This window comes from Telopea speciosissima, chromosome 4 (assembly GCF_018873765.1).
Source record: "Telopea speciosissima isolate NSW1024214 ecotype Mountain lineage chromosome 4, Tspe_v1, whole genome shotgun sequence".
Lineage (NCBI taxonomy): Eukaryota > Viridiplantae > Streptophyta > Magnoliopsida > Proteales > Proteaceae > Telopea > Telopea speciosissima.
This window is the reverse complement of record NC_057919.1, coordinates 20,520,181-20,581,128: the sequence shown is the minus strand read 5'-3', so window position 1 is coordinate 20,581,128 and position 60,948 is coordinate 20,520,181. Positions and strand designations below refer to the sequence as shown.

Genomic DNA, 60,948 nt, shown 5'->3' with positions numbered 1-60,948 from the left:
CAAAAATTTTAAAAAAAAAATACATATACATATGGTGGTGTTGCTAATCCCTGAACTTATACCAACATTCTACACATTAAACAATCAGCAATTTGGAGAATTCAATCATAACATATACACCATGTAATGCCAGCCTCTAAAAACACAGCTTCTAGCATTTTCCTGAGATAAAATAGAATGATATCAAAAGAAAAAGGGAAAAAAAATTGCACTGGTCACCTTTCCTGATCTCGCTGATCACCAGCTCCCATGCCCGGAACTGCAGATATCTGACTCTCCCTCTTATCTTTCCCACCAGGAGATCCATTTCCATTCCGGCAGGCTGCCAATTCCTTTGCCTCTCCTGCCGCAGAGGGAGATGGACCCAGATCTTCCTCAATTGGGAGGGTTCGCTTTGAACCCTCTAATGCAACACCAAGAACAATATTTTCTTCCAAGGACGGCCTGGATATTGGAGGGGGTGCAACTGATGACCTTTCACTTTCTTGCTTTGTCAGTGAGGAGGCTGCAGAAACCCCTGAACCTGCTGCCTTCTTAGATAGCTGCTTGTCTGAATTGGTTCGGATTGAACTTTCTAAGACTGAAGTCGATGACTTTGAGCCGGTTTTTGACATTGATGCACTCTTAGGTTCTTCCTTGGAAATTGGCATTGGTGAAATCTTACCGTCTGTCTTGGTATCAAAAGAAGATGACGCTGCAACCTTGGATTCTGCCTTGGAGTCAGTTGATGTTGCCCCAACCTTAGTATCTGTCTTGGAATTGGATGTTACTCCAACTTTAGCATCTCCTTTGTTGTCAGATGTCGCCCCAACTTTAGCATCTCCTTTGTTGTCAGATATTGCCCCAACTTTCGTATCTCCCTTCTTGTCAGATGTTGCCGCAGCCTTGGACTCGGACATTGATGTTGTAACAACCTTAGCATCCTGCTGTTCATTTGAACGAACTGAGCGAGTTTTTTTGTCATCACCACTAATTCTATATGGGGGCTCTATCACTAGGAGTGGACGGTTAGTAGCTGGTCCAGGACGAGAGAATATTGCATCCCCAAATGGCATGCTTTCCATGTCAGCATCACTGTATATTTTCTGAACTGTACGGATGGGAGTGGCAAGCCGAGCACGGTGATGGCTAATGACTCTGAGGAGATCCAACAAAATAGCTTCCTGTTCCATTTATTCTTCTGAGTTATTAAATCATCACCAACTCATGCAGCAACAAACAAAAACAAGCTAGAAATGCATGAAAAAGAAAGGTGTGGCAACTGTGCCCAAAAAAGAAAACATAATTATCAGCAAGCTAACCAGATATAAATATAACGATATATCTACCAAGAAAGGGCTCCAGCAGTAGCAGTGTTGGAGGCAAGCTTTTTAAAGATAAGTTCTTGAGAACCTACTTCTATAGCAACAAAATCTTTCAGAGAAGAACGAAGTAATGTATCAAACACCAACTAGTTGGACAAGGTTAAGTACAGTTGGCTCATACATCTTTACCTTTGAGGAACTCGCAAGGAATTCGACAATCCAAAAACCTTTCCCTTTCCCCTTCACCATTTAACAGCACACTGCACACTAGAAACTTGAGGACCCATCTTCCCATCCCCTCCCCAACCTCTCCCCCCCCCCCCCCCCCACCAAAAAAAAAAAACTTTTTTAACCCCTCCCTTAATCGCCAAGTGAAATATCCCTTTCCTTGAAAAGGTTTACAGTTTCCTTACAGCCATTCATCCTTTTGAAGCCCACTACATCTTCCTACTTATGGATACAAGCATGTTTCCACACACACACACACACAGGTGGACACATTGATACAAATATCCATTCATGTCCTTCAACAAGTTAATAGTTATACAGAAACCCCCATTTATGAATGCCAGACTAGTTTCAAGGATAGCACAATTGCAATCGCCAACAGTGACAGTTCAAGGGAAATATAAATTAAAAATTAATTCCTCTTACCTTGACACAGAGGTACTCTTCAAAATGTGAAGTCTTCACAAAGCAGGAGATGAGAATCTGTGAGACATACCAGGGCAAAAAAAAGACATTACCAGCTGATCATAACATTTTGTGCAGAAACACAACTACAACAACTCAGCCTTATCCCAAATAAATGGGATCAGCTACATGGATCCTTGCAAAAACGAAATAAAACAAATAATAATAAAAGAAAAGGGCACAACAACGTCGGTAACAACTCAGCAATATCCTACCTAAATAGGGTCGGGTACATGGAACCTTGCCCTCCAATCAGCTCTATTCGATGTAATACTTGAGATCAGTCCTAAACTATGCATGTCTTTCCTCACTAGTACTCTTAGGGTCATTTTCGGCCTGCCCCTCGCTATTTTAGATCCTATAATCTGAATCAAATTGATATGTCTAAGTGGTTTGGAACGTTGCCAACGAAAAAGACATCTCAGGTGTATGAAATTCCATGGAAAAACACTTATGAATGGGGAGACAACATTATTGCTAATACTATTGTCCTGCTGTAAACAGTACAAGGAAAAGCAATCTAAAAAAGGAAACATAGTTCAAATTGTAAGCTGAAAATTCTCCAGTCCTCACGGGTCTAAATCTAATTGATGTCATAATAGACCAAAAGATATAGGCATCAACCTGAATCAAGAATGCATGACAATAAATAACTGGAGAATACAAACAGTGGAACACGAGATTATTTATATAACTTGACTAAGACTTTTCCAGCAACCAAAATCCATCAACAAGCCCATAGTGGCTTTTAAGTTTATCAATATCAACTAAAAGGGAAAGATGATTACCAAAAGAGCCTGATTTTCTGGATTAATATTTTCTAGAAACACCCTTCTATGCAACCTCTGCTGCTCCACTTGAGGATTTTTTGCCAGGACTTTGCGCATGTCTGCTACAATATTCTGCACATGGAAAAAGAATATGCAAGTATTATTGATCTGAGGGAAAGAAATTGATAGCACATGCATGTCCAGTGTCATCTGTGCAATGACATGTTTGATGGCTCCTCACATTAATCTTATTAACATCCAAGTGACTGATGGCAAGGTGTGTTTTGATACGCCAATGAGTTTTCTGGGTGAGATTCCTCACAACATTCACCGTGAACTTGTGGTTTGGAATGTGAACTGCTTCACGGTCTTCACCTCTTATAATTGTTGGCGACCACCAGCCCACATGCTGAAACAGTGAAAAGTCATGTAGATCAAGAAGTGCATTAAAGGTTTAGTTTCTTATGAAATAAAAGAAAAGAATAAGAAGAACCTGCAGGTTACGCAATTCAGAGCCTACTGATTCACAAATTTCTTTTAGAATTTTTTTTTTAAGTTAACTAAAATGAAGGGGGAGAAAAAGAAGAAAGGTGTGCTGGTACCTCCCTCTTTTCAACTTGCAAAGTAGTATCTCACTCCAAACCCACAGAAGAAAGTTAAAAAGAGATGTCTTCCACATAACACAGAAATAAGCATACACAAATGGAGTAAGAGATACCAAACTGCATTCACATGTAGACTATTTCCCTTTCTTCCCCTCTGAAATCTTTCTTTTCCCATGTTTTCTATAATCCCTTGTTCTGACATGTAGGTTTTTTATGGCTAGTACAAACCTCAACAGTACCAGAAACTTCATAGCCTTCAATCTTTGTTTGGATCCATTCGTTCACAACAAATGGCTGTGTTGCATGGATCATCACGCTTGAGAGAAAGTTCGTGAATATCTGAAGACATTAACAATAATATTAAGGATTTCAAGAAAATTCAAGATAGATGGAATCAGGCATCATTACCTTTCCTGGTATTAACAAAGAAGTTTACTTCTATCAGTAGATTGACACAAGAACCGAACTGTACCTCACGACCAGCAAGGGTCAGCAATACTGTTCCAAGACCTCCAGCAGTGACCCACTTCTGAGTAGAGAAACCTAACAACTCCATGAACAATGAAACAGCAGCAACCCATACTGCAGTGTATACAGCTTTACCAGCAAATTGGAAACCCATCTGCCAGAAACCAAAAAAACCTTTAGTTGTAGAGTGACAAATAAAGTGTCCTCAAGATAAGCATAAGATAGAGAGATGTTTTCACCAAACTACAACAAAGAATGAAGGTCAAAAGTGTACATAAATATTATCCAGACATAAACTGAAAGCAGCAACAGTATATTGCCCGCTTGAGACGGTCAGACAAACTTTAAAAAGAAGAAAATAAACTTTTGATTTCAGACCATCAGATTCTTGATGAAAGAAAGGTCTTAACCCAAAACCCACAGTTGTCACGGCATCTAGGTGACCCTAGGTGTTGGAGGAGGGAAAAAAATCTAAGGCGACACCTTGAAAACTATGCCAAAAACCAAAAAGAAACTTAACAAGCCAATTCAATAAAAAGCACCAACAATATCAAGAAATCGGAAACAAAACTCTATTATCGACTGACTAATTAAAGAACGATCTTTGATGTGCAACCTAGGTGCCACAAGGATGATAGACCTCACAACCAAATAGTACATGATCCCACCAACTCATCAAGACATGATAGCAACTCTTGTACCATCCTGGACAGTAAATCTTAGGCAAAAGGTTTTCTAGACAAGCAGTGAGCACACTGAAAGATGGATCTGTACATATGGATTTGCCATCTGTAATAAGGCCCAATGCATATTCAACCCTTTCCACTAGTATTGGTATCGCTGATTGTTCTACATAAGAAATAATGCTTTCAAACTAAAAGTTACCCAACCTACCGATAAAATTCAGCCCCCTTGAACCTGTAACATGACAAATAAAGTCACCCAAATATGCCTACTTAAACATTCGTCCCAGTGCTAACCTAGAGAAACCACATCCTCAGTAATACATGGTTGATATAAGAGATAACAAGGTCAAGTCCTTGTAACAGAGATAAGGGTGGTATTATGAATAATACAAAATAGGACATACATATAAACACATTTAAATTCCCCCTCCCCCAAAAAAAAGATGCTTTTGTCACTCCAAAGAGGGAGCAGCAGCTATCAATTTGCTTGTAGCAGCCACAAGCAGGGACTTCAGTAGGCAACCAGATAGTGACGGAAGCTACAATAGAAACGGGACATGTGTTTATGTTCCATCTTCTCCCTCTTCTTCTACTTTCTTTCTCCCTTTCCTTTATTCTGGTTGCTGGAGGCTTGCATCATTACCTTGTCTTCCTCCTCTTTTTCTTTTTTCTATTTTATTCTGTTTACCAAGTGCTTTGACAAAGAAGCAACCCAATGCCTAGGGTTTGAAGGAGCGGTTTGCTGCCTTGACAACTATGCCTCTCACATTTTTTATGCCATTCTTTTTTTTGCCCTTCTGTCGAGGGAATTTTTGTCATTCTTGGTGTCACATTGTAAGTTTATGTCTAAATCTTATATGGAACTATAGTAATATATTCTTATCTAAACTGAGTCAATGCCTTACTCCTGTCACTTTTCTTTAGGCTTCATTTTTATCAGGTAAAAGCTTACCTGTTGGCTTGATTTAGCATTACCATAGAGGTTTTTGAGTCACCTTATCTTCAAACCTAACTCGCATCAATCCAATAGAGTTGGAGAGGTTATGGCCAAAATAGAAAGGTATAAATCTACTATGTTTATCAACTTTAAAGTTTAAGCATAAGTCCTCTTGTGCTTTCTGTTGCACACAAAAAATGTTGCTGGCATATGCAAGTTCAGTGCTAAGTTCTGAAGTGATGCTTTCAAGGCCCTCTAGGCATGATCCATGGAGCTTTATTGGTGCAATTTCTTTGAAGCTTATCCACATATTTGTTTTTTAACTTCCTTGTCTACCCTTTTGTCCCTCAACCTACCTATTTTATATTTCCTATTTTTTTGTACTAATATTTCCAGTTATTCACAGGATCCTGATCCTCTACAGCAGTGCTGTAGAGGGCATTCTACTGCTAGAATGAAAAGAAGACACGTAGAATACTCAAAGCAAAGAGCGACCTGATTGACTCTGCTGTTCCAAGTTTAAAGGTAAAATAAGGGAAAATGATGGACACACTACCAGTAATACACGCCCTCTCACAATATCTGACACACACTCTCTCTCTCTCTCCTCTCTGACCATGTGGGAGTTGGAAGTTAAAGAATGTAGGAGAACAAGGAGAAAGATGACAGTAGAAGGTTGGAGAAGAACAAGAAGAAGAAAGAGGAGAAGAGAGATGATGGTTCAATGTAGTGTGTTAGAGAATTATCTCTACCACACCTATATTACTTCACTAATAAGATAAAAGAAACTACATACACCTCCCTAGGGAGGTAAAGGTAAAAAAGAAAAATTACAATATAAGACAACAAGGCAATGAACTAGTTCCTAAAGTACCATTATTAACTCTAACAGTTGGGCCTCCTGTATAAGTATCATGAGGCACTCCTTCCCACGAGCCCATTGGCTTAGCGTGGGAAATGCCAACATACCTGGGCAGTGTTTTGATCCCTCCCCCATAAAATAACTTTTCAAAATAGAACATAAGATTTCTCGATTCTCAATTCGAAAAGGGGGGGAAAAAGAGAATATTTTTCATCGACATCTTGCCGCCTTCTCCCATTCTGATGAACTTCTGCCTTTAGGCTCCCTCCACTGCTAAGATCATGCTTGATGGAACTTAGAAGAGATGGAGTAGCTTGAAGGGAAACAAGAATAGGTCTCCTTTTTATATATCTTCTACTGCTCCAAAACCAAAAAAGAAAAAATCCTTGCTACCCCTAACTTTGCTTATGGACAGGAAAAGAGTTTTAAATGATCAATCGAAGGAGAAACCGATATAAGAGAAAAATCTGGCAATTCATTATCTACATTCTACAAAGGGTTTTATCCTGCTACTTGTTTAAGCTTTTGAAGAACTTGGATCTGCTTTTCATAAGGAAGTCCTTTGAGTTGGCAGCTGAACCAGGGAGGGTTTTCATAGATGGAGAAAGAGAAAAGGGAAGCGAAAAGACAGAAACTTCGCCTCCCTGCTTAATGTAGACACATTGGAGTTGTTGCAACCCACTCAGAAGTGTTATCTTGGTTTTGCAATAGCAAGGGCAGGATCCATGTCTATGGGCTACGGCGAGGTTTCAGCAGCTTGAGCAAGAAGCACCAAATTTATGGCAACAAAAATTTCTATCAGTGCTCAGAAACCCAAGCAAGATTGCAGAGGCAAAGATCGACCTCGGACAAGGGCAGTAGTTTGCAGGAAGACGATGAAAATTCCTTCTACTGAAATAAATTATTTTTCTTTCTCCTGCATTTTTCCTATTCTAAAATCATTTTGCTTATGTTTTAAATTCAAACAGTGGCCCATAGCGCCTCCATAGCACTGCCCTAGAGGATCAGGGTTCTTTTCACAAGTCCCCCTTCCTTGCTCTTATATCTACTTACCCCCAAATTTCCTTTCTACTCTAATAATCAATCTGATAATCCTAATCCTTAATTTCAAAATCCCAAAACCAGACATTTAAAAGTAACTGCAACTAAACCTTTCCATGATAGGCACTGCATCTGTTTGGTATCAAAACCCTGGTTCTCAATTCTCATGCTCCGCAGAATTCAGTGTTTGTTTAACTGGATTGTCTTCTGGATAGTCGGACCATTTAGACCATCGACCAAAGAGAGAGGACAGTTCAGTCATACATCTAGTTCACTTGAAGCTCTACTTGGTGTATAATCTGGTTCTAAATATAAGATCAGTCATATCATTAGCACCAGAGTCAGACCAATGAAAGCTATAATATTATCTGCAAAATTGGACTACTTCTGATCCTAACCCACCAAACAAAAGATGGCCCACTTGTGCCAATATGACAACTCTTAAACTATTTATTCGACTCATCCGTCGTCTCTTGAATCCAGACCATTCATAAATGGTTGGACAGACAAATTGCCTACTAATTAATAGGCCACAATGGTCCACCCACCAGTCCATTTCATATAAACATTTCCAGAATATCCAGATCCATAACTCAGTGATGGCATAATGGGTGGACTGTATTGCACCATAAGAAACCACCATAGTTATAAATACTTTCTCATATACTTGGAAATAGAAAAAGGGGAACGCACAAGTGAAAATCGGAAAAGATAGAAACAGACAGCTGAAGTGAATTTAAAATGAATTGGCACTAAAAGTCTAAAACTCGATAAGCTGTCACCACTTCCCAGTTCTAGATGACATGCATGAAAAAGTGACAAAATAAGATAAGCATGCCAACAAGTAAGATAATGTTAAAGCAGCATAAACGTACATTTCTTGTGTCACTCGATTCATTTGTCTCCATAAAGAACTTTTGTGCTTGCTGAATCAAGCTGCATAAAGAGAACGGCCATTTTACCATGGGTACTAACCCTTAAAATCTAATGCAACAAACAGGGATGATTAAAAAATCAACAAGCCAAACCAAACCAAAGATCCAAACAAGGGAGAATATGCAATAATAACAAAAAGCCACTGAAATAATATAAAATTAAATTGACTATTCATAATATTCCATTACAAATATCAATGAAAAGCAGTGCTGAAAAAGGAAAGAAATTATCTATACCCTATTATCTAAAAGGATTTTGCAGGTTTGTGTTTCTACTTTTTTTTATTCCCTTTTCTGACCCTGGCAATAGATTCCAACACCCTTGCTTATGCGGCGTCATAACAAATACGTCTCTCCTCTTCTATATAACTATTTTATTATATTTATATATTGCCAGTTCCTTCAATTTGTTTTCCCTTTTCTGCCCCTCACCTCTACTAAAATGACCTTGCTCATGTAGGCTCCTAATCACCATGTCCCTTTTCTTTATTACCCCTATATATTTAGTTGGGAGAACTTGCCCTTCCCTTTACATGTCATTCCTCAAATGCCCCTATTACTAATAATAATTAGCATTGAATATTTCTATTTCCTTATTATAAAAGAAGATTGTGTGTTACTATGTTCCTACCTTTTTCTTTCCTTATTCTATCCCTGACATCTACCACAAGGACCCCAGACCCCAGTGCTCATGTTTCTATAACCCTTTTTGTTTTCCATTATCTCTAACCATTATAAAAAGATGAATTTCCTGGTTTCACATTCCTTCCCTTTTTGCTTTTCCTTTTCTACTCCTCCCAAGCCATTAAATGACACATGCTTATGTGGGTTCCTAATAACCACATGTTTAAGGCCCTTTTCCTCTCTTATATCTATTACCATTGTAAAAAGAATGAGTTTTCCTGGTTCCACATTCCTTTTTTTTACCTACCTCCCAACCATTAAATGGCACATGCTTATGAGGGCTCCTAACATCCACATGTTTAAGACTCTCTTTTCTGTCTTATATTATTGTTAAACCAATAATACATTTACTAGTAAAATATAATACCTAACAAATCCACTTCTTTAACTGCATATGCAAAGCACGTGGCTTCAAATAAAATTACTAAAAAGCTTTTTGAATTCAAATGTTTTAAGACCCTCTTTTTTGCCTTATATTATTGTTAAACCAATAATACATTTACTAGTAAAATATAATACCTAACATATCCACTTCTTTAACTGCATGTTCAAAGAACGTGGCTTCAAATAAAACTAATAAAATGCTTTTTGAATTCACATGTGAAGCACATGCCTTTAACTAGCCTTCGGTAAGAAAACAAAGATGGGCTCAAAAAATATGCACTTTCTAAATAAAATAGAACCTTGAAGTAACAATAAACAAAGCCAGTTATTAACTACAACAAATCCTCAAATAAGCACAGTGGAAATAAGATAGTTAATTGTTCCACATATGGATCAATGGTTGAATATGACTATAATTGAATAAGAAAAATAACTTCAGTCAACAATTTTCCAAAAGCATAATTGTTAAAGCTACCATACTCACCTTGATAAACAATAGGCAAAGGCCAGCACAGTTGATAGTGACCTTACAAAAATCAGGAGACGTTGCTTTACAGCCTGGCTAGCTTCTGAAGGGAGAACTACTGGATCTAATGCCCTACAAGAAACATCAATCTAATTACATAACAAGTAGAGTGACTACCATGAAAGTATTGGGTGGAAAAGAGAAACTCTTCATTCTTGCAATCCAGAAATGCAATGTCAAAGACACCTGCAGATGAGTGTGGCTCCAGTCCACAGCAGCAAAGGTTGAAGATATGAGGTCATAAAAGAATGTGTACTACTCTTTCTCCAACTACTATCACTCTTCTGCAGGAAATCAACCAGAGAGTGCATGAGAGAGAGAAAGAGATATCACAAAGGGACTAGAAAACCAAAATCATGATCTAAGCTTAAAAATAGAAGGAGGGTAGGCTTCTGGTGTAAATTTCCTTGTTCGGATTCTCCCCTTTTGTGTAGATTTCTCTATTGTGAACTGCCTATTTGTTAATAAAATTTTACGCTGTTTGGGAGAATGAAAGGTGGAGTTACATGAAGAAACAGGTTCCTGCTTTGACACATGAGTGGCCCAAGTCCCCATATAGTGAAAGCAATGATACCAACAGCTGGAACCAGTTGAAGCACAAGAGGACTTCCACGTAAAGCATTAAATGACCTGCTGCATGATACAATGAAAAAACAGTACTTAAGTAGAGGGCTGAGCCACTATAGAAGCAACAGGAAACAGGGTTGAAAGTACCAGCGGCTAAGTGCCAATCTTCCTATAAAGGTAGTTAGAACTCCAATACCCATTAATCATATCACAACCACAGGAAAGAAAACTAAGTTTCCATATTACTTTACATCATTTAAAATAAAATTTTAATCAGATAGATAAAACTGGTAAAGCAGCTGGACATTCATGGGACGACAATTTGTAGCCAATGAAAAAGAAAAAGTGTATAATATTGATGAAATTGTATTTGGAAGTTTCACAAAAGTGTATCGCTAGGACAGAGTTGCTAATTTAGTAAATTTCTTGATTATTATGGGAAAAACTAAATATTACAATAAAATTATGTTTATAACACAAAGAGTGGCTTCCGCTCAACTTATTCAAACAGAGAGAGAGAGAGAAGAAGAAGAAAAGTTATTTCCATACGTTAAATCCAAATCCCATCAGCTCACAGCATCATAAACCCTTCAAGTAGAGCAAAGGCAGCACGATATAACAATTCTAAAATATATAGTTATCTATACGCTTCCAGGAGAATAGGAGTCCTCACAAAGGCCCAGTTAGACATTATTAGATAGTTTTAATCACTCATAATTATCAAGTTTAATCTTGGAGAACCCAGATGGAGACCATCAACTGGACTTGGGGCATACATAAGCAGATTTGGGCCATACAGAAACCATTTTTTTTTTTTTTTTTTTTGGGGGGGGGTGTTTAGGGTCATAGGGAGCCCAAGCACTTCATCAATTAATGCCCCATGTGCTGTCCAATTTATGCTTATATTCCTCAAGAAAAAATTATGTTAGATTTCTATTATAAATTTACAATTAAACATACAAATGAAAAAAATGACGGAAAATTGACGGTTGGAAGAGGGCACTAGTCAATAAGAATTTCTAAACTTGTGGCAAAGGGAGATCAGTGTGAGATGAAACATTTACAACTGAGATATAATGGAGAAGCTTAGGCCAATTAAAACAGACCTTTATGGAAGTTGGATGAGAGACAAGGAAGACCATCTACCAAGTCGGAAAAACACATCTCCACCTAAGAGGATTGAACAATAGTTAAGTCATGTGTCCATCAAGATTTCCAGTTCCAACTTGCAAACAAAAGGGGTTGTTTAGGACTAGTAACAAGTATAGCTTTGAGTAGAGCTAATTGGAGAAAAAGGATCAATTTAGCTGAACCCGTTTAGTTGAGATAAGGCTGAGTTGAGTTGAGTTGAGTTTGGAATGCCAAAACACAGCACTAAGAAATTGTCCAGGTCATTCCACCATACTTCTAGTTTAAGAAACACAGGGGAATCCCCATTGGAGCATGTTTTTCTGCATTAAAAATCTCCTCTCCCGAATTGAAACATAGTCTAGTCTGCACTCATTTAGAAGATGAGATAAAGCCAATTTTTCTAGGCATCTGTTACGATGTCCAGGTCTAGCCAGACTTTTTGGTATGTTTAGAGATATTAAGGGTTTGAAAATTTTCATTTTTTTGGTCCACTTGACAAAAAATATTTCAAAGAGAAGAGACAAAAAAGAACTCTTTCTCAGAGGGGGATAATGCTCTGGAAGTGTTAGTTGTTTAAAATAGAAACTAAAAATTTATGAAAAGACACACTCAAACTGTTGTAACAAAAGGCTCAAGACATTTCATCATATTTTGAAGTACGAGCCCAAGGAAACGGTTAAACTTTGAATGCCATGCCTCGGGACGAACATTTATGGCCCTCTTCGCATCTACATATTCTTGAATATACATGTGTGTGTGTGTGTGTGTGTGTGTGCGCTTATTCTTCCCCCCAAAAAAATACCTTGTCAATGCCAGGGCAGCATTTTTCACAATGGGAATCTCATTTGCTTGACCTGGTACCAGAGAAGATCGGCACACAAAAACATTATATCTGGAATGTACAGAGCATATTGGCCTGTTTACACTGTCTAAAAGACGCAAACTCCAAGCATCCTGTCGCTGGAAAAATGAAGCACAGAAAAAAAAAATGGTCTTAAGGTTTCACACAATTCAGAAGAAAAAGAGAAAGCAATTTAAGCACCAGAGAGCATGTTGTGTAAAAAGAACAAATCTGTTTAAACAGGATGTATTTTAAACAGGTAATATGAGGGGGAAAAAAACATCAACAATTTTCTAGTGACGAGAGTTTCAAGACACCAAATGTCTTCTCCATCCAAAATTGAGTAGAGAAGCAACAAGAACAAAAAGATAATAGGAATAATCAGGCATCAAATAACTAATAAGAGCTACATACAAAAACACATGACAACCCCTCCCCCCCCCCCCACCCCAAAAAAAAAAAAGAAAAGATTATTCCGAAATGAGGAACTGGTTGAAATTCTTGAGTCATCTACATTAAGTGGCAAACTACTAAAAGACATCAATCACCAGTCATAGTGGGAGATATTCTGTTCTTGCCCAGATGCTTCTACATTGAGATACATCTGCAAATTGGCCAGTACACCTCCGTATCCATTTTATAATTGTCGCAAAAAGACTAGACCAATAGTGTTTGCTTTGCATTTCAACAACAGTGGTGCTTAATGAATCCAAAAGAATTAAAAAAATAAATAAAAATAAAAAGTCTACTCTTTACCATGCAGCTGTAATATTATGAAAAGCCGGAGAGTTATCAGGGTCTGGGGCTAAGGGAGTACTAGCAAATTGCCAAAAAAAAGCACCATAAAAAGTCACACAAATGTTGATGTCCCCAAACTAGAGAGAAGACAAGCTAATTTTAGCAATTCAAATCAGAAACCAATCCATGTTTCAAGCATGAAATGCTATATTTTCAGTGCTCAATTCCATCAACATGCCAAAGTTCATAAAATCCTCTTTTCCTCGGTTCAGAAAACCAAAATAAACTGAGGAATCAGAAAGCCAAATAAAACTAAGGAACCTTGATCAAAGAAGAACAAGTAACAGTAAGCAAAACAGACCTAATATGCTTAATGTGGGGTAAGAAGAAAGACAGAAACACAATCAACAAAAGATTCTCAGTTCAAAGAGAACCATACCGAAGCATGTGATGAAAGGGAGATACTTAATAAATGTAACCGGCCTCTTCCCACCAAACTCTGAGCAAGGAATCAAAGATGTAATCAGCAATGCAGAATCATAAAAGAAAGAGTGCTACGCAACAAAATAGTATTCAAAAGACGGAACCATGTACCTTGAATCGGTTACCACGTACATGGTTCTTGCCAATTCCCAACTCATGGGACAATTGCAAAGAACCAGAAAAGGCCATCAAATTGGTTTTAATTAGGGGATACCACTAGCAGCACAAGCTCATAATGTTCTCCAAGTTGACTTTTTAATAAGTAAAGGACCAGGAGTGGGGAGGTAGGACAGGTTTTAATGTAGTGGTCCTACTGGAGGGGCCTCCAATATCTGAAACATATCAATGTAAAATGAAATGTTCAGCTCAGAGCAGAAGATATCAAAATTAGCCTAGAAATGAGATATGAATGTCTTGAACTTTCTCAAATACAGTGACATTGATGATGATTTTTGTTTCCTTTTCTTTTGGTGATAAACTGTCAAGTTTTTTCTTTAATAGATGAAAAATAGATATTGGATAAAAATGGAGGAAAGCAAAAGGAGAGAGGTTGGGGGTGGGAGGGAGGTAGGAAACCAAAAATGATCACAAGAAGGCTAATTACATAAAAACCAAGCGTCATTTCTGGGCAAATCTCTTCCCAAGATGACCCTTTATTATATTTTCCTTTCATTTTTTGCCTTTTTGCCCCAACCCTCAATCTATTGCCCAAGCTAGGGAGAAATAATAACAAGAGTTCATCAAAGAGGTAACCTCGGGATGTGTTAATGATGTAGGACCATGTACAAGGTCCTCAACACCTACCAGAAGCCCAAAACAATCACATTGTCATTCTCCATCTACCACTAGCATCCTGATGTTCAAACTTCAAACTCAAATGTTTTGCTGATGCTTGACTTTTGTTTTCTGTTCCCCCGCCACACTATTCACCTCCAAATTTTCAGATACTTGTGAAGAAGAAGTTTTAAGTTGATGGATTTGATGGACCAAAGTCTTGTTATCATGAGTTTGTCTATAAGTAGAGGAGTCACTATCTGATCATAAATCCATAAGAGCATATCCCACTTTTTAAATAAATCAGAGCACCAAACATTAGGCTAACCAAGGTTTTAAATGTGTAGAGTTTGACCAAAATGGCAAAAGGTGGGACATAATAGGAAAAGTAAGCTTCAAAATGTAATAGTGGTACCATAAAGGTCTCCAGATATTTGGATGATTGATAAACTGGTCCCTGAATTTAAGCATGGTTCAAAAACTCGTCCCGAACAGACATCTTGACCATGTCGAGTTTTCCTAGTCCTCGAGATCTCGAGATCTCGGCAAGACAGTTTACCTTTTTTTTGTTTGTTTCGGAACTATGTTTCAGTGAGCAAATGGCCACAGTTAGCTCCGAAACTTTAAGGGAAGCTTGTTTTAGTCTAAATAAACATATTTAAAGCTTCAAATTGGAAGGAAAAAAAACACCCAATTTGATGTTTTGGATTTGCACCCTTGATTGGCAGTAAAGGTCGAACCCTTAATGTAATATTGCCTATTCTACTCATTGTTTGAATGATATGAGACATAATTGGCAAGGAGAACAAGTAAATTATACAATAATGGATGAAATTTCTACTACAAACCACAGGATACAGTGAAGTGTTCACAATGCATGTTACATAGACACTCAACCCAAGTACAATGAATAATACATAGTTCACAATGCATATTACTTAGTCCCAAGTCCCAACAATACAATACTATGACTCTAGGAGTACTGAGCAAGTCGAGATTCTCGAAATATTCGAGATTTCACTGAGATTTCTCAAAATATTCAAAATCTCAGTTGAGTTTTTCAAAACATTGCATTTTTATTTCGCATGCTATCTCATCTCGACCAGGTCGAGTTTTTCAAGATCTCGCCGAGATATCGACAAGTTTTAGAACTATGAATTTAAGTGATATTTTGTTGGGAACACTAAGAGTCCGTTTGGATAGAGGGGAGGTGAGGTAGATTGAAACATGAAGAAGAAAAGGACCAAAACATTGTTCATGTTACTGTTCACGTGAACAGGGGTGCGGATCCTTTTTGGTAGAGATTTGGTGGTGGTCCTAGTGGATTAGTTGCTATTTTGATGTTATCTGTTTTGAACATAAAAGGGTAGAGTTTCTATTATGGTAAGTTGTCATTTTATTTATGTTATTAAACTGAAGAGCAAACCAATCAGCAGGAAGAACAGAAGCCGAGAATGAGAAAGAGAAGGAGAGGAAATCTAGAACTCTATAATATCCAGCCTCCCACACATAGTTTACATAATATGAGAATTACAACTAAAGAGATTAGTTTCCTAGAACAACTAGGAAAGTAAACTCAGACTTAGAAACAAGAAAGGAAACTAAACAGAGTCAAACTAGCAATAGGAATAAAACCAAAAAACGATAACTCCCTACTCTTAATATCGTGTAGGGTCTATGGAGAACCCTAGACCCTCACACCCACCTACGAAATCTAACACTCCCCCTCAAGCTGGAGCATATATATCACCCATGCCCAGCCTGGTACAACCACGAACAAACGCCGGCCGAAACAGAGCTTTGGTGAAAAGATCACCAAGTTGATTAGCAGACGAAACAAATGGAGTAGAAATCAACTTTTGTAACACAGCAGTGCGAACGAAGTGACAATCAACCTCAACATGCTTTGTTCTTTCATGAAACATTGGATTACTGGCAATATAAATAGCGGCTTGATTGTCACAGTACATCTCCATCGGTGAGGACACATCAACTCCCAATTCTTGCAGAAGAGACTTCAACCACATAAGTTCAGAAGTTGTATGAGCCATAGCTCGATACTCTACCTCAGCACTAGACCTAGCAACTGTAGGTTGCTTTTTACTTCGCCAAGAGACTACCACCAACAAACGTACAATCACTAGCAGAACCTGCCCAATCAGCATCTGAATACCCATGAATGTTAGTACGCCCAATGTTGTGATAGATGAGCCCTTTACCAGGAGACCCTTTAAGAAAACGAACAATACGGCCAGCTGCATCCCAGTGAGCTTGTCGTGGCTCAGACATAAATTGACTGACGACCCCAACAACAAAGGAGATATCAGGTCGAGTCACAGTAAGATATATAAGCTGTCCCATCAGTCGCCGATACCGATGCAAGGTACTAAAACTCGGGTCTCGGTGCCAACTCGACTCTTGGAAAAACCGAGACGAGTCGAGATCTCGCCGAGATCTCGCCGAGTTGGTGCATTTTTTTTTTTTCAACTCGAAGCCTCAACTTTGGGTCAACCCAAGATTTGGACCCGAGATCCGAGATCTCGCCGAGATCTTACCGAGATCTCGCCGAGATCTCGCCGAGATATGTCGAGTTTTGTCCAATTAGGTAAGGTATTTAAGTGGTAGGTAGGTTAAAATAATGGGTTGAAACCGAGATCCAACCGAGATCCAACCGAGATCCGAGATCTCGGCGAGATCTCGCCGAGATATTGCACTTTTGAGACTCGCAAGCAATCTCGTCTCGAGATTTCAAAAATCCGAGAAACTCGGCGAGATCTCGGCGAGATCTCGCGAGTTCTCGAACCTTGTACCGATGTGGATCAAAAAAAGGATCACCATCATCAACACCAAATTTCAAGTTGGGATCCATAGGGGTATCGGCTGGTTTACATCCTAAGAGACCTGTATCAGACAATAAATCAAGAACATACTTCCGTTGAGACAGATAAATACCCTTGGAAGAACGAATAACTTCAATGCCCAAAAAATATCGAAGTTCCCCAAAGTCTTTCATCTGAAAGTGTTGGTGAAGATAAGCTTTAACATCACGAATGCCTTGGAAATCATTTCCAGTGACTATAATGTCATCAACATAAACAACCATAACCACGATCTTCTTCTAATGATGACGAACAAATACAGAATAATCTAAAAAACATTGTACAAATCCAAAATCACCAACCACTTTGCTAAATTTGTCGAACCAGGCTCGAGGGGACTGTTTCAACCCATAAATAGCCTTATGAAGACGATACACCTTAGTGGAATTCTCCCCCTCAGCTATATGCCCCGGAGGTTGCTCCATGTAGACTTCCTCATCCAGGGTCCCATACAGGAAGGCATTTTTTATGTCAAGCTGGAATAGGGGCCAGTCCAGATTAGTAGCTAATGAAATAAGCACACGAACAGAAGTGAGACGAGCCACAGGAGAAAATGTCTCAAAATAATCGATCCCATCGGTCTAAGTAAAACCCTTATCAACCTATCGGGCCTTAAGCCGAAAAACAGAACCATCAGGCAGATATTTAATAGTATAGACCCAACGATAGCGAACAACCTCTTTGCCGGAGGGTAAATTAGTGAGAGACCAAATATGACGATCCACCAAAGCATCCATCTCAGTATCCATGGCCTATTTCCACCCGGGATGAAGTAAAGCGTCTCGATACCTGGTAGGAATGTCAGGAGAAGCAATAGACAAGGCATACTGGCGGATGGCAGGAGGTAGATGGGAAACAGTAACAAATTGAGAAATAGGATAAAGTATAGGAGTAGACCGAGTGCAGGAGCGGATAACTTTGCGGAGAGCAATGGACTGGTCAGAGGACGGAAGAGGAGGATCCTCAAGCACAGCAGGCGAAGTGGAGGGTAGGAATAAAGGTTGATCCGGTACAACTGAAGTAGGCCTCATCGGACGTTGCTGATAAACCTGTAAAGATGGTGAAGAGACAGGAACAGGTAAAGGCAAACGGAAAACTTCGGTGTCAACAGGGCAAGTAGGATTACCAAAGTAAGGAGTCGTCTCAAAAAAAGTAACGTTAGCACTGACAGAATATTGACGAGTTACCAGATCAAAACACCGGTAACCCTTTTGTGTGCGAGAGTACCCCAGAAACACACACTTAGTAGAACGAGGAGATAATTTGTCCAGTCCTGGCCTAAGATTATGGAAAAACAAACACAACCAAAAGTACAAGGAGATACATGAAATAAAGGATCATCAGGAAATAAAATAGAAAAGGGGGAAACACCATCCAAAACATCAGAGGGCATACGGTTAATTAAATAGCAAGCGGTAAGGACCGCATCACCCCACAGATATTTAGGAACATTCATATGGATCATAAGGGAACAGGCTGTTTCAAGGAGATGACGGTTCTTGCGTTCGGCAACCCCATTTTTTTTGGGGGGGGGGTATAGGAACAACTAGTTTGGTGAATCATTCCACAATTAGCACAAAAAGAAGAAATTTCACTTTGAACATACTCTAAGACATTATCAGATCTGAAAATTTTAATAGAAGTATCAAATTGAGTTTGTATTTCAGAATAAACTTGGTTAAAGACAGATAAAAAATCTGACAGGTCCTTTAACAAGTATAACCAAGTAAGATGAGAAAAGCCGTCCACAAAAGTAACAAAGTAAGAAAAACCACACCGACTCTTAATACGACAAGGACTCCAGATATTAGAATGAACCAATGAAAACAAAGAGGAACTACGAGAGACAGGCCGAAGAGGAAATGAAGTCTGATGATGTTTGCCCAATTCACACGCCTCACACTTAATGTGAGACAGGGATTTGCAGCTGGGAACCATTTTGCAAAGTTTAGATGTGGATACATGTCCTAATCGATAATGCCATAACAAGGGAGAAACGGTAGATGATGTGGCAACAACAACTGGAGATGAGGATTCTTCAAAGTAGTAGAGACCATCCTTCTCATGCCCTCAACTAATCGTCTGCTTTGTCTGGAGATCCTAAACAACACAATAAGAAGGGAAGAAAGTGACAAAACAATTTAAAGACTTAGTGAGGGCACTAACAGACATAAGACTTAAAGGAAAGTGTGGAACATGCAAGACAGACTGTAAAGAGGGAAAAGAAGAAAAATGAACAATCCCAGAAGAGGTCACATCCGTAGAGGAGCCATCCGCAAGAATGACTTTAGATAGATGAGAGCTCTTGTGGGAATTATCAATTAGATAGGATTTACCTGTCATATGAATAGAAGCTCCAAAATCGATAATCCAAGGAGCAAATGTAGTAGAAAGAAAAGCAGATGTACCTGTATGGGCTACAGTAGCAGAAGACGGAGCACTAGAGTGAGAAGCTGGCTCAAGTTGTTGGCGATGCTTCAACAGTTGAAGATATTCATCTCGAGAAACAGGGGCAGACACTGAAGTGGATGTAGTTAATGGCTCATTCAGTATGGTCTTTTCAAAAGATCCCTTAGAATGTGCAATACTGGCAAAGTCATGTTTGCCATGTTTGTTCCAACACTGAGTTTCAGTATGATAGAGGCATCCACAAAACGTACACTTTAGTGGTGGTCTGTCACTTTGCTGTCCACGACCTCCACCACCACGGCCGCGATTGCTGGAACCACCACGACTTCGATTTGAGCCTCGTCCACGGCTAGTAGTGAAGAGGGTAGACGTGTCCTTAGGAGGTGGATCAGATCGTAACGGAGTAATGATCCTCTGAAGTCTGGAATAAGCCTCATCAAGAGAAGGGACTGCCTCACCAGTAAGGAGCTGTCCACGAGCAGATTGAAAAGTAGAGTTTAATCCTGCTATACATTTTGACACATAGAAATTGTTAGTTATATTGGGCCAGAATACCGTGGGGGTATTCTGGACTTTTTTCCTTTATTATTTGTTAGTTTCTTATGTGGTTTAATCCCACATTGCTTATGTAATTATTTTTACTATTTCATTATAGTTATAAATACAATGTGCTTGGGATGAACTAATCATCCAAGCATTAACCTAATTCAAATCTGTTTCGACATGGTATCAGAGCAGATTTCGAACTAGGGACACCAATTTTTCTCGATTTTTGTTCTTCTTCTCTCTCTCGATCTTCTTCTCTTCTAGTTCTCTCCTTCTTCTCCCTTGTTCTTCATTTCCATATAGGGCAGCACTGATGAGGTAATCATGCGATCCAGTTGCTGCCCCCATTACCTCATTTATGACTTGTAATTCTGTCCTATAGACTCCAATCAACACTGCTGCGATATTGGTTCTTCAGTTCCTTCTTGGAGATTGCTTCTACATCAGATAGAAGGGCTCCTCTCCTCTCTTTGAAGACCAGAAGCTGCTGCAGAATTGTTGTTTTATTGGTTCAGAAATTATTCCTCAAGATTGAAGACTTCCTTAAGATCGATTCCTCCATTATCAGGGTTTTTTCAAAACCCTTACATCTATCGATCTTAGGGTTATTGCTGCCCACTGTTGCTGATTTTGTTGCAGGTTTTTTCTTCACTTATAAGGGCTCCTTCGACAGCTATATCAGCTTCTACAGATCTGTTTTTTGGTGTGTGAAGACCTTGAGATCGATCTCATCATTACAGGGTTGTTTAACCCTAACTCTATCGATATTGGGCTGCTGCACCTGTTTTTTGGATCTGAATTTTTCTGCAGATGTGTTTCTCGTATTAAGGACTTCTCTACCTCAGTCTTTCAGCCACTTTGATATTATTTATTGCAGCCTAGGCTCATCCATCGATTCCATCACTTTAGGGTTTTGTTCAAAACCCTAAAAACCATAATCGATCAAGGTTCTCTTTGGCTGCTGGTTCTATTTGTTTGGGACTTTACTTGAAGATTGTTTGGCCTTCTCTGTTGCCGGTATGGGTGACTCTACCAACTCTACTGCTACTTCTGTTCATGATGGCAATCACAAGACAGATTATCACAGCTTTCCACCTAACCCCATCAAACTGGATGGCTCAAATTACCTTTTGTGGTCTAGATCAGCCTCCTTTGCCATTGCTGGCCATGGCCTCACTGACCATATTGATGGCACTATTGTTAAGCCTAGTGATAAAGGCCCTGATCAAACTAAGTGGCTGGCCAATAATGGTGTTCTCATGTCCTACCTCATAGGCTCTATGACTTCAGCCTTACAGCATAATTTTCTTCTTCTGGACACTACCGACCAGATTTGGGCTGCTTGCAAGGAGACCTATGGACAGCTTGGCAATGATGCCCAAGTTTATGAAATTCGAAAGAAGGTCCTTCACACTACTCAGGGAGACCTTTCTATTTCGGACTACTATGCTTCTCTCCGTAGCCTGTGGCAACAGTTGGATCATTACTCTGATTTTCACCCCTCTACAGTTGTTGATATTGCCTCTTATAAGAAACATGTGGACAAGATTAGAGTCTACGATTTTTTAGCTGGTTTGAATATGGAGTATGATCCCATTCGTGTTCAAGTGTTGGGCCATATACCTTTTCCCACACTTGAACAATCTTATGCATTGGTTTCTTCTGAGGAGAACCGTAGGGCTGCCATGTTACATCCTCCTATTACTGAAAGATCTGCTCTCAAGGCTGCTGCCCCCTTTACTCCTACACCTATTGGCACTGCTTCTCTTGGTGATTCTACTACAGGGACTGTTGTTTGTGAGCACTGTCACAAACCATATCACACCAAGGAGAGGTGCTGGAAACTTCATGGGAAACCAGCTAACTTTGAAGCAAAACGGGCTGCCAAGACCAAGACCAAGACAAAGCCCAAGGCCCATCGGTCGAGACTATTACTACGACCCTACTATCGACCTGGTCTATCCCAGGATGAGCTACAGCATTCCGACGTATGCTGAGGTCTTCCGCTGCTGCTGCCTCTACTACATCAGCTACTGCCAATTCTTCCGCTCATTCAGGTTCACACTTTGCCCGGTCAGGTATTCCTTTTGGCGGTCATTGTGCTTCTGTAGCCTCCCATCCTTGGATCATAGATTCTAGGGCTACAGATCATATGACCGGTTCCTCTAGTTTGTTTCATCGATACTCTCCTACTTCTGGGAAGGGCAAGGTCAAGGTAGCTGATGGTTCTCTTTCATCTATCTCTGGAAAGGGAATCATCAACTGCACCTCCTCCTTTCCCTTAACTTCTGTTTTGCACATTCCTAATTTTACTACTAACCTTCTTTCCATTAGTAGTATTACTCGTGATCTTAACTGCAAAGTTACTTTCTTTCCTTCTCATTGTGTGTTTCAAGATCGGGCCTCTGGGAAGACGATTGGATTGGGTAAAGTGCACGGTGGGCTGTACCTGCTTGATGATGGTCGCTTCTCTCCACCACCATTACCTTCTCCATTGCACCAGAACTCCATGGTCTCTTCTGAACTCTACCAGTGGCACTCTCAGTTAGGTCACCCCCCTTTAGGAATTTTAGCACATTTATTTCCTAGTTTGGTCACCCTACATACTAAGGATGACTTTTTTTGTGAGGCGTGTGTTCTGGCCAAACAGACACGTTCAAATTATCCTATTTCAAATAAAAGAAGTTCTTCTTGTTTTGAGTTAGTGCATTCTGATGTTTGGGGCCCTAATCGGAAACCCTCTATTTCTGGCCATCGGTGGTTTGTATCTTTCATTGATTGTCATTCTAGGAACACATGGGTTTATCTCTTGCACACCAAAAATCAAGTTTTTTCTTGCTTTCAACACTTTCATAAAATGGTCCAAACTCAGTTCCAGGCTACTCTCAAAATATTGAGAAGTGATAATGGAACAGAGTATAAAGAATCACAATTTCAAAAATATTTGGCTGACCATGGCATCATTCATCAGACTAGTTGTGTTGATACCCCGCCTGAATGGTGTGGCAGAAAGGAAAACCGCCACTTGTTAGAAATGGCCGAGCCTTAATGTTTGGCAAGGAATGTCCTGTCTCAATATTGGGGGGATGCGGTTATCACGGCAGCCTATCTCATCAATAGGCTGCCATCTCGGGTACTTTACTCTCGTAGCCCCTCTGATGTTTTAATTGGTAATTCCTCCTTTATTGTGCCTCCCAAGGTGTTTGGTTGTGTGTGTTATGCTCGAGACACTAAATCTCCCAGCAAACTTGAACCTCGAGGACTCCGGTGTATTTTCTTGGGTTATTCTCCAACCCAGAAAGGATATAAATGTTACCATCCCCCTTCCCGCCGTACCATGGTTAGCATGGATGTTGTTTTCCATGAGTCCCTTTCTTATTATTCTTCGCCACCTCTTCAGGGGGAGAGTGCTGGTGAAGATGTGGCTTTCGAGATTCCTCTACCTGAGGAGCCTCTGGCTGCCCAGCCCTCTTTACCACCCACGGCTGCTGTCCAGCCCTTTTTGGATGCTTCCCATCTACCCTTGGATGCTGCCCATCCTACTTTGGAGACCTCCCAACAACCTCTGGTTGTTCCTCCCTCACCTAATGGGAATCCTTTACAGGGGGAGACCATAGACAATAGTGTTGTTAATATTCCTACTCAGGGGGAGCAGACTCTGGTCCAGAGAACTATTGGTGAATTTCAGAAGAGAATTGACAACTCCAACATGATCACCTATACAAGGGGAAGGTCCACAAGAGGGCAGTTGCATCCTATTATAGCACTAGTACCCATCCAATTGCCGGCTCCAAACACAGATCCTACATCTCCTGGTAATCCTTCCAACCTACCTATTGCACTTCGCAAAGGTACTAGGACTTGCACTTTACATCCCATATCTCATTTTGTTTCGTATAACTCTCTTTCTTCCTCTTTTCGTGCTTTTGTATCTTCTCTTTCCTCTGTTTCGGTTCCTAGAAATTGGCAGGAAGCATCTACAGATGGAAAGTGGAAGACAGCAATGTTGGAAGAAATGAGAGCACTACACAAAAATAATACGTGGGATCTTGTGGCTCTTCCTCCAGGGAAAAAACAAGGTCTGTAGATGGGTCTTCGTAGTTAAACAGAAGGCGGATGGTTCGGTGGGCAGTACAAGGCACGTTTGGTTGCAAAGGGGTTTACTCGGACTTATGGAGTTAACTATCGGAGAGACCTTTGCACCAGTGGCAAAGCTCAACACTGTCAGGGTGTTATTATCTTGTCTTTGCCAAATCTTGGGTGGGGTCTTCAGAGCTAGATGTCAAAAATGCCTTTCTCCATGGGGAGCTTGAGGAGGAGGTATATATGGACATTCCACCTGGTTTCTCTTATGACAGGACTAAGGGCAAGGTGTGTAAATTGAAGCGTGCCCTTTATGGCTTGAAGCAGTCACCCAGGGCCTGGTTTGACAGATTTCATAAGGCTATGATTTCAGCAGGTTACACGCAGAGCAATGCTGATCACACTTTGTTTATCAGACGACTTGGTGACAATGTTACTCTTCTCGTAGTCTATGTGGATGATATTGTGATCACTGGTAATGATGATGCTGCAATCAGGGATTTGAAAATTTTTCTTGGCCGTGAGTTTGAGGTCAAAGATCTTGGTTCCCTAAAATATTTTCTAGGGATAGAAGTTGCTCGATCTTCAAAGGGCATCTTTCTTTCTCAAAGAAAATATGTCCTTGATCTATTGACTGAGACAGGGCTACTTGGCTGTCATCCTTCAGATACTCCTATGAAAGCTACTACGAAACTTAGGGAGAAAGAGGGTGAGCCGGTTGATAAGGGTGCCTATCAACGGTTAGTAGGCAAACTAATCTACCTTTCCCACACACGCCCTGACATTGCAGTTGCTGTGAGTTTGGTGAGTCAGTTCATGCACGATCCATATTCCTCTCATATGGATGCGGTCCGTCGTATTTTGAGGTACTTGAAGTCTGCTCCAGGAAAGGGAATTCTTCTATCTGCCAATGGTCACTAGAAGGTTGAAGCCTATACTGATGCCGATTGGGCAGGTTCACCTGACAGGAAATCTATCTCTGGCTATTGTTCCTTTGTGGGTGGAAACCTTGTCACTTGGCGGAGCAAAAAGCAGAATGTTGTGGCAAGGTCTAGTGCTGAAGCCGAATTCCGCGCAATGGCACAAGGAATTTGTGAACTTCTGTGGCTTAGAGGGTTATTGCAGGATATTGGTGTTGCTGTCCATCTTCCAATGATGCTTTATTGTCACAATAAAGCGGCTATTAGTATTGCTCATAACCCTGTCCAGCATGATCGCACGAAACATGTGGAGGTTGACCGACATTTCATCAAGGAGAAGCTTGAAGCTGGCCTCATTTGTGTTCCCTTTGTGAAGTCTTCTGATCAGCTAGCTGATGTGTTCACTAAGGGATTGAGTAGCAAGCTGTTTCATCCTATCTTAGTCAAGTTGGGCATGCATGATATATATGCTCCAACTTGAGGGGGAGTGTTAGTTATATTGGGCCAGAATACCGTGGTGGTATTCTGGACTTTTTTCCTTTATTATTTGTTAGTTTCTTATGTGGTTTAATCCCACATTGCTTATGTAATTATTTTTACTATTTCATTATAGTTATAAATACAATGTGCTTGGGATGAACTAATCATCCAAGCATTAACCTAATTTAAATCTGTTTCGACAAAAATCCTCCTCTCGGCGCTGAAGGAGATCAAAATCAAGAGTCAACGGCTGATGTACACGAATTTCATCACGAATACCTTGGAAGGTATTAAAATACTCGCTAAGGGATTTGTCATCTTGTTGAAGATTGAACAATGTGGAATACAACTCAGAGACTCAAGTTAAATTCTGTTCAGATGAAAAACGTCGCTTCAAGGCATCCAAAACTCCCTTAGCAGTGGGTTGAAACATAACATTGGCTGAAATAGAGGGTTCCATGCTATTCCATAACCAAGTAAGAACAGTATCATTTTCTCGCATCCAATCCTCAAATTCCTTGATGGTTGTAGGATCTTTAGAATCACCAATGTCAGGAGGATCATTCAGAAGATACTTTAACTTGCCACAAGCATTAATATAAACACGGACAGCTTGTGCCCATAAGAGATAATTTCCAGCACCATTAAGTTTAATGGTAGTAATTTGAATATTGAAGTTGTCCTTAGCCTCAGCCATATCACACAAGTTGAAGCAAAAAAAAGCTGTAGAAAGTGAATAACAGAGATACCTTGAAAGGAGATTGAAAACGAGAAACCAAGGATCTGATTCAATATCGAATCAGATGGAAACGCACCAACTGGATGCAGTAAACACAGAAACCGAGAAAATCTGATTGTAATCAATCTCTGAAACACAGAAATAAATACCAGAGATGCCTTGGGAAGCAACAAACACACAAACCGAGAAGGTCTGACTGTAATTAATCTCAGAAACACAGAATGCCTTGCTGATCTTTACAGATCAGAATCGCAGAAGCTTAGAAAACCTCAAACAACAGAATCGCAGGTGCATAGAGACTTCAAAAAGCTGAATCGAATGTGCAGAAAACTTCAAAAGCTGAATCTCAGATGTAGACACAAGACCAGATCTGCAGGATGAACTCCATCAATGAAGAAGAAACAGATCGAGACCCTAGTAGTTATCCTTACATTGTCATTGACAATCACACACAGGCAGCATAGGGTGCTGCACCCAACACGAGAAGCCTGTAACAGCCTTCAATCAGAATCGTAGGGCAGCAAATCTTCTCAAGGGAGAATCTCTGATACCATGTTATTAAACTGAAGAGCAAACCAATCAGCAGGAAGAAGAGAAGCCGAGAATGAGAAAGAGAAGGAGAGGAAATCTGGAACTCTATAATATCCAGCCTCCCACACATAGTTTATATAACATGAGAATTACAACTAAAGAGATTAGTTTCCTAGAACAACTAGGAAAGTAAACTCAGACTTAGAAACAAGAAAGGAAACTAAACAGAGTCAAACTAGAAATAGGAATAAAGCCAAAAAACCAAAAAACGATAACTCCCTACTCTTAATATCGTGTAGGGTCTATGGAGAACCATAGACCCTCACACCCACCTATGAAATCTAACAATTTACTTCTTATTTTCGTTAAAAGTTAGGAAATTAAGTTTGAGTTTACTTGCTGTACAAGTTCCAGTATTGACTTGTGAAGGACTTTCTATTTTGCTTTATTTCCTTTCTTGTAATAGCAACTATCTCTATATATGTGCTGGACCATTGAGAGTCCTCCCAACAACTTAGATGAATGAAAAAGGCTTGGTTGTTTACCCATAAGTGTAGTGAGAAATAGTAGACTAGGAAAGAGTCCTATGTGAGGTGAAATGCCTAAGAGAGAGTGAGAAGCTCGATCCACCCTTCTATCCTTCCAGATCAGCCCATAGACCCTCTGAAAATTCCGATGAAGCCGCTGCCAATGTGGAAACCTATGAAACCAATGCTTCCACTACACACTGCCCATACCATGCACTTGATACATAAGAACACTGCCAAACGCAATAAAATAGTATGTTGCACTGTTCCATACACCCAAATGTCTCACCACAGTGCTAGCACAGGTAAAATGACCAAAATGCCCATGTCTATGTCTGGAAGCCCAAAATGACTGTCTGTCTTCCCCAAAACTTCCAAGACTTCTGTAATGACTGATATACAACAAAATGAGCCATATTGAATTGCCACCTGCTGTCTGATATGCCCACAAACCTCTAAAATACTGCCTAGCTGTCATGTGTCCATGCTGCATTACCAATTCATACACTTGCCATTCTAGCTCTGCCAATTGACCAATATCCACCGCCACATTTGTACTGTCCATCTCAGCCTGTAACACTAGTATATCACTGTTATGTCATACTGCACACGGTACATATATTGTCACGACTGTAAATGACAGAAATGCCCCTGGATGACTCTCAATCACTGTGGGACCTATGTGTACATTGTACACTGCCAAACCCCTGTAATGGTGCCACTGCCATTGTGAACACTCTGATAACTGTTGGGGATGCTGGAAACACTGTCCAACCACTGCCAGTACTCTCAGAAGTCTGCCAACTCATCCAGAAAGTTGTTTGTACTAATCTTATCACTGCCACTGTACACTCTATATCACACTGTGAACCCCTGAGACTGCCTGTACAAGCCTGTGCTGCTCTGTACCACTCTTCCATATACCACTAATCCTCTACTGGTTGTACTCCATCAAGATGCATTGTGTTGACAACAACCAACACACATGCACTGTGTTGACAATAATGACAACAACACACATGCCTGATGCACTGTGTGTATAGCAATCTTTTATTTTATTGTTCTCCCAGATAAACTGCAATTGAGAGGCAATTAAATGTTCGATATTACTGCTGAAAGTTGTTGGTTCTTAGAGTATTGATCCTCCTGTAGAGGAGCTTTTTAGTTGAACTGGTTCTACATTATTTGGTATCAGAGCCAAACATGGCCAACTGTGAATTAAGTCTTGAAGATCATAATTATGTTCTTAGGGTGTTGATGCAACTGAATCAACGAATCGCTAGAATGCAGCGACGTACGGGCATTCCAGAATCATGTATAGCACCTCCTTGGGAAGAGAAGAGACTTCCTTTCAAAGCAAAAGAACCTGAAGTCAATGTTGCAGAAATTCCAGCAACTTGTGACGACAAGGAAGAGCTAGTCCTTGATGTTCCTACCGTCGATACTTTCATTGAAAATTTTGAAGGCAACAAGGTTGTAACGGCAGATAATGAGGTCGAGACTAAAGAACTTGGCACTACAATAAGTGGTGGTTGAAGCAACAACTGGGTTTCTTGTAAACCACAAAGAAGAAGAACCCAAGGAGCTCAACACCACAGTGAAGCTTGAAAAGGTGGAGGTCAAGAACACAGCTGAAAGGAGACTATGAACACGACAGCCAAGTACACATCTGCTGTTAAAGTTGATCACATCGAGTTCATCATGCCACCTGAATTTTTCAAGGAGAAAGAGCCAAATCTTGAAGACTTCTTTCCCTATGTTCGTGAGTGGGCAGAATAGTGTTTCAGCCTAGGAGAGAGTCAGAGGCTCGATCCACCCTTCGATCCTTCCGACCTTCTTCCCCTTCTTCCTTGTTTTCTGTTTTATTCTTCATCTTTATTTTTATTGTTAGGCGAGTTAACCTGCAATTGAGAGACAATTGAAGGTTTGATATTACTGCTGAAGTTGTTGTTGGTTCTTAGAGTATTGGCCCTCATGTAGAGTTGGTTCTTAGTTGAACTGGCTCTACACTAATGGGGTGGGATTGTTGTCAGAATGGGCCCCACCTGTTAGGATGAACCACCAAAATGGGAAGCGGGAGGAAAAGTTTACTTTTCCAATCCAATACAGTTTGCTTGGCCATGGACAGAAAGAAAGGAGAAAAAATCGATGGGTCATTTTGGTCCTCCTCAACAAGAAGCCTCCCAAGTACATTCTCCAACAGAAAGTAGATCCTCGAAGCCCAAAGCCGGAGAGAGAAAGAAGAATGCTCTGGACAACGACAGTGAGGAGAAAGAGAGGTTAAGGAAGAAGACAATGGAGAGGACAGAGTTGGATGGGTAGCTCAGAGAGAGAGAGTGAGCAAGGATCAATGATTCTTCTCTATGATTTATGAAAACCCCTTTATTCTCTTCAGATTTCAGACTAATGAAAACTAACCCTCGCTACTAATTTTTCGTTCTTAAGAATGAATTTGTCTGACCCTAGAAAATAGAATGAAACCTAACAGATTTAAACGTGCTCTTCCCTTCCTGATTTGGAGCTGATGCAGATTTATCACCAAACTGGGCTTATTATGATGGGAATAAGTCTAGGGTTAGGTTCTACACATGTTGGGCCTTTGATCCCATGGGTTCTAATAGGCCACTTTAATGGGCCTAAAATAGGGGTACATAGGTTGCCTACGGGATTAGCCCAATACTTAGTTTATTTTCATGTTTTAATGTTTTAAATTGAACCGGTTGAACCACTAGTCCAATTTAAGTGATTTTAGAATATTCTCTTAGGATAGAATCTTATTAACTTAAGTCATATTTTAGAGTCAACACCTCTACACGAATTTTAGAGGAGTGTTTTGTATTAGGAGTCAGCCTAGTGATTGAACTCCTAGGCTGAATAGGAATTAGGCCACTGGCCATATTATAAATAAAACAAATCATGAGAGGCTCCCCCACAATTCAGAACTTAAAAAATTAACTTTTGCTTGCTGCCATTGCTGCTGCTGCCTTGCTCTATTGAGTATTTGAGTGTTACCTTGTGAGTCATATCAAAGTGAAGGGACTGGTGGATCTCCAATTGACTCCTTGCATCTTGTAGATCAGGAGGACCTGCTACTTGTCTTCAAGCTACTGCCATTGAAGACCTGCAACTCCAAGTAAGTGGTTAATATTATTAGTCATTCCCCTTATTCTCCTAATCCTCTAAACCCAGCCCCATCGATCCCCATTGTCATCCACCATTAAAACCTATCGATCCATTAAACCCTAAACCTTCATAATTCTGTCCAACACTATTTTACCATCAGAACCACTTCAAAATTCAAACCACAGCCTTCCTAGGACACTCCCTCCACTCGATCCTATCATCCAAACCCTAATTCCCCTCAACTCCCATTAAAACCCAAAACCCTAAATTACAGTTCAACCACATCCAGCCATCATCAGACTTCCATACCTTGGCCGAGTGACCCTTTCTACCCCTAGAAAACTCAACCTGAAGCCCTTGCCCTAACTCCACCTCTAAACCCTAGATTCCATCACTTTCATCTTTCTAAAAACCCAAAACCCTAACCCTAGTTGCTGCCCAAATCCATCTAACCTACTTCTAACCATCCAAAACTTATACAACCTATTTCATTAGACTCCCCTACACCTACCTAGCTTTACCATATAAGACACACTCCCATTGACCTAACCCTAACCCTAACCCTAATATTGACCTTAAACCTCAATTCTGCCCTCATTGAACCAGCAGTTCAACAGATCCTGGTTGCTTGGCTCCTAGTAGGTCTCCTACCTATCTAGGACTACATTAGGAGCTCCTTCACTTCTGTACCTCCACCCTCAAAATAAAAGTATATTAATTATCTTCTTCTTCTCCACATACTAACACCGCACACACCAACAAGAACCCATAATTTACTAGGTTCCTTAATCCCTAATTTTGCTAGAAGAAGCAAAGAAGAGCATCAGATGATGGTGATGTCATGGCGGTGGTGAGTGGTGGAAAAGGAACGACGAGAAAAGAAGAGGGTAGTGTGTGCCTTTAAATAAATTGAAGTGAGGAGGAGAGGCACAGTGTCCCACCTGCTGCTTTCCCATCCGGCGGAAATCCTAGCACCAGTCCACAATAGCACCAAAAAAGATAGAGAGCGGTCGAAGAAGTAGAAAAAGAGGGAGTAACCGTTGGCAAATTCCATTCCGTGAACAGTGCAAGTGTCTTACCAATTTGGTGGAACTTTGAAAGAGAGTGGAGTAAAGGACATGTCAACAGACAAGGAAAACTTGCTTTGCAGAAATTTTCTAGTAACTTCCTACCTTAGCTAACCAAACATCTCACTTTTCCATGTTTTTGGAATAGTCCGTACAACTATCCCACCCCACCAAAACCCCTTTAAGTAAATGGGGCCTAAGTGATATTATGATGCAGTCCAAGGCCAGCCCGAAACAAGCCCCTGAGTGGACCTTGGTGGCTGGTGCAACGGTGAGGTTGCTCCATTGTGACCAAGTGGTCACGGGTTCGAGTCTCATGAAACAGCCTCTCCGCGAAGCGGGTTTAAGGCTGTGTACATTATGACCCTCCCTAGACCCCGCAGTGGTGGGAGCCTCGTGCATTGGGTACGCCTAGCCCAAACAGAGGCCTTTTTTGGCCATCAGTTTAAGTCAGGTTCCGGACCATATGTAGGTCTTACTTAAGCCCCTGGTCAAGCGCATGTTTCTGCCCCTAGTAGCCATCGATCAGCAGATCTTAAAGAAGAGATTTTGTCAGATTTGTGGGGTCCATAGGGTCCTAGCATGGAGTTATTTCAGGGGCGGTTGTTTCCTTGTTTGGATAGAACTTTTAGAAGATATTCTGTGGGCCCATTGCCAGCTTGCGTGGGTGGAGATTGGAAGCTGCTGAAATCTTTCAAGATCCTTATTTAGTTACTAGTTTCATAACTTTTTATTCCTTTGTATTGATACTTAGATATCAGTTAGGAGTTTCTATTTTCTTGCATTCTATTTCCTTGTAATGAAGAAGATTAATTACTTTGCCATCAAGCAGACCACATATGGTTTGGGTACTTAACCATCAAGCAGACCAGAAATGGTTTGTGTTTCTATTTTTTCTGTAAGTTGTAATTGTTTTATTATAAATAAAGATGAAGGGGAACCTAACTGACGATTTTGAGAGTTGAAAAAAGATGTCTTCTTCAATGGAGCAGCAGCTTGTGATGAATCAAGATGCAACCCTAGGTGGGGAGGTGGCGAAACCTCCCTTGGCCTTAGGTGGTGAAAGAAGGTCCATCTTTCTTCTTCTCTTTTCTCTTTTCTCTTTTCTTATTATTCAGTCAACCAGTTCCAGCAAGGTAACACCCAGACTGTCTTCCTTAACTCTTACTCTTATTTCATTGGTTTTAGTGCCCTGTTATTTCTGCCATAGTGTCATATTGCTAGAACAAGTTCCGCAGGTTTCTCTCACTGTCAGTCTCCCATGGTTCAGCAGATACTTCTTTCCCTGTTCTGTTGGTTCCTATTCAGACCACGCTATCAATGTGTGTTTGGTTTACCAGTGACAACTCTACTGTTCTGTCCATTGAGTGTTTTATGCTGTCCATTGCTATTGCAGAGTTTTGGATGGTGTTCTGTTACCATCTATTTTGGCTGCAGAAAACTTACTGTTCCAGGGAATCCAGCCATCGGATATGGCCCAATCGTTGACCAGTTATTCTCCTCCATAGGATCCTCCTTGAACCAGAACTGGAGGTCCATCTGACCTCTGGTTTGTGAGTTATTTCTATTTCTCTTCAGTTTCTAAATTCTGTTTTACTAGTTACTAATTCTGTTCATCATCAAGTTTGGCTATCCAACCATTGGATCAAACTATTTTTGGGGCATATGTTCTGCAAGTTCTAGACACTGTTCTATCTAATTTTCAGCCCCATCCAAGTGTTAGATGTTCAGTTATTAATTCAGCCCTATTCTGGTTTATTTCTGTTTATCTGTTACTCAATGTCTTTCTGTCCTGTGGGTTTGTGTTCTAATAGTTCTATCTTTCCTACTCTGGATCACATCATATTATGCTGGGAATATTTTCAAAATTGTGAAAACATGAACATTAATAAACACTAGAAATGTCTCCATGCAAGAGAGAGATTAAAAAAATGAAGGGGAAAAAAAACTAGAAATGTTGAATTCTCCACCTAAGCTATTGATGTTACAGGATTCTTCAGGTCTCCATGATAAAGAAAAATGAATAGTCATAATTCAACATAACAAGAAAGAAAATAGAGCTTACTGTTTCTGGCTGCTAAGGTATCGCCAAATAGAGGTCCCAATTGAACATAAATTTTGGATAAAGAGGTAAACCGGAAGTAAGAAGAAATCTCGGCACTGAATTCAAGAGTGACAAAACTGAAAAAATATGGAGGAAGAGTGCGTATGCGTGTACATAGAAGAACACGAGAACCCACTGTATATCAATAAATCTACCACAGAAACAATAAACCCGCCGTCACATAATAACCTGAAACCGTAGGTTTCTGATAAGCTAACCAATCAACTCATTTACGAATAAATTCTTCGGGGAAGGGGTAAAAATGTTGTAGCAATTACATCATCAGCTCGAAACTCAAAATTAAGACAAATCCAAATATAATTCAGAAAGAACGAATTAATATAGAAGAAAATAGTTAAAACGACCAGAAAAAACTCACAAAGCAATGAAAGGCATAAAAGAGGGGAAACCAGTCAAACCACTGAACCCTCTTCACACAAACCAAACTAAAAACCTCACAAAGATAAATTGGCTAATAACAGTACATCTGAACGACAAGTCACAGACTCACAGTACCTCTTTGAAGGCTTTAATGGCGAAAAGAAGGGGAAATCCACAATTTTTTCGAAACTTTCCTTTAACAGAACTGCGTCGACGACTTAAGGGGGGCGATGGCGATGAGCGGAGAAAAGGAGAAAAGTAGAAGAGGCGACTCGTTTGCAGTTTGCAAAGACATAAACGACAACTATTAAATACTGAATAAGTTTCGCTCGTTCTGTGGAGCCGTGTGCGGAAGAGGTCAAGAGCTTAAAGCCTTTTAAACATTATTCGATTTCTTATGGACCGCTGCCTCTGGGCCCGTGATTAATATGGCCAATATTTAATGGTCTCGGCTTTCACAAATCACAGCTTCTCCACGAAGTCGTTTGATCTTGACAATGATATCGACCGCTGGGTTATTCGCCCCTTCTAACGTGCCACGCAATGCCTATTAACTTCTGCTTCACGTCTTCACGAAAGCATCGCTACCTGTTGTTGTGGCGACCGGCGATAGTTAGCAAAAACGAAGACACCCAAAAACACCAAAAAATAAAAGGAGAACGAATACAGATTTTAAACAGTAAATGAACGATAAAAAAAACTAAAACAGATAATGGACGGTACAGGTTTCGAATCTAGTACAGCGATATGTAATCAGATAAAAATCATGATTTTAGTTTTTAGAGCACGGTATCGGATAGATCACCTTCAAAATCGATACAGATTAGCACGAATCGACTTTTATTAAACAAATTTGCCCCTGGTTTTCTTAAAAAATCAGGTTTTTAACTGTTCTACCTAGGGGTGTAAGTTTGCCCTGTCGGTCCGAACCCGCCCTGAGCCAGGCTGAGATATTTGGCCCTGAGGGCAGGTCATGGTTGAAAATTTTTGGCCCTGAATTAGGATCGAGTCGGGCTAGGGTTGAGGCATCGGGCTAAGCTTGGTCGCACCCTAATTTAAGTTATACTATAAAATATATATTGATAAATATATACAACATAAACTTTAAACATCACCCATATTTGTTTATATAATATATTATATATGAAGGCAATAAATGATATAATAAATTTTATTATAGTGTCATTTTATGTAAAATTGATAATGTTCTCCCTAACCCATTTCAATCCATGCATTTCTTTTCCCTCCCCGTGATCAAGGCCAATCAGGGTCAACCCAGCCCGACCCTGAGGGCGGGTCAGGATTAGATTTTTCTGGCCCTAAGTCAGGGTCGGATCGGGCCTGGGCCCAGGTAAGGGGACTTAGGGTTGGGCGAGGGTTCTATAAAGCCCGGCCCAACCGGTCCTATTGCAGCCCTAGTTCTACCATTGGTTTGTACCGTTTCATCGATATAGTATCGGGATCGATGATTAACGATATCGATATGGATCGATCCTACACCAAAATTTCAAACCATAATAAAGACATCAACCATTGGTACATCAAAACTTATGTTGCATATCCTCAACAACAAGGACCTCTGAGGTCAAGGGACCAATCAAATTCTACAAATGAGAATCTTGTTTCTTATCAAGTGGCAATGACACATGCAAGATTCTCATGTGATCTTGTACTAGGCACAAATTGTATATGCACTTAATGAAACCAATGAATTAGAATCATTATCTTGAAAAATACATGATATGATGACCATATGAACAAGATGTCTAGTCATGTTCCTGAGTACTTTTTAGATGAAAACCTAAGAACACCGTAGCCCATTAATGATCATACAAACTAAATTAATATCAATAAAAAAATCCCAAACTTGATAGAGACATATCCAACACTTTTTTCTTAGCCATTTATATATCTACATCCTAAATTTATATTGCATGCAGCTAAGAAGGACAAGGGTGTTGACTTAGTGATTGCTTCTGGATCACCCACACCTGATATAGCAAAGACCTTTCTGGACAAATTGGAGATTCAATCCATGTTTGTGGGCAAGATGAGTCAAAGGAACCTTTTATTATATTTTTTTTTTTGAAAAAAAGGCAGGGTATGCTAGCAGTATACCATATGCTAGCATCCTATGTGTCTATCTCTCTCTTCCTCCCTATGAGAGATAAGCGACTCATTTCAAAGGATAGAAGAGAGATAGACCCATAGGATGCTAGCATACGGTATACCGCTAGCATACCTATCCCTCTCCCTTTCTTGTATTTTTTTTATGGGGTGATGTTCTCCGTGCCACAATGTAGCAATAGACACATGGGCCTGCCATTCGGGGGGGCAGGGTAGTCATTTGGCCCACCCCCATGTGTCTGGGCACAGCCTGCGCCACTGGCACAAAAAACATTCTCCCTTTTTTTATAGATGTGCATGCTACTAGAAATGTTTTATCATTACTCAATGGCAAGATTTCCTAAATATAAAATTTGAATTAGATTTCAAACCACCTTGGGGCCTATCCCCATCCCCTAATCCCCCCCCCCCCCTATTATACAAGCTCTTAATCAAAAAAACAAAAAAAAAATTTTGAATTAGATTCTTCTCTAGTCTATCATTTTGCTATTTGTTATTCATCATTTGTTTATAGAGAAAAGTTCCTTATGTGGGACACAGGGGCCACGCCCAAACGCATTGAAGGCAGAAATGATCACCCCAACCCCCTTGAATGGCGGATTTCTACCCCCAATGTGCCAGCGCACGCTCTTATTGGTTGTTGCACGCACGTGGCCCCTGTGCTCCCATGCGGAGAATGGTTCCCCTTTGTTTATTTACTTTCTATGGGTGGGATTTTTCAACCTCCTTGTAACTCTGGCTGTTTTTTGTAGCATTTTGGTTGCATTTTAGTTGGTACGTAATAGGGGTAATCATTGGAGCTTTGAGGCAGGGGCTTACCATGTTCACTCAAAATTCAGTATCAGAACAACTAAAACTGGTCGGTTTTATCATCAAGTTTCTTAAACCAAAATGCAAGGTTGTGGAACTATGCCCAGTGGGGCCTTGGGGTGTACTGTTATAATTTTTTCAATTCATGATATCATGTTACAAGAAGAATGATTTTGTGAGATATTGCTATCAATGAAGTTCTATTTGATTTTGAGAGAACTTTTTGCTGTAAACTTATTTTATCCATCTTTTTTTGGTAGAAGAAGGATCATTTTTATCGATGCGTGAGAAATGCAATGTGTCTAAGTGATGTAGTGAATGCACTCCATGGCCGGGAATAGGAGGGGAGTTTAGTCTCACATTGGTCGGATAGTGTGCGGCAGTTTGGCTTATGACCTTGGAAGGGCCTCTCCACCCTCAAGCTCGGGCTTTTGGGTTGGATGCCATTAAGTGGTATCAGAGTGGGTTGTCTGTGCACCGGTCCTGTGGGAGCTCATGGCCTAAAGCTGGGGAGAGTTGATGCAGTGAATATGCTCCATGCCTAGGAATGGAAGGGGAGTTTAGTCTCACATTAGTCGGGTAGTGTGCAGCAGTTTGCCTTATGACCTTGGAAGGGCTTCTCCACTCTTAAGCTCGGGCTTTTGGGTTGGACATCATTACTAAGTTACATAATTTCAACAATCAAGGAGTGGATATGGGTCATTCGGTCCTACACGTACAGGACAATGCTCTCTGGGCCAGGGAGTCAACTTCTCTGTTAATCTCCCTGGGAATTTAATGAAAAGTATAGGACTCAAAATATGAAGATAAATGTTTGTGTCGTAAACAATACTATAGACCTCCAGTGCTGGTAGCTGTTGATCACAATTAATGACGGGAAATTATCAGCGCCACCCCCTGACGTTTGCCTATATCTTAAGGCACACCCACTAACTACCATAATATCAGCGCCACCCCCTAGTTTGCCAAACTAATTACACACAAACTCCCTACCGTTAGTTAAGAGTTGTTAAGTGATGAAGTCAACTATTTAATATTTTTTAAAAGACAATTCTGCCCTTCTTAGTAGGCGAAGTACCTAATCTACCTTTTCAATTAAAACACCCACAAACCCTTCTTCTTCTTCCTCACACTCACCGACAACCTTTCTTCCTCACACTCACCAACAACCTTGGAGAATCCACTGCAACCTACAGTGTTATGAAGAAGAGACCTTCAAGTTATAAAGCAGCTGGCGTCAACCGACCACCATCTTCCTCACTCTAGCTAGTACAGTAGATGCCCCATTTCCTCTATTTATTGGTATTTCATGTTCGTTTCTCCCAAGATTTTCTACCCCGCGTGAGACTACTTATATTCTTCCTCGGTTAGTGTTGATACAGTTGCCCCTATTGTCAATCCTTCTTCTCCTGCTGCTCCTGCTGCTTCCATTGATACTCAAGAGGAAGTTGGCTTAGAAGATTATAACAAAAGTAATGACGACAAAGACGAAGACGATGACTTTAAGGAGGATAACTTTGAAAGGGATTCTCAAAGATCTGAACTCACTTGCACCGAGATCCCAATAAGCAGTCTGATGGGTTCTTCTTCTTCTTCTTCATCCCAACCAGTCTCAGTTGGTCAAGCTGGTCCTTTCCAAGGCTTATCATCGTCGACGGTGCCATTACATACGTCTATGAAGAACGGCCCAAAGCCTTCGGCTTCATCTTCTTCTGACTAGATGCCCTTTTCTCACCATCAACACGTCGAATTTCAGGGCGATGGTGCAGGAGTTCAAGGGAATCCCCACGCCGCCCTTTTCGGTGTCGTCGTTCCCTCGGAGTAGGTTCGATCTCTTCAGCAGTACAACCTCCACCACCATGAGGTCCACTCATTTGGAATCTCCATTGCCGAACTACCTTTTACGCCCATTTGCACAGAAGTTTCACCCACCTTTATTCGCTTATTCGGCTTCGTCTTCTTCTTCTTACAACATTATTGCTTCTACTAATAACCCCACAGGCACCACCAGCGGTGGCTCCATTTCGTCCGCCCCGGGTTCTATAAATAACCACCAGCAACTGTCTGAGTTGGCGTTACACAATAGACTCATCAAAGCCTACTAAGCATGCAGAACCCGATCTTCACATTCCAACCTCTGATACAGGCTTCAGGCTCTCCTCCTGCTGCACACCTCCAAGGTACCCATTAGCCATTGCACCAGTTTTTTGGCACTAAATCTCAAGGGTCGTTAATGGTTCCATCGATGGATTCATCACAGCTTAGAATGGGAACAACTGGGGTGAAAGATTTCACGATAGAGAAGGGTTCAGAGAATGTTTCTTCTGGAGGTGAAGGTATGGTAGATTCATGGATTTGCTCTTCAGATTAGCAAATATTATTAATTTGTAGTAGTAATATTGAAAGGAAAAAAAAAAGATTCTGAATCTTATAATTTATGAATAAAAGAGAAGGTGGGGGAGTGATTGAATAAGATCGAAAGGCAAGGGTCTGCAGAAGAAGAGCCAATATCACCATCGTCAATAATCGATGAAGACGAGTCACAGTCGCTATGGTAGTCGTCAGGGAGATCAGGCAGTGAGGGAGGGTGCCGACGGTGGTAGTGCAACCTTACAACAACAACTGGAGTCGGAGTGAACGACAACAACTTAGGTCCATTGAAGGAGTGACAATGAAGATTCTACCCGAAAATGGATTAAATTTAAAGACTCTGTTGTACTTTTATGTTTTAGAGTAAAGGGTATTATGGTCAAAGAAATTTCATATGTTTACACGATTTAAAAATGGGTAACGATTGATATTATGGTAATTATTGGGTGTACCTTAAATTATAGGTAAATGTCAGGGGGTGGCACTGATAATTTCCCATTAATAAAAGATATGAGCTCGTTGTTGTCGATCTCCACCTAAAAAATGACAATTCCTTCTGAAATGCTTTGTAGTAGGCCTTCCCTCAAAACAATAGCTTCCCCTTGGAGAATTGAAGAGAACGAATTAGGTATCTGAGCCCCCTTCTTTCTCTTCAAATCTCCAAATTAAAAGACTTATTTCATCTATCAATGTCACAAATCAATGGTTTTCATTGCGAATCTACACACATACAATTTTATTGATTAGATAAATCATATGATCAAATTCAAACTCAGCTCAATCTTATTCCAACTAAATGAATTCGGCTATATGGATTTGTTTTTGTTTGAGTTAAAATAAAACCGCAAGCGTACGGGTCAATCGTAGCTACGGGTCGAACACGAGAAGATATACGCCATTCTATTTAACTAACTTAAAAGTAATGCAAAGTGAACCAAATTAAAGTGTTAAATTAAACTAATGAAATTAATGAAAATTAATGCATCCTAACTGATAAGCATCTAACAAAATTAAGGGATTAAATTGGCGTCCTAACACATGAGCATCTAACCTATCAAACTAAAGCGAATTGAAAGGAATAAAAATGCAGCCACACATACTAACCACATAAAAAGAAATAAGGGAATAAAAATGCATCCATAAATCACAACCATATAAAATTAAAATAAAAAAAATAGAGGGGGAAGAAGAAGAAGATAGAGAGAGATAGAGGAAAGGGAGAATGAGATTAAGGGTTTAGAGAATGAGATACCTTGATGTGCTTGCATGAATGTAAATGAAAAGCTTGAATACTTGCATAAACTTACCATGGCCTCCTCTTCTAAATCTTCAAGTCTTGTCATCAACTTAAGAACTTAGACTAGAAGGCTTAAAACCTAAACTAGAATTAAGAAATTACAACCCAATTGAAGACTTAAATTGAAATTAAAGCATAAACTAAACCTATTATAACCATTAACTAAAAATCATAAAAGCAAATTAGAACTTAGAAAAGCCAAAAATCACAAATTAGAAGGAGAAGAAGAGAAGAAATTTCACTAAGTGAATGAACTAAAAATTACACTAAAAACTGAATTAAAATTGAACTAGAAACTAACTAAAAACTGAACTAAAAAACTAACTTCTTACAACCCAAAGGGCAAGGGGTATTTATAGGGGGAAGAGAGGAGAAGAGAGAAGAGGGAAGTGTAGGAGAAATATTCCCTAAGAAAAGAGAATATTCTCTTCTCCTTCCTCTTTTACAATGCCTTGAATCCTAAGAAAAAGAAAAAAAATAGAAAGAAGAAGAAGAGAAGATTGTTTACATGTACCTTCTATTTCTGAAAAGTAAACTTCCAATCCAACAAGTCTTGCTTCTTTTCTAGATATCTTCTCCAAGCAATAAAATCAAAGCATCTTTGACTTTTCAACTTTCCATAGGTGAGAGAATATCTTTCAAAATAAATCTATCCCAAGTAGAATTCCAGAAGTGCCCTTGAGAAGTTGGTGGAGAGAGAGAATAAGGGTGATGACTAGGATTCTTTCAAGAATAAATAAAATACCCATTCTATCCTTCAAAAAACGTGGAGCATGGGGTGCTTATATAGGCCTCACCATTGTGTTCCTTGCGAAAAATCACCCAAAATAGACCCAAATTTCGTCCAATTTGGAGTTGGGGAGCCCAAGATATCTCAAGTTGAAGTTGGACTGTCCAGAGCCCTCCAAATGGAATCTTTCGGGTACAGGAAATATAACTTCTGGTTATTTCATTAAGGCCCCTAGAATCCGAACTTTTGCTTCACTTTGTCCCCGGCCGACTGTCAATAATTACAAATAAACTCCTGTAGACCATTTTCGCGCTTCTTTTCGGAAACGGCCGTAACTTCTTCGTTTCAACTCGGAATCAAGTGCCGTTTGAACCATTAAGAAGCTGACTCGATGGGCTACGCATCCATGCTATTAACACCTCTAAATAGCTTAAAAACATTTTCTTAGCATCATCTCCTCCATTTTCATAAGAATTCACCTAAAACCTGAAAAGCACAAGAAAGCACCGAGTAACTCTGTCCAATGTGGTAAAATGTATGTTTTATGCCCTAAGATTTCACACATAAATGTGCTCATCAGTTTTCTCCAATCAGCTCTATTCAAAACCACACTTGTTGCTAGTTCTAAGCTATGCATGTCTTTCCTCACCTCTCCTAGAATCATTTTAAGCTTAACCCTGGCTTTTTTAGCTCATTCAATCTGAATCAAATCGTCCGTCTTTTGAAATATTACATGCTTGCATGTATTATTTTGATGATTCTAAGATGTCTGTCAAGTGATGAAAAAAGCTAGGACTTCTTGATGATTCTTCCAAGTACCGAGAGTTCAAGCACCAATGAGTCAAAGAGAGCCAAATGTGTCATTGAGCAAGGAGTATCAATAGAGCATCTCTAACACAAGTGAATGGAAGATTCAAGACTCGTACAGATCATAAAAAAAAAATCAAGTCACTTAGTCAAATGTCAAGCTCTTCATCACGCTTCAATGGAATTTAAGTGTTGAAGAGTAGCTTAGGCTTCTAGACTAGATATGTTAGTTTTGATAGGCCAAGTCATATGACAGAAGAGAAGTCTAAAACTAGAAGTATCAAGTCTTTACAGGCTCTGAGGAAGATCTTAGGGTCAACCGCTAAATAGGTGCGGTCGACCACGAATTCAAACTCCAACCACAGACGAAGGAGCCCAGCGGCTAAGGGTTGTGATTACTTAGTCGAGGAGGTCAAGCGCACGAAAGATCGAGATTGATCGGGGTCATTTCAAGGTTGATCGCGAAGATTGGACTAGTAAGAAAAATAAGTCATTGGGTCAACGACATTCTATCAAGGTTGACTATGAGAAGCTCGAGGTCAATCGTGCACTTCCCAGCAACTAAAAAATGGTTAGTTTTCTAGTTGTTGGAGTTGGGATATTTAATCGGCATTTATACCTCTTTGCCAACTAAAATTCTAGGCCATTATTTTACTTAAACATTAAGTATTTTTTTTCAAGAAATCTAACTTTATTCGTACTCTATAGCTAGCATTGCTAATTAGACCTAGAGTAAATTTAAGTTCGGAAGACATTTGCAGCGATGTGTCCTACCATTTTAATGTGCTCAGATTAATTTTGGTTTTCCTATATTATGAAATTTGTAGGGGAATTGTTAATATTAAATGATTTTTTAAAAAAAAATTCTAGAAATGCCTCTTTTGATTTAGCTTGGTTTTCCTCAAAAACAAGTTTTGAACCCATATTGCTTTTGCAAAAGGCTATGTTATGGGAATATGGAATAGTTGGAAGAGAGGTTTCTATGTACAAACACGTATGTATAAAGTGGTGTGATCTCAGCCTTGGATCTAGAATATTCTCCATAGGTCACATCTCCACCACTCATTCTGAATAAATATATTAATTAGAAAGGTGTGTATGAAGGGTATTTCCCCTCGGATCTTGATCCTCTCCATTACACTACCTGTACTTGACATCAAGGACGTCAAGTACATCTAATAGAGGGAGGTGGACCCCACCTCGGGCAATGTGTTCGGGCAGGGGGTAGGATAGTCATTTCTGCCTCCTCTGTTAGATGTACTTAACGTCAAGTACGGGCAGTGTAATTGAGAGGATAAAAATTCATTTCCCCTCTATAAATAGGGGGATGTGGCTAGCATGCCAACGTACATCTCTCTCTCTCTCTCTCTCTCTCTCTCTGTGTGTGTGTGTGTGTGTGTGTGTGTGTGTGTGTGTGTGTGTGTGTGTGTGTGTTAATGGTGTTGTAAGAGGAAAATAATTCTCTCCAATTCCCTAAAAACTGTGCAATGCGGCAGTTCAGGGTGGAGATGTCGACATGTGGCTGCTCGGACATCCAATGGTGCTGAGCTCAAGAAAAAAAAAAAAAGAAGTCAATGAGTTTGGACCATTGGATGTCCGAGCTACCACATGTTGACATCTCCACCCTGAATTGTCACACTACACAATTTAGGGAATTGGGGATTGAACCTCATTTTGTCACCTTGAAGGATGGACATTACAATGATAAATAAGGTCTTGAAGGCGTGTGTAGGCAGGCCTTGTTTGAATGAATTTAGTGGTTTCTTACACCCTTTAGTTTTGTTTTGGATCAAAATTTATGAAGATTTGGCATAAATGATTGAATACCTTTGGCAAGGTTGATCAGGTCAAATTACCTCAGCTGGTAGCAAGATCCCCGAAAATTTATTAATCAAATATTCTTTAAAAAAAAAAATAAATAACTGTAATTGATGGGAACCGCTCCCATTTTCTGATTCACTGTTCTCTTCTTGAACCATGCATGTTCTTTGTACAAATTTATGGATGGAAATTGGAAACCCGAAAATTCAAATTGTAAGTTGTTATCAGATCTCTCTTCCTAATTAATCTCATTCGCCGCCTATCCCATCTGTTCTGTGTAAAAATTAAATAAAACTATACAAAAACTTTTTCATGGCAATTCACAACTGTAAAGGTGGCTAAGTCTATGTTTACTTGAAACAGCTTGAGATGCCAAATCATGTTGTTGCACCACCAAAATCGAGACCTTTCGCTTGAAATCTGTTGAAATGAGCATATCTGCAATGAATCCAAGCTCTAAAATCTCAATCCATTCCGCTGATCCTTTCAAGAATGGCGAATCCTTATTATGCCGTCTCCCTACCAGAATGAGATCATATGAGTTATCAATAGACCTTAACACATTAATAGTTCCAATCCCATCTGTTACCCCGACTTCTTTATAGACAACACGATCACTGTTGTCTATGGTTGCAAGCCGAAAGTCTGTGATTGCATCTTCATCTAACATTCTTTCCATTCCATTCATGATGTATATATTGTCGTCACCGGTCGCAATCAGGCGAATCACTGAGAGATTAACGTTTGGGTGTTGCGCCATCCGCATTGCAAACGATAGTGCTTCACGATCATCAGCATCACCAAGGAATATCATTAAAACACGAAAGTAAACCCAACTTTGTAATATGGATCTACGACTAGTCATGGTTCCACGATCGATGAGTATACCGACGGAGCATGGTGCGATCATGAGGACGTTTTGGTTAATGTTCCTGCGACTCACCGATTCAACCCCCTCATCGATGTGCTTGTGAAAGGGAACGATGATGAAACAAACTCTCTTGTCCAGTGCGAGTGTACATATGTCATCATGCATTGTAGCGTAGGGTGCTATGCTTATGAAGGCTTGCATTGTGTTAACTCCTGGATTATTGCGTTCGAAGATTTTGAAAGCATTGAAAATGGCACGGCCAGAACGTTGAGATTCGTTGATTTTGTGATCATCAGGTTGGTAAGGGATGAGGCGTGGGGCTGCACGACCCACAAGCTCGACGAGTTGGAGAAGGTAGATAGCCATGGGGTGGTCTCGAATTGGGTTGGTGGCCTCAAGGAGGTTGATAAGGGCAGGAACGTTTTCATGATCGTAGACGCAAACCAGTATTGAAAGTTCGTCGTGACGTTTGTTGTGCTGAAGGGTACGTTTCTTGTAGCTTCTGTATTTTCTTGATGGATTGTAAATCACTTTAACTACAGGCGCAACGAAACCTGTCACTATTATTATTGATAAACTCAGCACACCGAAAAGTGGGCTATCAATGTACTGCATCCATCAACAAAAGAAGAACGATTCATGTTAGTGTCAAATTCCTTAAGAGTCTACTCCGGTTCCTTTCCTTTCTAAGGAGTCCATCTCCATCTCCGCAGGCTAGAGAACGAACACTGATCCAATTAATCTTAATTTTAATACGAAAAAGAAAAAAAAAATGAGAGAAAGGAAGAGAAGAGATGGAGCTTGTACGTACCCCAAGGAGCTGTGCGGATTTATAAAACTGAAGATCAAGCAAGCCAAGAGTGCACAAGACGAGGCCGAGAGGGATAGACTCTGATAAGGGAACGTGGAAGTATGAGCAAGTAAGTACGGTTCCGAGGAATTTGCCAAAGGCTGCAATCAGGCATAGAGATTGTATTACGAGGAAAGCCTTAAGATCGATGCGATACAAATCGACATCTTCAAAATTGACAACCAAGTAGAACGGCAACAGTACACCCGTTACGAAGCATTCAACCTTCTCTTCCAACGCTGAACCCAAAGGCGGACCACCTGGAACACACATTCCCAAAAACGCGGCAGTGAAGGCCACATGCTTGCCCAATGACTCGCTCAGCCAACAACACCCTAGAACCATTAAGAAGATAGAATAGAGGTAACTCTGCTTCAATGGTCTTCCTTCCTCTGTTTGTTCGATCATCCAAAGCATGATAGGTCGTAGAACGGAATACATAAAGAACACCATTGCCACCGTAGAGAAGAACAACATGAGGCCCGAGTTCACTCCATGTCCATTCATCATTGTTTGTTTGAATATCATCCCAATATCTAATGAAAACCAACTAAGCAGAACACTGATCATGGACGATGACATTGCTAGGCGGCCCAGCTCAGAATTGAGAAGCTTGAGCTCGTATAAGAAATTAGCCACGACATTGAAGGAAGTGGAGGACATAAGGAATGCAACCATGAAGAGGCTACCGTGGAGTAGAGAGTTGAAGGAAAGGATTCTTTTAAATAAAAAGGCAGTGGGTAATGAAAATAACATAGGAATGACGAATGAGAAGATACCGATAGCCCATTCTTTCTTTCCTGAGTGTTTGATTGTCCCTATATCCATTCTCACTCCAGCAAGGAAGAAGATAAATATACTGGCAATTATAGACAATGTTTCTTGCACGTATTTGCTTGGTTGTGGGAACAACTTATTCTTGATTATCGGGTTTCGACTAAGAGCTGAGGGCCCTGCAATAAAACCAGCCTGAGGATCCAAAAAACAACCATGACCCCGTAAGTACAGATCGAGTACCCTAAGGGAAAGAAAAAGTGTTGCATGTATACATTGACGCTGCTCTTCCTTCCTTAGTAAGGGAAAGAAAAGTGTTCATGTGTCTAGGCATGGCCCCTGCATCTCACGCCGAGAACGGTTCTCGATCCATATATTATAAACTTTAAATGTCACAAATATTTTATTATATAAAATATTATATATGAAGAAAATAAAGGATAATATATTTTATTATAGTGTTATTTTAAGTAAAATTGAAAATTTTCTCTCCAACCCATCCCAACTAAATGCAGTCTATGCATTTCTCCCTTTTCCCCCCAACTCCAAGGTCAAGGTCAATCAGAGTCAGCCTGGCCCGAGCCTGAGGCCGGGTCAAGGTTGGATTTTTCAGACCCTGAATCAGGATCGGACTGGGCTTGGGCCCAACTAAGAGGGTTTAGGATTGAGCATGGGTTTTAAAAAGACCATCCCAACCCAACCTTGTTGCAGTCCTAGGTACAACTCTGAAACTAATCGCCCATCCCGTAAGGAAATAAAAAGCTGGAATTATTAGGGAATGACAGCTTCAATGCATACATCACCTGGAAGAATGAATTAATTACCATGATCTGGCCGATGACGGAAGTTTGGCCTAAGGGCCTGAAAAAGAGCTGACATAAAAAATTAAGAAGAGAGCCTACGATGAGCTGCATGAGGAAAACTGGTTCGATGAAATCGAAGGGATCTTCTCTGTAAAAGATACCTCTACAGGACCCAGTCCTTTTCAAATGAATGCATTGGGCTTTCACTAATCGGCTCTTGAACCCAAATGTCCATGACTGAGAACTGTTGATGGGCGTCGGCAATAGTAAATCCTTGAATCCTGCATCATTCATAATTAATTAACCAGGTACAGATAGAGAGAGAGAGAGAGAGGGGGTCGCATGTATGGGCAAAGCAGATCTTTGAATTCCGTTTCTGTTATATTTTTCTTCACTATTGAAATGAATGAGAGTGGAAGGAGGAGATAAAGTCATAAAATTGGCTTTGATGTGAAGCGGAGAGGTATCAGCGGACGGTCAAAGTATTGGTGTTGACTTTTGATTTTGACCCGATATTGTGATCAACCAATGGTTGCTTCTAATTCCCGTTTGTTTTATCTGAAAAAAAAGAGTTTTTTTGGAGTTTTGATGGGAGAAATCAGAAAGGTTAGTAAAAGCTCAACCGCAAAAATTGCAATTTGAGCTCGAAAGCCACGCGACCAGGCACGGTTTCGACGTTTTCGGCTTTCTCCTCCTCTCAATCACCATTAGAACCCGCTGCGACAACGATCAGTCCTTCCAGCAATGATACTGGCAGAGGCATTGAAAAAAACAAAGAGAGAATCATTGCTCGTTGACCCTAGTTTAGAAAATCCCCGTGTTTAATTGGTTTATACACTCCTCCTGTGCCCTCCAGCTCCCTATACTTTAATCTGCCATGAAATAAGTTAGTACGCAAGTAAATAGCATAAGAGAGCATCTCTTTAATACCCACCAAAGAGCAAAGGGAATCTCTTTATATTTCTTATTTTATCATCATCCATCTCAGCATCTTCATTTCAACTACACTGAGTTTGTTTATGTATTGTTTATTCACTACCCAACTTCCAGCTTCATATATCATTGCGGATCATATATAACTGTATCAAAAAAAAAAATTATTTTAAATGAATATGTCGATCATAGAATACTCCAGAAGCATACCCCTCCACTTTATCCACCTTATTCTAATTCTTTATGCACCATTATCCTCCATGATATTAGTTTGGGGGATAATTATAGTTTCAATATATAAGAACAATCAGATGACAAGGTTATCGGCATTCACCAGACAGAAATGTAATATCTTAAACGATGATGGACGCGTATGTTTTCAATATGTTAAAAAGTTCAGGACGAGATAAATAAAAAAAAGGGCGTATAAAAATGTGTACCCAGTGCACGAGGTTCTCACCACTGCAGGGTCTGGGGAGGGTCATAATGTACAAGGCAGCCTTACCCTTGGTTTCGCAGAGAGGCTGTTTCCAGACTTAAAACATCTTGATCACAATGGAGCAACCTTACCGTTGCACAAAGGCCCACCCTCCAGACGAGATAAATAGAATCTCCTAATTACTTTTCTCCAATACCCTAACATGTGAGCAACAAAAAACCTTTCTTCCTGAAATACTTTGAAGGTAAATGGGTGAAAGAAAATTTGAATATTATTGGCAAACGCCAAGACGAGAATACCTGTTTCTGTAGGTAAAAAATAGATTAAGCTTGCCAACACTGAACATTTATACCTTGGACAACAGAAGAAGGTCTAAAACAACCTGAAACCGTAGGTAAAGACAGAAAGAAACCCTAGGTTCATAAAACCCAAGCCCGTAAAATTTGGGGAGGGGATCTATCAGAGGAGAAGAAGAACACATTTTCGTGGCCAAATTCGAAGTTTTAAGGGAAGAATAGTGGAGGTGATAGTACAAACCATGCGTACAATAACGTAAAGTTGGTAAGCATTGAAAATCAAGAGAAAGACAGTATAAGTACCAGAAATTTTGGTGAAGAGAAGCGAAGTAACGATTTGAGAGATCAGAGATACGAGACTATTGGAAACTGGGAGCTTCTCTGTGCGTTTGTTAGGGCTGCAACAAGGTCGGGTTGGGTCGGGCTTTATAGAACCTTAGCCCAACCCTGAGTCCCCCTTAGCTGGGCCTAGGCCCAACCCAACCCTAACTCAGGGCCTGAAAAATCCAACCCTAACTCGCCCTCATGATCGGGCCGGGCTGACCCTGATTGGCCCTGATCATGGGGTGGGGGAAGGAAATGCATGGGCTATAATGAGTCGGCGAAAAAATTATCAATTTTACGTAAAATAACACTGCAATAAAATGTTATCACTTATTATTTTCATATATAATATATTATATAACAAAATATGGGTGACATTTAAAGTTTATAATATACGTATTAGGGAAAAGTTTTCGTACACGGTCGTGTAAACCGTGTATGTGAGAGGGTGGGAGTTTCAAGGCATTAATTAATGTGCGAGTATTTATGACTTTTCCAACTCTTTGTGAGAGACCCTCTCACGTACACGGTTTACACGACCGTGTACGAAACCTTTCCCCTACATATTATATCAATATATATTTTATAGTATGACTTAAAACAGGGTCGGGCCATGCTTAGCCTGAGGTCTCAACCCTGACCTGACCCGACCCTGACTCAGGGCCAGAAATTTCCAGCCCTGACCCGCCCTCATGGCCAAATATCTCAGCCCATATGTTGTTCGGGCTGACAAGGCCGAACTTGCACCAAGTTTTGAACTGATTCCTTCTTGCACACCTATGATGTACATAGATAGAAACGAGAATGCATGCTAATATATAGGAGGGTATTTGATTGTATTAGGCCTTGGAATTTGACATGTGGAAAATCAAGGTCATGAGCTTTCTATATATCGATCTGTCAAAATAGCCATTTGTCTACATGGAACATTTTCCATCGAGCTTCACTCATGTGGTAAGTCTAACTTGAAAGCATTAGTTTATTAAAAAGGCGATTTTGCATTTTAGATAGTTTCTATGTCGTAGACACCTCTTTACATTGTGTTGAAGGATGATGTATCAAATCCAACCATTGGATATCTAGGAGATAATTTGGATTAGTCATATATTAAGTTTCGGATTTAAAATCAATCATACGCCTTCCCATGTATTGGTTGTTTCACTATATATTCTATTTGTCTATGTATTCACATGCATTCTTTTCTCATCTAAGATTTTCAATGCTTTATGATGTAGAGAAGATTTCTGAAGAATTTCTGGAGTGGTTGGACAACTGAAGTCCACCCGATCAGATTGAAAGTACTAATTTGCTAGCACAACTTCCAAGAGACGTAACTTTTGACTCAAGTAGAATTAAGGCTCCATAATACCTTTTCGATCAAAACCATCAACCAATACTCTACAGGCTTTCTAGTGAATTTATTCATTTGGCCGCAAGTTTTGGTGACAAATTTGCACGTTTAAGCGGTGTACTTGGCCTCCGAAGTTTTGTGGGCGATTCAAGATATTAGTTTCCAATTTTATTTTTCTATAATATTTCGTTTCTTGTTTTATTTATATTTCCTTTTTTCCTTTGTAATCCAACCTCCTTATATAAAGGGTTTTTTGGACAAAATAAAGTATATTGAAGTTTATAACCTAATTGGTTTGTTTGCTCCTCTTTCTCGTTGAAATTAGGATTTTCATTACCTTCAGGATTTGAGGGTCATGAGCTATTACTTTTAATTTGAGTGGCATTATGAGAGCCATAACACCTTTTCGGAAACGTCAGCTAATGCTCTATAGGAAAATTCATTGGACCACAAGTTTTAATTTAGGGTCAAATTAGCACGTTTAAGGGGTGTATCGGGCCTTTGAAGTTTTGCACGCGATTTTAGAATATTACTTTTCAATTTTATTTTTCTATAATGTTTTGGTTCTTGTTTTATTTAGGTTTCCTTTGTCTTTTGTAATCCAACCTCCTTATATAAGGGTCGTTTTGGATGAAATAAAGTATCTTGAAGTTTACAACCTAATTGCTTTGTTTGCTCCTCTTCCTCGTTGAAATTAGAGTTTTCTTTACTCTAAGGATTCGAGGGTCGTGAGCGCTAGAATTAAGTTCAAAAGGTTAAAACGAAGTTACTGAATAGCTTGACTAGTATATTATAGTTAACCAATTCCAGTTAGATGGGAAGATAGTACTCACCTCAATGACAAAAGGGTGAGTTATTAGACTCTCAATCGGCTAATGCTTTTTAGATGAGCATATATTAACTACGGTTCATATTGGTCGGTTGACCTAAGTGGATGTAGGCGTAAGGCTGCCTTTCGATGAGAATTTTATAGACGAATTCTTTAAACATTCATGAGTGAAAGGAAAATATCCAAAATACAAAGAGCTTACTAAAGAGTCAAGTGGTAAAATATGGATAGTAAATTAGACGACTATAGCAATGAGGAAAGGTTCAAGAAATCTAACTTTATTTGTACTCTATAGCTAGCGTTGCTAATTAGACTTAGTGTAAATTTAAGTTTGGAAGACATTTGCAGCAATGTGTCCTACCATTTTATTGTGCTCAGATTAATTTTTGTTTTTCCTGTACTATAAAATTTGTGAGGGAATTTTTAGTATTAAATGAATTTTTTTTTAAAAGTTATAGAAATATCACTTTTGATTTAGCTTGGTTTTCCTCTCAAACAAGTTTTGAACCCATATTTCTTTTGCAAAAGGATATGTTATGGGAATATAGAATAGTTGGAAGAAAGGTTTCAATGTACAAACACGTATGTATAAAGTGGTGCGATCTCAGCCTTGGATCTAGAATATTCTCCATAGGTCACATCTCCACCCCTCATTCTGAATGAATGTATTATTTAGAAAGGTGCGTCCGAAGGGTATTTCCCTCTATAAATAGGGGGATGTAGCCAGCATCCCAACGTACATCTCTCTCTCTCACACACAGAGTAAATCTCTCCAATTCCCTAAAAACTATGCAGTGCGGCAGTTCAGAATGGAGATGTCGACATGTGGCTGCTTGGACATCCAATGGTGCTGAGTTCAACAGATAAAAAGAAGTCAATGAGCTTGAACCATTGGATGTCCGAGCTGCCACATGTTGACAGCTCCACTCCGAACTGTCAGACTACAGAATTTAGGGAATTGGAGATAGAACCTCATTTTGTCACCTTGGAGGGTGTACATTACAATGGTAAATTAATAAGGTCTTGAAGGCGTGTGTTGGCAGGCCTTGTTTGAATGAATTTAGTGGTTTCTTACACCCTTTAGTTTTGTTTTGAATCATTTATGAAGATTTGGCATAAATGAATAATGAATAACTTTGGCAAGGTTGATCAGGTCAAAACTGGCTGATGATACCCTAAAAAATCAAATCAACGAAATAAATTTACCTCAGCTGGTAGCAAGATCCTCAAAACTTTATTAATCAAACATTGTTTTAAAAAAAATTTAATTGTAATTGATGGGAACCGCTCCCATTTTCTGATTCACTGTTCTCTTCTTGAACCGTGCATGTTCTTTGTACAAATTTAAGGATGGAAATTGGAAACCCGAAAATTCAAATTGTAAGTTGTTATCAGATCTCTCTTCCTAATTAATCTCATTCGCCGCGTATCCCAACTGTTCTGTACAAAAATTAAATAAAACTATACAAAAACTTTTTCATGGCATGTCACAACTGTAAAGGTGGCTAAGTCTATGTTTACCTGAAACAGCTTGAGATGCCAAATCATGTTGTTGCACCACCAAAATCGAGACCTTTCGCCTGAAATCTGTTGAAATGAGCATATCTGCAATGAATCCAAGCTCTAAAATCTCAATCCATTCCGCTGATCCTTTTAAGAATGGCGAATCCTTATTATGCCGTCTCCCTACCAGAATGAGATCATATGAGTTATCAATAGACCTTAACACATTGATAGTTCCAATCCCATCTGTTACCCCGACTTCTTTATAGACAACACGATCATTGTTGTCTATGGTTGCAAGCCGAAAGTCTGTGATTGCATCTTCATCTAACATTCTTTCCATTCCATTCATGATGTATTTATTGTCGTCACCGTTCGCAATCAGGCGAATCACTGAGAGATTAACGTTTGCGTGTTGCGCCATCCGTATTGCAAACGATAGTGCTTCACGATCATCAGCACCACCAAGGAATATCATTAAAACACGAAAGTAAACCCAACTTTGTAATATGGACCTACGACTAGTCATGGTTCCACGATCGATGAGTATACCGACGGAGCATGGTGCGATCATGAGGACGTTTTGGTTAATGTTCCTGCGACTCACCGATTCAACCCCATCATCGATGTGCTTGTGAAAGGGAACGATGATGAAACAAACTCTCTTGTCCAGTGCGAGTGTACATATGTCATCATGCATTGTAGCGTAGGGTGCTATGCTTGTGAAGGCTTGCATTGTGTTAACTCCTGGGTTATTGCGTTCGAAGATTTTGAAAGCATTGAAAATGGCACGGCCAGAGCGTTGACATTCGTTGATTTTGTGATGATCAGGTTGGTAAGGGATCAGGCGTGGGGCTGCACGACCCACAAGCTCGACGAGTTGGAGAAGGTAGATAGCCATGGGGTGGTCTCGAATTGGGTTCGTGGCCTCAAGGAGGTTGATAAGGGCAGGACCGTTTTCTTGATCGTAGACGCAAACCAGTATTGAAAGTTCGTCGTTACGTTTGTTGTGCTGAAGGGTACGTTTCTTGTAGCTTCTGTATTTTCTTGATGGATTGTAAATCACTTTAACTACAGGCGCAACGAAACCTGTCACTATTATTATTGATAGACTCAGCACACCGAAAAATGGGCTATCAATGTACTGCATCCACATGCAAAAGAAGAATGATTGATGTTAGTGTCAAATTTTAAGAGTCTAGTCCGGTCAGATTCGTAGGTTCCTCTCATAGGGATTGGAAATGATGACCTTACCCCTGTCCGAACACACTACCCGGGTGGGATGAGGTCGTCATTTTTGCTCTACATATGAGAGGAACTTACAAACCTGACTGGGCAGGGAACCTGAGAGGAGAAAAATTTGTCTAATCCGATTCATTTCTAGGGAGTCCATCTCCGCAGAGAACACTGATCCAATTTTAATTTTAATACCAAAAAAAAAAAAATTGAGAGAAAGGAAGGAAGAGATCTAGTTTGTACGGATCCAGATCCTCTATTGCCGAACTGCCCAGCTGGACCATGCTGTCCATGGTGCTGCGTGCAATAACCGCCTTACCCCCACTTGGACAAGACGTTTGGGCAAGGGTAAGGCGGGCATTACGCACAATAGCGTGTCTGGGCAGCAAGGTCCTGCCGGATAGCTCTGCAGTAGAGGATCCAAATTGAATTTGTACGTACCCCAAGGATCTGTGCGGATTTGTAAAACTGAAGATCAAGCAAGCCAAGAGTGCACAAGACGAGGCCGAGAGGGATAGACTCTGATAAGGGAACGTAGAAGTATGAGCAAGTAACTACGGCTCCGAGGAATTTGCCAAAGGCTGCAATCAGGCATAGAGATTGTATTACGAGGAAAGTCTTAAGATCGATGCGATACAAATCGACATCTTCAAAATTGACAACCAAGTAGAGCGGCAACAGTACACCCGTAACGAAGCATTCAACCTTCTCTTCCAAAGCTGAACCCAAAGGCGGACCACCTGGAACACACATTCCCAAAAACGCGGCAGTGAAGGCCACATGCTTGCCCAATGACTCGCTCAGCCAACAACACCCTAGAACCATTAAGAAGACAGAATAGAGGTAACTCTGCTTCAATGGTCTCCCTTCCTCTGTTTGTTTGATCATCCAAAGCATGATAGGTCGTAGAACGGAATACATAAAGAACACCATTGCCACCGTAGAGAAGAACAACATGAGGCCCGAGTTCACTCCATGTCCATTCATCATTGTTTGTTTGAATATCATCCCAATATCTAATGAAAACCAACTAAGCAGAACGCTGATCATGGACGATGACATTGCTAGGCGGCCCAGCTCAGAATTGAGAAGCTTGAGCTCGTATAAGAAACTAGCCACGACATTGAAGGAAGTGGAGGACATAAGGAATGCAACCATTAAGACGCTACTGTCGAGTACAAAGTCGAGGGAAAGGATTCTCTTAAATAAAAAGGCAGTGGGTATTGATAATAACATAGGAAGGACGAATGAGAAGATACCGATAGCCCATTCTTTCTTTCCTGTGTGCTTGATTGTCCCTATATCCATTCTCACTCCAGCAAGGAAGAAGATAAATATACTGGCATTTATAGACAATGTTTGTTGCACGTATTTGCTTGGTTGTGGGAACAACTTTTTCTTGATCATCGGGTTTCGACTAAGAGCTGAGGGCCCTGCAATAAAACCAGCCTGAGGATCGAAAAAAAACCATGACCCCGTAAGTACAGATCGAGTACATAAAGGAAAAGAAATAGTGTAGCATGTATATATTGACGCTGCTCTTCCTTAGTAATTCGAGCTTTCTTTTGCAAAGGAAGGCCTGGCCCCTGCGTTCCCTGCGTTCCACGTACAAAACGTTCATCTATATATTATAAACTTTAAATGTCACACATATTTTGTTATATAATATATTATATATAAAGAAAATAAATGATAATATATTTTATTATTACGTTATTTGATGTAAAATTGATAATTTTCTCTCGGACCCAACCCAATTAAGTCCAGTCCATGCATTTCTCCCTTCCCCCCCCCCCCCCCTATATGATCAAGGTTAATCAGGGTCAGTCAGGCCCGATCTTGGGGGCGAGTCAGGGTTGGACTGGGCTTGGGCCCAACTAAGGGGGCTTAGGATTGAGCAGGGGTTTTAAAAAGCCCATCCCAACGCAACCTTTGTTGCAGTAATCGCCCATCCCGTAAGGAAATAAAAAGCTCGAATTATTAGGGAATGACAGCTTCAATGAATACATCACCTGAAAGAATAAATTAATTACCATGATCTGGCCGATGACGGAAGTTTGGCCTAAGGGCCTGAAAAGGAGCTGACATAAAAAATTAAGGAGAGAGCCTACGATGAGCTGCATAAGGAAAACTGGTTCGACGAAATCGAAGGGATCATCTCTGTAAAAGATACCTCTACAGGACCCAGTCCTTTTCAAATGAATGCATTGGGCTTTCACTAATTGGCTCTTGAACCCAAATGTCCATGACTGAGAACTGTTGATGGGCGTCGGCAATAATAATTCCCTGAATCCTGCATCATTCATAATTAATTAACCAGAGAGAGAGAGAGAGAGAGCTAGAGGGTCGCATGTATGGGCAAAGCAGATCTTTAAATTCCGTTTCTGTTATATTTTTTTTCACTATTGAAATGAATGAGAGTGGAAAGAGGAGATAAAATCATAAAATTGGCTTTGATGTGAAGAGGAGAGGAATGCTACCAAAAAAAAAAAGAAGAGGAGAGGAATCAGCGGACGGTCAAAGTATTGGTGTTGACTTGTGACTTTGACCCGATATTATGATCAACCAATGGTTGCTACTAATTCCCGTTTTGTTTTATATAAAAAAAGAGAGTGTTTTTTGGAGTTTTGAAGGGAGAAATCAGAAATGTTAGTAAAAGCTCAACCGAAAAAATTGCAATTTAAGCTCGAAAGCCACGCGACCAGGCAGGGTTTCGAGGTTTTCGGCTTTCTCCTCCTCTCAATCACCATTAGAACCAGCGACAACGATCAGACCTTCCAGCAATGATATTGGCAGAGGCATTGAAAAAACCAAGGAGAGAATCATTGCTCGTTGACCCTAGTTTAAAAAATCCCCATGTTTAATTGGTTTATACAGTCCTCCTGTGTCGCCTTCTGATAGATGTTTTTTTTTTTTTTTGGGGTAATTTTACTATCACCATCCGACACTTAGCCTATATTTATTAAAGTTATCTTCTATTAAATTTCTTTTCTGAAACTATCCTGTTTTTTAACTTTTACATCTCTTTTTACTCTCATGTTTTTTAATACTTAGATGCCCTTTCCTTTTCACCTAGTAAGTTGTTAATCTATTTAACCCGCCATTCATCTTCTACTCTTTACTATTTTTGTCACATTATATGTTATCGGGAATAATGATTTCAAAGAAGTGTGAATGTACATGTTATTGTTCATTGGATTAGATCAGTTGGGAATCTTAAATAAATTACTGTCACTTGTTTGAGAACAAGATTCCCATTAATAATTTGTAATGGTCCCCAATCGTAAGAGGTTCTTATTATTGTACTTAATATTGTGGACTTTGATGCACTACTGGTTGATGTCATTGGAATTTATATCATTGCAATTGGGTAGACGATATTTAAATGTGAATGAAAGAGACGCTTGATACAGAATCCAATTCTCATATTGAGAGAATATCAAGTGAGAGGCATCTAATCAATGGTTCAACAAAATTTTGAGCTCGATGGCATGCTTTGTAAATTGTTCACAAAAAGATTTGAAATATTATTATGTACTAATAATTATTATCTGATGGTTTTAGAAACTATTTTTGTATCCAATCAATAGGTTAGATTCTCTATATATGATGATCCGACGGATTATGGCAGTAATAGTAATTAATTCAATGCATGAAGATCCTTTAAGCGGTGTTGTAAAGTGGAAGGACTAATCTAGGATAAAAAAATTTCTGCGGGGCTTAATCTTGTGGTGCCTTTATAGTTCGGGTCAGCGAGCTCGACACATGGAAGATGTTTCATCCAACGGTGTGAGCTTGAGCATAAAGAAAAAAATAATAATAACAATTGGGTCTGCTTGAGCTCGCATCGTTGGACGAAGCATCTTCCACGTGTCAAGCTCGTAGACCCGAACTGCAAAGGAACCGCAAGATTAAACACTACAAAGGATTTTTATCCGCCTACCATAAGGAAACAATATACTTATGGGGGGGTTAATTGTTATAATTTTTTTAGGTATCATTATGAGTAATTATCACCCAGGTAAGAACACTTACACAAGATCACCCAATGAGATCCCATTACTTGTCTTTCTTAGCAAAGATGCTGAGACTAGGGATAAGTTTTTGTATAATGGCAACTAGTAGGAGAGAGAAGATACTTACCTACATAATGATTTTTTTTTTTCTCTCCCCTGCTTTTTGGCATATCTTCTCTCTCTAATTGTATCTCCCTATCCTCCTGTGTTCCTGAGATATGAGTTTAGGGTTTTGAGCCCTAGGCTTTGTGGAAAGATCTTCACTGCTATTCCTACACAAGGGTTGTTCATTGAAGCTGTTCTTATTTCTATGGTAGTTGGATTGATCAAATATTATATCCCCTAAAAACCCTAAGCTTTTCTATTAATTAGTTATTGCAACTTGTTGGTTGCAAATACAAGACTTCAAAATAGTCTCTCTTGCAAGGTTATCTATATTTGCCCCTCCCAGACCCTGCAATAGCAGGAGCCTCATGCACTAAGTTGCTCTTTATTGAATATTCTAGGGAAAATTACTTGTACACTCCCTAGATTATTGCCCGTTTTCTTAATACACCCAACTTTTCAAACAATTACTAGACACCCCTTGAAACCCAACGGTGTTAGTTTGTTATTAGTGTTTAAATGAAAATGTCCATTTTACCTTTATGAAGTTAAATGATCAATTTACCCTTCTTCTTCGTCCTATTGCAACCCACAAATATGTATTATTAATCCCAAAACTCAAAACAGGTGAGTGATTTTTCTGCTTTATTGAAGAAAATTAGGAGCTAGTCATCAACGCCTTTATCTTTCCAGATTTCTCAATAGTTCACCAATCCCATCTTTGATTTTGCTACTGTTCTATGATCCCAAGAAACAGAGCTTCTTCTTGGCCAAGAGGATTCTAAGGGTAGTTGCAGCAGAGGGAAGATCAAAGCAATTAAGCGATTCAATAGGGCTCAAAGCTAATTGAAGCAAGGTGGTACAAGACCCAGATGAGTTGAGAAAAAATGAAACAGATCAAAGGTTTGAGGAGAAAATCCGGCCCCATTTCTTTCTCTTTGACCCCTGTTGGAAGCCATCACCCCTGGTTCTTTTCCTCTAACGACCCAGATGAAGGGATGCACTGATACTTTAAGACCCGACTCAATCTCACCTAGTTGAGGTGCAGGAAAGCAAGGGGAAGTCCCAAAACAAACGTAGAGAATCGAGTTGGGCTCCATGGAATCAAGCCATCTGAGACAGTCATAGTTCAAAGATTGAGCCATTCCCTCCCCCTCTCGTGACCTTCTCAGTGGTTCTATTGTCTCTTTCCCCTCTTTTAATCTTAAACATTTTAGAGATACACTCAGTCATTGTGGATGTATTTTAAATTCGGAGACAGATTTTAAGTTCTTGAGCACCAATTTCTATTTTATCTCTGAATTTAAAATGAGATGGAATCGATCCCCAAGAATCCTAGAACCAGCCTTTGTATCTAGAAATATGGAAATCTTAGGTTTATTTCAATTTTTTTCTCATTCCACGGGCACCGAACAATCGTGTTTCAGATGTGATGCAGTAGGGGGAAGGGGTGGTGGGGTTGCAAGAATAAGAAGAAGAAGGAGGGGGGTAAAAAGGTCACTTCACTACCTTTAAAGGGTAGTTTGGGTATTTAAGATTTTTCTAACCCATGACGTTATTACTAAATGGTGATTGACTAATGGACAAGACCTATCTAAAAGAAAATGTAAAATGCAAGGGTGTCCAAGTAAAGTTTTGAAAGATGAGAGATATTAAGAAAACGAGCAATAGTCTAAAGGGTGTACAAGTAATTTTCCCAATATCCTACTATATGACAAAATATTAATGTATCGAAAAAAAAAAAAAAAAAAACTCAAAAGATATTATATTCTGCAACATAAGCCAGTAGCTAACATCTACACTCACCCTTCACCTGGGTTATGGCCATACTTTGTCTTCCCGGAAAGATAACCTTTATTCACTCGGCCCAACGGAATGATCCTAAAGCACATTCTTGTGAGCATCATAAAAGGCTGGAGGTTGTTGCTATAATGAGGAACTATCCGTTGGAACTGAAGACTTCAAATTTGCTTCACATTATTTAAAAAAATGTCAAAATTTAAAATAATACCCGCCAAGCTAACTGAAAGGGGTAAAGAAATGCAAATACCTTGAACGTACTACACAATGGCCCACGCTTTCTAATGTAAAATTGATTATTAAAACAAACACTTTGTCATGACTTTAAGAAAATTCTTTCGTCAATTGCTATGAGAATCACGTATATGGTGATAAAAAATTACAATACAGTTAACCTTCTCGTTTACTTGGTTCAAAAACCCTCTCGATCAGCCAAATCTCGTTAGACTATCTTTTTCAATATTTTTTTTTAAAGAAATCGGGGACAGCATTAATAAAGTGAAAGGAAATGCTTTCTCACTTTAGGAAGGAGATTTTTTTTTTGGTAATTACTTTAGGAAGGAGATTTGAATCAAATCAATTGCCTAGCTTAGCTGCACTTTTAGAGCATGCACCTCAATATGCAATGAGGCAGTTTA

At 39.8% G+C, this 60,948-nt stretch overlaps 2 protein-coding genes across 4 annotated transcripts; both read right to left on the bottom strand.

The window, feature by feature from the left end:
• Positions 1-209: 209 nt before the first annotated feature.
• On the bottom strand, positions 210-34,466 carry LOC122658481 (mechanosensitive ion channel protein 2, chloroplastic-like). Of its 3 annotated transcripts, none has more exons than XM_043853458.1 (15): positions 34,354-34,465; positions 13,767-13,987; positions 13,612-13,671; positions 12,396-12,553; positions 10,402-10,525; positions 10,082-10,179; positions 9,854-9,967; positions 8,242-8,302; positions 3,845-3,994; positions 3,601-3,711; positions 3,009-3,176; positions 2,786-2,899; positions 1,959-2,015; positions 864-1,163; positions 210-824 (listed from the first exon to the last, which is right to left on the bottom strand). In XM_043853458.1, the coding sequence occupies exons 2-15, from the start codon at positions 13,842-13,844 to the stop codon at positions 216-218; spliced, it is 2,202 nt and encodes a 733-aa protein (XP_043709393.1). In that variant the 5' UTR covers positions 13,845-13,987; positions 34,354-34,465; the 3' UTR covers positions 210-215. The 3 variants fall into 3 exon arrangements, with proteins under 3 accessions (XP_043709393.1, XP_043709394.1, XP_043709392.1); XM_043853459.1 differs by having other exon boundaries at positions 210-822; positions 883-1,163; XM_043853457.1 differs by having other exon boundaries at positions 210-1,163; positions 34,354-34,466.
• Positions 34,467-44,476: 10,010 nt separating this feature from the next.
• LOC122659062 (cation/H(+) antiporter 15-like) lies at positions 44,477-53,577 on the bottom strand. Its single transcript, XM_043854217.1, has 4 exons — positions 53,172-53,577; positions 47,578-47,759; positions 45,863-46,870; positions 44,477-45,660 (listed from the first exon to the last, which is right to left on the bottom strand). Exons 1-4 carry the CDS (start codon positions 53,575-53,577, stop codon positions 44,491-44,493), a joined length of 2,766 nt encoding a protein of 921 aa, XP_043710152.1. The 3' UTR covers positions 44,477-44,490.
• Between the last annotated feature and the right edge of the window lie 7,371 nt (positions 53,578-60,948).

Coding starts and splice junctions, on each gene's coding strand:
- LOC122658481 (XM_043853457.1), bottom strand. CDS start 13,844: ATGGCCTTTTCTGGTTCTTTGCAATTGTCCCATGAGTTGGGAATTGGC. Junction 12,554..13,611: donor CCCTTTCATCACATGCTTCG/GTATGGTTCTCT, acceptor TCATTTTTCCAG/CGACAGGATGCTTGGAGTTT. Junction 3,712..3,844: donor TGACCCTTGCTGGTCGTGAG/GTACAGTTCGGT, acceptor TAATGTCTTCAG/ATATTCACGAACTTTCTCTC.
- LOC122659062 (XM_043854217.1), bottom strand. CDS start 53,577: ATGGCGCAACACGCAAACGTTAATCTCTCAGTGATTCGCCTGATTGCG. Junction 46,871..47,577: donor TTTTCCTCATGCAGCTCATC/GTAGGCTCTCTT, acceptor TTGGATCCTCAG/GCTGGTTTTATTGCAGGGCC. Junction 45,661..45,862: donor AATCCGCACAGCTCCTTGGG/GTACGTACAAGC, acceptor TGATGGATGCAG/TACATTGATAGCCCACTTTT.